The sequence below is a fragment of the Gossypium hirsutum genome, chromosome A13 (genome assembly GCF_007990345.1).
Source record: "Gossypium hirsutum isolate 1008001.06 chromosome A13, Gossypium_hirsutum_v2.1, whole genome shotgun sequence".
In the NCBI taxonomy this organism is placed as follows: Eukaryota; Viridiplantae; Streptophyta; class Magnoliopsida; order Malvales; family Malvaceae; genus Gossypium; species Gossypium hirsutum.
In genome coordinates, this window is record NC_053436.1 from 94,760,081 (window position 1) to 94,832,169 (window position 72,089).

Here is a 72,089-nt window from a genome sequence, read left to right on the forward strand (position 1 = left end):
CCAAGGCTCGTAAATTAAACTTCATCCTATTTTCTTATGTTTTATGACATGCTGATCATTTTTCCCTTCTATGGCAATATCAAAATCACACTCTAACATATACTTATGACTATTGGTATTTTTTTCCAATTTAAGCCCTTTTACTCGTTTTCACTTAAAACCGAGTAGCATAAGTTGTTTAACATAATTTAAAACCTCATATTCTATCATAAAACACCAAAATACACAAATTTCAGCCATGGGTATTTTTCCAAATGTGAACCCTAGGCTGAATTATTGCTAGAATAAGCTTAATCAAGTTACCGGGACTTCAAAAACGTAAAGATCATTAAAAACGGGGCTTGGAATCACTTACTATGAAGCTTGAAAGTTGAAGAAACCCCAGCTATGGAGGAGAGCAAAAATCGGCAGAAACTAATTGAGAAGATGACCATTTTTGTGTTATTTTTCCCTATTTAATTCATTTAATATCCAAATGACCAAATTACCCCTCCTTACTAAACTTTCACAAATTCCTTCCATGTCCTAATTTTTGTCCATGAACTTAAAATTGGTCAAATTGTTATTTAAACCCTCCTAATTAATATTCCAAAGTAATTTCATACTAAAAACTTCTAGAATGCAAGTTTTGCAAATTATTCAATTTAGTCCCTAACCTCAACTTAAGCACTTTATGCATGGAATTTCATCACGAAATTTTCACACAATCATGCAATCATACCATGAACCTTAAAATAATAATAAAATAAATTTTTCTACCTCGGATTTGTGGTTTCGCAACCACTATTCCGTTTAGGCCCTATTTTGGGATGTTACATTTCTCCCCCCTTTTAGGGATTTTCGTCCCGAAAATCTTACCTGTGAAGAGATTTGGGTACTGTTTTCGCATATCCTCTTCGGGTTCCCATGTAGCCTCATCTACCCCGTGTCTATTCCATAGTACTTTCACAAGTGCAATACTTTTATTCCTTAATTGCTTTACCTCTCGAGCTAGAATCTTTACCGGTTCTTCACCGTAAGTCATGTCTGGCTGAATCTCAACCTCTGTCTGAGAAATCACATGTGATGGATCTGAACGATAACGACGTAGCATAGACACATGAAATACATTATGAATCTTCTCTAACTCAATCGGCAAAGCTAACCGATATGCTAATGGTCCGACTCTCTCAATTACTTCAAACGGTCCAATAAAACGTGGACTTAGTTTGCCTTTCTTGCCAAATCTGAGAACTTTCTTCCACGGGGATACTTTCAAAAAAACTTTGTCACCAACTTGATATTCGATCTCTTTTCTTTTTAAATCTGCATACGACTTCTGCTTGTCTGAAGCTGCTTTTAAACAATTTCTGATAACTTTCACTTTTCTTCTGTTTCTTTAACTAGATCAACCCCGTAAATCTGGCTTTCTTTAAGCTCTGTCCAATATAAAGGTGTACGGCATTTACGTCCATACAAAGCTTCATAAGGTGTCATTTTCAAACTTGACTGGTAACTATTATTATAGGCAAACTCTACCAATGGTAAGTATTTTTCCCAACTACCTTGAAATTCTAATACACAACATCTAAGCATATCTTCAAGTACCTGAATAACTCTCTCTGACTGACCGTCGGTTTGAGGATGGAAAGCTGTACTAAAACTCAACTTTGTGCCCAAAGCCTCTTGTAATTTCTTCCAAAACCGTGAAGTAAATCTTGGATCTCTGTCTGAAATGATCGATAATGGTACCCCATGTAGCCTGACTATCTCTGAAATATACAACTCCGCCAACTTGTCAAGTGAATAATCCATACGAACTGGGATAAAATGAGCCGACTTCGTTAACTTATCAATCACAACCCATACTGCATCTTTCTTTCTCGGTGTAAACGGTAATCCTGTCACAAAATCCATAGTAACTCGATCCCATTTCCATTTCGGAACTAGCACAGGCTGCAATAATCCTGAGGGTACCTGATGTTCGGCCTTTACCTATTGACAAATCAAGCAGCTAGAAACAAACTCTGAAATATCTCTTTTCATTCCTACCCACCAATACAATTTTTTTAAATCATTATACATTTTTGTACTGCCTGGATGAATAGATAAAGGACTGCTATGTGCTTCCTGTAAAATCTTCCGAATAAGCTCATCATTCTTTGGTACACAAATTCTGTCTCTAAACATCAAACAACCATCAGAACCAATCCAGAAATCTGATTCTATGCCTGACTCACATTGAGCTCTTTTAGCTTGTAACTCATTATCATTTTTCTGAGCTTCACAAATCTCTTCAAGAAATACCGGTTTAGCTCTCAATTCAGCTAAAATAGAACCATCATCTGACATGGCTAAATTGGTATTCAAAGCTCGCAATGTAAATAAAAGTTTCCTACTTAAAGCGTCAGCAACTACATTTGCCTTACCTGGGTGATAATCAATCACTAACTCATAATCTTTAAGCAATTCCAACCATCTTCTTTGCCTCAAATTCAAATCTTTTTGAGTCATCAAGTATTTCAAGCTTTTATGATCGGTAAATATCCGTCACCTTTCACCATACAAATAATGTCTCCAAATCTTCAATGCAAATACAATAGCAACTAGCTCTAAATCACGTGTCGGATAATTTTTCTCATGTGGCTTCAATTGTCTAGAGGCATAAGCAATTGCCTTTCCTTCCTGCATGAGTATACAACCGAGCCCATTCAAGGATGCATCACTGTAAATCACAAATTCTTTACTCGGTTCCGGCTGTACTAAGATAGGAGCTTCCGTCAACAATGCCTTTAACTTGTCAAAACTTTGTTGGCACTTCTCAGTCCATTCAAACTTAACATCCTTCCGTAGCAGTCTCGTCAACGGGGTAGCTATCATGGAAAATCCCTCCACAAATCGTCTATAATATCCGGTAAGACCAAGAAAACTTCTAACTTCTGATACATTTCTAGGAGGCTTCCAATCAACAATGGCTAAAATCTTGCTCGTATCAACCTTAATACCTTCACCTAAGACAATATGTCCAAGAAAACCAACTTCTCGTAACCAGAACTCACTTTTGCTGAACTTGGCATACAACTGATTATCTCTCAGAATTTGTAAAACTGTTCTCAAATGCTCTGCATGCTTAGTCTCATCATGAGAATAAATCAAAATATCATCAATGAACACAACTACAAACTTATCTAAATACGATCTGAAAATTCGGTTCATTAAGTCCATGAAAATGGCATGAGCATTAGTCAAGCCAAATGGAATCACAAGGAACTCATAATGACCATACCTAGTCCGAAAAGCAGTCTTCAGGACATCTGACTCTTTAACTCGCAACTGATAGTATCCGGATCTCAAATCTATCTTGGAAAACACAGTAGCTCCCTTCAATTGATCAAACAAATCATCAATTCTAGGCAATGGATACTTGTTCTTTACTGTTACCTTGTTAAGTTGCCGATAATCTATGCATAATCTCATCGATCCGTCTTTCTTTTTCACAAATAGCACTGGTGCACCCCATGGTGAACTACTGGGTCTTACCAAGCCTTTATATGTTAATTCTTGCAACTGAGATTTTTATGTGTTAAACACTAAAGATCCAGAATTGAAAATTGAATCAGTGCCTGTGGTATGTGAGTTTCCCGATGTGTTTCCGGAAGAACTACCAAGTTTGCCTCCTGTTAGAGAAGTTGAGTTTGGTATTGAGTTGATTCCAGGTACTACGCCCATTTCTATTGCTCCTTATAGAATGGCTCCGTTGGAATTGAAAGAATTGAAAGATAATGTAACACCCCCACACCCGAAACCGTCACCGGAGTCAAGCTTGAGGTGTTACTAAACTTATCTTACCTTTTAAACAACTCTAAACCACTTATTTTAATTTTTGGAATAAACTGTTTTTCTGCGTCATGGTTGCTTAAAAATTCATTTCTCGAGTTTCAAAACTCAAAATTAAGATCCGTAAATTTTTCCTGAAAGAAATCCCAAGTGACCCTCTCTTTCGGTACAACTGATACAAGTGTCTTCCACCAGTAGTAGGCTGAGTCTCTAAGAAGTGATACTACACATTTCATACACTCCTCGGGTGTACAAGATAATTCGTCGAAGACTCTGATAGTATTTTCTAACCAAAATTCTGCTCTTTCTGCATCATCATCTTTTGTTGCTCGGAACTCTTCTGCCCCTTGTTTCCTGATTCTATCAACTGGTGGCTTTTCTCTTACCATTGTACCTGTGACTAGGGAAGCTTGAGCTGCATGGGTAGCCTGAGAATCATGAGGGGGTGGAGGTCTAACTGCCGGATTCGTACGAACGAACTCGGTAAACAAATCATTCAAAGCTCGGAAGAGAGCTTCTCGAGTCACTCCTCCCTGATCAACTATTACTGGCCTATTCTCAGATGGCGCTGCCCCTTCTGTGGAAGCAGGCGCATTACTTTCTACATCATCATCACCAGCTCGCCCGGGATCCATTACTATAAAACAAAATGTTTATTAAAAAAATTGTCAGGAGTCGTCACACTATCAAAATACAAGTATGGCATGTATAGCTAGACTTTTTCTCACACTAACTGTTCCGAGAACCGACTAAACCTGCTCTGATACCAATAAATGTAACACCCCTTACCCGAGACCGTTTCTGGAGTCGAGCATGAGGCATTACTTGGCTTATCTTACCAGTTCGGAGCATAAAAACTAGGTTTGAAAATTTATTTCATTATTCGCAGCAAATCTGTCTAGTCGCGCAGCAGTTACTAAATTAATTATAACTTGAGCTAAAGAACTCGAAATTTAATCCCGTAAATTTTCCCTGAAACTAGACTCATATATCTACTCACCATAAAATTTTTAGAATTTTTTGTTCAGCAAATTAGTACAGTTTATTAGTTAAAGTCTCCCCTGTGTCACCACCAGACTGCCCTGACCTCTAGTCACTAAAAATAAGTTTTCTCGCTATAGGATTTTCATATGAAGTTCTTACTTGTTTCTATAGAAAATAGACTCATTAAGGAATCTAAGCATGTAAATTTCAACTCATAACCATTTTTGTACAATTTGTAATTATTTTCTAAACTCAGATTAGGGGACTCCAAAAATAGTTCTGACCCTATCTTACTAAAATTCACATATCTTAAAATATAAATTTCTTTTTCCTACACCGTTATTTTTCCATGAAAATAGACTCAACAAGATTTAATTCCATATATCATTCACCCTCTAATTCATTTTATACTATCTTGGGTGATTTTTCAAATTCACGTCACTGTGCTGCCTGAATTCTGTTTTTTTTTGCAAAATTTTATCCTTTTATGATTTCCATGCATAATTTATCACCTAATCTTTCATAACAACAAACACCTTCATCCTTAATCATTTTAATAACCATACATCATCAACTACTTACACATCACTCATTATTCATATTATACCAAAAGTAGCTAAGTTTCTATACATGCCATACCCAAAACAAAACGTCTAGTTATACCGAGTTATTTCTTTGATAGTGTGATCGGCCTCCGACGTTTCCTTCGATCCCCGAGTGACTAGATAAGTACTTTAAGAAGAAGAAAATAAAGAGATTAAGCACTAGGCTTAGTAAGCTTACAAGCAAATAAATCACAACATTCAACATAATGGATAATTATGCATAATATCATCTAACATCATAAATTTCTTTACTTCTCAATTTCTATCTTCTTCTTTATTCCCTTACCTTCTTTCTTACCTGACCTTTCCGTTTTCATAAATATAATCTACTTTTCCCTTGCTGTTAATTCACTGTAATTTAACTCGTACCCTGACCCGTTGAACCACTCGGAATACTAAGGATACTAGGGTCGTTCCTGTCTATCAATATCCTGCCAATGCCATGTCTTTAACATGGACTTACATGAATTATTCCTGTCTCCAATGCCATATATAATATGGACTTACATGGCTCAATCCTGTCTCCAAAGCCATATTTCTAATATGGACTTACATGGCTCATTTCTGTTCTGTCCTGTCAACCCTAATATCCTAACATTCCTAGGGTTCAACCGGAGCTTTCTAACACTTTTCCTCTGTCACTTCACCTTAAATTCGACTTTAAATATTTTCATAACATAAATATATAAATGCTGGAAATTGACAATAATAATGTAAAATAAAAGAATATTGCATTTATTTACTGTAAACTTACCTTGATACAAAATGTGACTAAACTTTACAATTTAGTCCTTTACTTTTTCTTTTCCCCGATCTACTCCCGAATTTCGTTCTTCTTGATCTATAATAGAAATTTTAACTTATTTAATATTCACATTTATTAAAACAGTCCTTGACCCAAACTTTTGTAAAATTATATTTTTACCCCTAAACTTTCACATATTTGCACTTTTACCCCAAGGCTCGTAAATTAAACTTCATCCTATTTTCTTATGTTTTATGACATGCTGATCATTTTTCCCTTCTATGGCAATATCAAAATCACACTCTAACATATACTTATGACTATTGGTATTTTTTTCCAATTTAAGCCCTTTTACTCGTTTTCACTTAAAACCGAGTAGCATAAGTTGTTTAACATAATTTAAAACCTCATATTCTATCATAAAACACCAAAATACACAAATTTCAGCCATGGGTATTTTTCCAAATGTGAACCCTAGGCTGAATTATTGCTAGAATAAGCTTAATCAAGTTACCGGGACTTCAAAAACGTAAAGATCATTAAAAACGGGGCTTGGAATCACTTACTATGAAGCTTGAAAGTTGAAGAAACCCCAGCTATGGAGGAGAGCAAAAATCGGCAGAAACTAATTGAGAAGATGACCATTTTTGTGTTATTTTTCCCTATTTAATTCATTTAATATCCAAATGACCAAATTACCCCTCCTTACTAAACTTTCACAAATTCCTTCCATGTCCTAATTTTTGTCCATGAACTTAAAATTGGTCAAATTGTTATTTAAACCCTCCTAATTAATATTCCAAAGTAATTTCATACTAAAAACTTCTAGAATGCAAGTTTTGCAAATTATTCAATTTAGTCCCTAACCTCAACTTAAGCACTTTATGCATGGAATTTCATCACGAAATTTTCACACAATCATGCAATCATACCATGAACCTTAAAATAATAATAAAATAAATTTTTCTACCTCGGATTTGTGGTTTCGCAACCACTATTCCGTTTAGGCCCTATTTTGGGATGTTACACTTGGAGCAGATCTGGTCATAGAAAACAAAGAAAAACAAGATTAGTATGTTGCCGGTCCCCGGCAACGGCGCCAAAATTTGATGCGGTCGTTGAGAGCACCAAAAATATCCTATTCCCTGTAAAATAATGAAAAAGAAATAGTAAAGGGGAAGTAGGGTCGAATCCTCAGGGACCGGATTATACGAATGCTTGTCTCTCGAAATCCTGGCAGAATCATGCCCAAGAAAACCTGCGTTCCTGGAAAAAAAATAAAAAACAGAATTTAAAAATTGATTTTGGAAGCGAAAATAAAATAAAAATAGAATTTAAAGTTTACTGAAATTATGATTACGAAAATAATAAAAATGATAAAGAGAGTTTTAAGAGAAAAGAAATTCTTATGGGAAAGTTCCAGCCTCCGGTTGTCTCATTCCGCCTTGGGCTCAATCCTTGGCTTTTGGATGATCCTTCTCGACTCAAGTAAGCCAGTTATAGTGGAAGAGGACGCCTACGACCACCAGCTCCAAAGATTAGATTTACGATTTTTAGGGAACCTGACTCTAGCCAGTAATCTATGCTAGATCAACGCTTCTCAATGGCGAATCCCACGCTATTTTGTCTCTTTGGCTCGCCAACCTCTGACGCAGTAAGTTAACGAACCGACTATGCACTCCTTCCAAAACATACAAAGCGGCCGCCTTTGCATATGCTGAAAAGCTTACTTCTTAAGGGCCATGGATGGAAGCGTCAGCCCGTAGTGCGGAGAAACGATGAATACTTGGCGAGAAGGCTAAGTACGGATTCTAGGCCTCAAGAATCCTTTTTGGGGAAATATTGACAACTTTTGGCTAGAAGGGTTTTTTAGTGGCTCATGATAATGGAGGGAAAGCAAATAAATAAAAATATGGAAAAAGAAATTTTATTGAAAAGAAATATGAAAGAACAAAAGACTTTTGGGGGAGAGTGTTTACAAAAAAAGATGCCCCCAAATAGAGTCACTTCACCCCCTATTTATAGTGCTAGGGAGATAGTCTAATTGAACTTAAATTCTAAAAAGATAAAATACATTTAATTAAAGATAAACAAAGATAATTAAAATAAAATCCTAAATTTGAATAATCCTAATAATTATCTTAATATTAATTATCCTAATAGAATAAAATAAAATAGAGTCTTCCAAAATAAAATCTCTTCTATTTGCTTTTAAGTCCTTGTGCCTTCCATGTTCGCACTTTTGGCACCATATTTGTCCCACGTTGCATATTGGCCCATTTAATATCCAAATTGACGCTTTTTCCCTTGAATTTACTTTTCGCCTCCAACTAAAAGATAAAAAGACATAAATAGCTCAAATTAGTAGGCTCAAGCTCAAAATAAACACATGATTAATATATAAAAACAAGTCATTTTAGAGTATTATCAATGGAGAAAAACTGAAACACAACTCGGGACAACAACGATTGTTGTGATTAAAGAACTCATTAATAACTACAATTGTTGTCGCCCAAACTTGAGTTTTAGTTTTTTTCTCCACCGTCACAATCACTCCCTTGAAAGTCATCTTGCCCCTATCTCTGTCATAAGTTTCGGACAATGAAGTTAAGAATAATGCTTTGATGGAGAGAAAAATAAGTTGATAACATTGGTGAGCCTTTTTTTTTTCCTCTGTGATTATGATCTAAAACTTATGTATAGAGTTTATAAAGCATCCTCTTCTAGCGGCATGAAACTTGAACCCGTAACCGCATAACCACCATCAACTGGGGACTCGAGTTATACTTGAATCTGTGACTGCATAATCACTGTGAACTGGGAGCCCGAGTTGCAATATGACACATTTTAAAATGATGGTGCATTTCCCACATGACAAATGAAATATGTTGTTCTCCAAGCGCTATCATATCACCGTGAACTTAAACATATCTTAAAACTATCACAATTTTCCATAAAACACAAACGCAAATAAAATTTTCTATCCAAATTTTCAATACCTAACACAAAAAAAAATTAGAAGGAAAAAAACATGTTCTGCTAGAAGCGTTTTTAACTGAGGTAACAGCAGGGAGGCTGAAAACGCGTTCTACAACCTTTCAACCCCTTAACTGCCACCTTAGCAGATAATGCTTTTAGTAGGTTTCTCTGACTAAAATTGACTTATTTCTCTAAATTTGAGAGAAAAGGGTTGTAATTTGCTAATTATTTTTTAAAACGGGCATTCTATTTAAACTAACTAAAAATCGCAAGTATGTCAGTAAATTTGAAAGAGGACGAAACGGACTAAAACTAAAACCATTGTAGAAAGATAACACGCAAAACAATGAAATTGGGCCAAGATCTGAGACTCTCATCATTACCAACGCAACCAAGGCTCCAATAAATTCTAATATAAATAAAAAGCAAAAAGAAAAACCGGTCAACCGTTACAAATACACACCTTCTCTGTTGGTTAAGCTAAAAGAAACACAAAATATTATGTTAAAACACGACCGACCTTCCAATTCCATGTCCGGAATTATTCATGAAAAATGACACTTCCTTCAATGAAAACTGTTCATCTTAATACTAAGTGGGGTATACTTGAAAGGGTATCGATTTTTCGAAGATTTTTTAGCTTCCTTTGGGATAAAATTCTTGTTTGTTCTATAGCAAGGCCTATTCAGTACAGAAGATTGACTCGCCCGGATTCATCATCATCATCTTCTTCTCCGGTGGAAGTTGTGGTGGTTGACGACAATAAGACCTTGCCGGAGGATCATCCTCCGATGATATGCAATGGGAATGAAGCGGATTCGGATTTGGTTAGTCTGAAGATTAGTTTGTTAGGTGACTGTCAAATTGGAAAAACCAGCTTTCTTGTAAGCACATGATTTTTCTTTTCTGTTATTCATTAGTTCTTGAATGAAATTTCACTTAGAATAACTAGTTTTGAATGGTTTCTTTTTCACATTTGAAGGTCAAATATGTCGGGGATGAACAAGAGAAAAGCTTACGGATGACTGGATTAAATTTGGTTAACAAAACATTATTTGTTCAAGGTGCCAGGATTGCTTTCAGCATATGGGATGTAGGAGGTGATCTTTAATTTATAAATTTGTTTTTGAACTGTGGGCTTTGTTCTTCTGCTGTTAGGCTGAGTTCTGATTATTTGGTTGCAGGTGACAGTAACTCACTTGATCTTCTTCCAATTGCTTGTAAAAATGCCGTAGCAATTTTGTTTATGTTTGATCTAACTAGCCGATGCACTCTTAACGGGTTAGTTTTAAAACCAGTTTTTTAATTGGATAATAAAAAGGGCACTGAAATTTATAGTTTTATGATGCTTACAATACTTTTTCTTGGATTTTTCAGTGTTGTTGGATGGTATAGTCAAGCAAGAAAGTGGAATCAGGTACTAAAGCCAGTGTTTTCTGATAGAAATTTCATGTCTCCCTTCCCTGTCAGTGAGCAGTTAAGATTAGTTGTTTGGCCAAATTTTCCTACACCTGAGGGAAGTGGTATTGATTCTTGAAATTGAAATATTACTTATGTATAATTAGTCTGCAATTTTAAGCCTAACAATTGACTGTTAATACAGTAATTGACACTTTTGGGAAGAAACTATGCTTTTGTAAATGAATGTGGGGGAAATTGGCAGAATTCAATTAATAAGGAAAAGTCAGTAGATTGATGTCAAATTCTGGCTTTACTGGCAAAAAATAAAGAGGATTGATGTGAAGTTCACTCATAAGGGCCATAAAGGGTTTTATGGATAATGGAGTGGAGCCCTTAACTTTCATGATGGCTTTTTCTGTTCTTAATATCAGTTTCCAAATTTTTAAGGTCCCCCCCCCCAAACAATAAGGATGCCTCTAGCAGTAAGAGAAGGGGTTATAGATTGGGTTTCAGGGCATCTCTCTTTCGCTGCCCTACGTGCTGGGATTTGGTCTCACCAGCTACGCTTACGTTTAAGTTATTGTCCTCTTTAAACGCCCATCGACCCTTTTAAGGCATTGTCATTTGAAAGCACATATCCTTTGATTTGAACCTGTATGTGGGGAGTAATGACCAAATCCAGATAAGGATGGTTACATGAACTAAATTACATTAAATCTTGGATTTGCATTTAAAGTGTTTTTACTTACTGTTTCCTTATCTTCATTTTGCAGACAGCAATTCCAATATTGGTAGGGACCAAATTTGATGATTTTGTTGGTCTTCCCCCAGATTTGCAATGGACTATAGTGACTCAGGTAGAAAACTTAAATTTGTTATTCTGCATGATTATTTGAGATCTGCTTCTGTCAATGTACTTTCTGATTTCATTGCTGTCAGTCGTAAGGCTCAAAAATATTGACCAAACACTCAATCATGTTCTCAACTAATCCGTGTTAAACACGTCTCGGGATGATGTGAAAAGCTTTGGATGAAAATAAACATTCCCGTCTTAAACACATATCTATCGGACACTCGTTTTTGAATCCAAGAAAACCATGCATGTAATTTTGCCTTGAAAAACGACAGATTTGTGTAAGAGGAATGTCCTGTGGAGTCTTCCTTAGTCTATTCTCAGCCATTTGACATTTGTGACAGAAGATCATTTCTTTTCCATTCACAATCAATGTTTAAAAATTGAAACACAAGGGGCCACCTTGTTGATTAAACTATACCAAATTGGAAGGTTGATTACTTTGGTCAAAGAAACTTCCTTTACATAGTAAAAAGCTATTTGATGTTTCTAAGCGTTTGTTTGTATCATCTTGTAGTTTTAACAGTAATCAAACTTGAATGTGAATATTTGATGAAACAGGCAAGAGCATATGCCAGAGCAATGAATGCAACCCTTTTCTTCTCAAGTGCTACACATAATATCAATGTGAACAAGATCTTCAAATTCATCATGGCTAAACTCTTTAACTTGCCATGGACAGTTGAGAGAAACTTGACCATTGGGGAGCCAATTATTGACTTCTAAAACCCATATCAGCTTATGGTGGATACGGGTATGCTCAATTTTTCTTTCAAGGTTATATCGCAACTAATACTCATGTTCAAAGAATGTGTTAAATTCAGAAATTGAATTTGAGTTGAAGGAACATGAAAAGTTGATCGAAATAGCTATTCTTTTCATGTAAATATAGCTGAAAGAGAAAGAATAAGAACAAGGAAAAAAGAAAAGTTTGTTCAATCATAGCAGTAAATCGGCCCCACAATCAGTGCCATTGATTGTTAGATTCTTTTTCTTTTGAATGCTTTACTTTTCCTAGTTTTCTCATTGTAACAGTTTACACTGACTCCAAAGTTAGGTAATATGTGATGCTTCAGACTCACACTTATTCAAGTAACATGCTGCCTCTGTGGCTCTCTACTTCTTTTAAATATTTACTTTAGATGCATATTTAAGTATATGAAAACAGGTTGTTTTAAACATATATAAAAGCTTTTAAAAATAATATACGTACATATATATAGATAGATAAATGAGAGGGAATATTGGGGTGGGGGGGATGATGTTGCTGACTAGAGTAGGCATGATTTCACTTGGTTTCCAAGCAACTTAGAGAATATGAAAATGGGTTATTATTACAGGCTTTCTAAAAGTAATGTTATCTGGATTTTTATTTATTTATTATAAAGTATTTATATTTTTTAATTACATTAGGATGGGATGGGTTTACAACCATATAAATTGAATTTTAGATCTCATGCTAATTAACTTAAAATTCATACAAATTTGTCACTAGCTCAGTGGCATGATTTGCATAAAATATTTATATTCCATATCATATTTTAAACATGTGAAAGCTTTTAAAATTTGAATCTACTCGTATTAAACACATCCGAATTAAAATAATGTAAATTAAAAGTGTGACCCAAAATTAAGCTGTTGTTAGTAATGAAATATTTTGTCAAGCATGGCTCAAAACAATGTTATTTAAACCAAACCGATTAGTCAAACTGGAAATCTTTTGGAATATCAGTCTGAAAAGTGCTTTTGAATTGCATAGATAAAAATTCAATACAAACCAATTGAATTGATTAAAAAATCGATTAAGCCAACTAAAAATTAATTAAACCAACGATCGAATTAGTTGAATCGAGAGTTTATTTTTTGTTTTTTTAATTTTTAATTAGACTGATCTAGTTGAATTCATCACCCATCCCATTTAAAAAAACATAGAAAGGTTACTATTAAAAATAATGACCACTCTTTGCAAAAAGTAAAAGCACAAGTAATTATAAAACAAAACATTAGTTAGGAAAAGTCACCGTCCACGGATTAATCTACAGTTTATTCGGCGAATTATTTGCTTATTGGAAATCAAAAAACAACTGTTTTTTTTCCATAAAAAGTGAAATCATGCAGTGATTTAAACTTAAAACGGTTTTTTTTTTTTTTTGGATTAGAACAATCAAAGACTAAGCTCTTGGACACTTTTTGCAATGGCAAATGCTATGAAGCTTTCAATAATCTCTGTGCTATGGAGTATGGATACCAATAATCTTTAATTTCATTTTCAATAAAAGCCCTTGAGAAAAAAATTTAAGTACAAACAACACTGACTACTTTGAAGAGATCATTGACATGCACAAGTTCGCACTAGATTAAACCCAATCATCTAGTTCTACAAGGAACCTCTTCAATCTCAAATGTGGAAAAACTGAACACATTGACATCGGTCTTTGTATTTTGTGATAAGGATGTTGATAAATATATTCTTGCCTCTAGTGCAAGCTGATGAGATTGGTTTATATTGTAGCGGTGGCCTTCTGATTGTGTGCGTGCGCGTGTCTCACTGGGAAGAGTTCTCGTGCAGTAGAACATACTCTCGGCTGCGAAAACCAAAACAAATTATTTAAAAGGCTATCAATAGCAATACACAAGAAGAAAATGTTTCCCTACTAGACCAGGGGATTATGCGTTCAGCTAGTATCTAGCGACCAAATCAAGATGACAACTAAATTATTTCCATCTTAGACCACAAACAGATAAGAACTTATTTCTCCTGTGGATACGATGGGGTGATTGTTCAGCATAGACTTCACTAAAGAACAATGCAGTGGCTAAAGCAACAACATATGGAAGATGAAAACAATAATAACAGCAGCAGAATGTAGTGTGATGACTGCAGAATGACCAAAACAGGGAAGCCTTTATCAACCAATATCATAGTAACTTTGGGGTGTATGGCTACAAATAGCTCTCCAAAGCATGTAGGCATGCATGCATAATTTCTCGTGCATGTTGTTCTATATTACTTCATTCCTATTATGCAACTAGAAAGAACACATGGAATATTGTTAAGTGCCCTACCTACTGTTACCAAATTTAATGGTGTCTTTCTCAAAAAGTTCATAATAACGTTGAGGTTCAACTGGATTGTCCTGCAAATGCAAAAGGAAATTTAGATGAAATTATAGGAATCCAATCAAGTTTCTACGCAATTAATAAAGGTTTCGAGATGAATTGCTCACATTAATGAAAGTTTTATTAGTGCTTCCAAGGTCCATTATATAAGGCCTACGAGGCAAAGGCAAAATAGATTAAGACGAGAATTCATCATGATTATTCATAGCTAACACAAGTAAAATTTCAAATCGGTCTAGCCATACCTTACTTGCTTGGTTAATGTACCATCAGGTTGCTCTTTTTCTACTTGCCTGATAAAGAAGAAACATTTCATTAAATGATTTTCAAAAGAAATGCTGAGAAAATAACCGCTAAGTATAAATATACCGGAATTGAATGACAGCATGTTGCTTGCTGCAGGATGGATGGTCTGTCGGTACATCTGCCACTCGCCTTTCCCTCCCGAAAAGGTAACAGCTCTGGCGATGTATATAAAGGGGTTCTGCAAACAAGATGAATTAGAAAACAAACCAAGAACCATGGGGACAAGTTCCTTGCTTTCTAAAACGGTCATTAACTTCTTACCAATATAATGAAAACAACAAGTTCTAATCCTCAGGTTCCAATGCAATAGTTAAGTATAAATCACAGATCACTTAACATTTAGAAGTTTTACTATTCTAGGGACATGTAATCAAGAATGGACAAAATTTAAAACCAAAAGGTCCAACTCTCAAGTACACCTCACCTCCATTGTATAGATGGAGTTAAACAAACAAATTATACTCATATTAGGTTTGGATCATGCTATATAGCTCTGAAGATTAGTAGACAAGAATATTTGTCAAAGGTAAAGGCATGAAAAACATTAAGTGCGATTAAAAAAAAAAGGGAAACTGTAGAATCATAGGAAGAGAATACAAGAAATTGGAAGGAAGCTATCTTGGACTAACCATTTAGTACTTCGCCAGCTTTGAAAACATAGAGTCGCCATCTTATATCGGGTTTTCGAGCATCAGGGGGTTCATTGAACAGCAGAGTCACACCTCTAACTCTGTTGGTTTCTGCTGCAAGCTTTCCAGATAACTCAAATGTAGGTTTTTGCTGCTAGTTACACAGACAATAACGAAAAATTAAACACCACACATAAAATTTATCAAACTAGTTAAGAAATGCATGGTGCAGCCATGCAGTATAAATACAATAGAACCACAGGGTAATTTTCCATAAATATCTTCAGAGTACCAAGAACAATTTGTCACAAAATTATAAAACATGATTAAAAAAAAAAAAAAGAGGAACAGGTAGCAGACAAGCTATTTGTTACTTTTTGTTTTGCTTCCAAGGCTTCCTCAGCTGCCTTCATCTTAGCAACAGAATCATCTTCATCATCCCTGCTTAAGAAGACAGAGAACCTATTGTTAAACAATTTAGAACTTGAAAGAAAAGAACCATGTTACTCGGACTTAGGTATGAGTGTTAGGTGTCAGTATAAAGACATGTCAGATATGGGTATGAAGGCATGTCTGAGATGAGTATGTTCAATTTTTTTTCCAAGTTTTCCCACATCCATGGGTTCCGGCCACTGGTACTTAAATCATAAAGAGTCGGAATAAAAAGCATAACCATAATAATAAAGTACGAACCTAAAAGAGCAAGTACATTCAACAACATATTTTTCTTGAAATCCCATAGAAGCAAGATAGCAAATCATGTGGCAACTCTTATCATATAAAAAATAGAGGAACTAATAGATATAAAACTATAAAGACAGCTAAGGGCAAAAGTGGACATTAGAACCAAAAACAACAAAATAAAGGCACTAATATAATAACTTAAACTTTTAGGTTCGATGTTTCTTTGACATCAACAAAATTAATAACACAAATTCTATATGTTAAGAAACATCCTGGCTGAAGGTTAAATGAAGAGGCTTAAACTTAAGAAGCAGCTTACCTATGTTCGGCACCTCTTGAATTATTTACCTGAAACGAAAAGCTTTTTTTCAATAAATCATGTACACATCAACTCAAGAGGAAGAAAAACAGAAAATATTAGTCCATCAATGTTATAACTGAAAACTGCATATCCTTGTAAAGCTTAATGTGCTTGTTACCATGAGAATGTGAAAAAAAAAGCTCTTTATACTTGAAGGGACAATGGAAATTAGAACAGAATAAAACTAAACAGGCAAGAAATAAAACGGATATCAATGGACACCTCATCCCGAGATCTTGAATTTGAAGCAGGTGAGCGAGATCTATGCCTGCTCCTGTGGTGGCGATCCGATGGAGAAACAGACCGCTCCTGTCTTCCTCTACTAGACTTGCTATCAATATCATCTCGTCCCGACCGTCTATCCTTTCTGTCACCCCCCATCTCCCTCTCTGAAATCCTTTCCTTCCCTGAAGCTCTATCCTTATGTGTACTCTTCTCACTACCCCTGCTATGATTTCTCTCATACTCCCTCTCCACTTTCTCAACTTCCTTTTCAGCCTCTGGTCTCCTCAACCTCTTTGTCCTGGGAGAAGGAGAACGTGAACTAGCATGTTTTGGAGACTTCGTATGGCTAGAACGTTTCTCTCTTTCCAAAGAATGGTCCCTGTGAGACCTCCTGTGCCGAGAAGGAGACTTTTCTCTTACAGGGGAGCTTCCTCTATGTGAACTCTTATGCCTTCCAGGTGATCTTTCTCTATTAGACGGACTCCTCCTTAGAGGAGACCCTCGCCTCCTAACTGGAGACTCAGAATGGTTGGACGAATTGCGTCCCATTCTGTTTTTGGTGAGAGTCCGTCAACACGTTTAGGCTGCAATAAGTAACATAGATTCAGCAACTGAGAAATTATAACCATTTTTCCTGATAAGATTCAGGAAAAAAATATTTATACGGCTTCTAATTTCCTTTTCCTTAACTAAGTCAACAGTTTTAAAAACTTGGATCATTTTCATTGGGGCACCTAAGGAAAAAGAACATGAGAAACCATAGCTTAGTTTTGAGTTAAGATTAAAGAATAGCATTACCTAAGAAGTGTTGCACAATTTGATCACAATTTCGAACCATTGCATACAACATAACATACTAAAAGAACTTCAACAACATTACAACATAAGCCTAAGACAAATTATAATTTAAGTGTCAGCTAACCTTGAGGTAGGCACAAATATGGTACTAAAGACAAAAATAACAACATAAATATATCAGAAAAAGGCATAGAACATAAATAAAAGTTCAAACAAACAAAGCAAGAAACAGAACTGTCTAAGTTAGAACTCAGAAGGACCAATCGGAATAAATGAAACGACTAAAATAGGCAAAATAAAGAATACACAGAAAGGGAAATATATAAAAATGTTTAGAGAAAAATAATTTATTCGAAAATAATAGCAATGAGAACTGATTCTAGACCCCCCAAACAAAAAAAAAAAAAACTTCTACCCTTAGCTTCGACAAAGGTAAAAGGAAAACGGACAAAGATTTAATTTTTAAAGAAGAAGAAAGAACCGACTTACCGGAAAAAAATGTTCGAAACTAAATCGTAGTAAGTTTCAGAAAGAAAGAAGGAAGAACAAAGGGAAGAAAACTGCAGATTCTGATTTGATAAGGGTTTAGGAGCGATAAAAGAGAGATACAGAAAGAAAGAGAGGGAAAGCCCATTAAGAAGTGAAAGACCCAAAAAGTACTCATCAATTTTGAAGAAGAAGCCCAATATTTGGCTTCTAACTGCCGAATGCTAAGCTGAAATTTAACCCACCAACCAAATCTATACTCTCTACATAACACCCGTCCAAATACACAAACAAACCCTCTTACTTTTCTTTTCTTTTTTTAATTATATATGAATTTTGGTCTCTATCCTTAAATTTTGAGGTTCTAAATTATATAATAAAATGTTCCAATTTTAGTTTTAGTTTCTATATTATGCTTAAAATTAAAGTTTAATATCTATATTAGTTTTTGACATAATTTAGTACCTTAATTTTTATAATGTCATAGTTAGTCTAAATATTTTATTTTGATTAAAATGTTGGTGTGCATGTGCCTAAATACACAACTTTTTACTGTTTGACATAATAATAAATTTAGCCCTTCATATTTATATCTTCTGTCAATTTGAATCTTATTTTTTTTAGTTAAATTTGGCCATTAACTTTTCAAAGAGAGTCAAAATCACTTTTCTTTTATGGAAACGTCAGATAAAACATTAAATTTTTAACGATATTGGTGTGACAACCTGCATGATATAGACTTTATACTGACACGATATTATTTGTCTTATGTCATATTAATAAATAATTTAAAATTTATAAAATATTCAAATTTATAAAACTTCAAAAAAATAACATGAAGTATATAGGAGGATTGCCAAGCAAGCTAGAATGTTTAAAAAAAAATTAACATTTTAATCAGTATTTCAGTTAAAAAATATAACAATTTTACTCTATGTGAAAGGATGATGGCCAAATTTAATTTTTTTTAAAAGGTTAAGGGCCGAATTTAGTAAAAATAATAGTTAAATTAACAAAAAAAATATAAACATTAAGAGCTAAATTTATTATGTCTTACTTTTTTTTGAAATTATATGACAATGGTCAAATTCAATTTTGGTCCCTACACTTTGCTCAATTTTGAAATTTAATATCTATAATTATTTACATAATTTGGCACCTCGACTTTTTTTAATGTTATTAGCTAGTATAAATACTTTATTCCGATTAAAATGTTGACATGAATTCTTAGGAATTGCTAACACTATTGAATTTCTTTGTTAAATTCAAATCATTACAACATTATTTTTTATTATATGGCTACCAAGTAAATATTTTTTATGTTACAATAAACGTTGATAATGACAATATAGAACGACCGTAAAATAACAAGGAAGAAAAGTAAAACACAGATTTTATGTGGAAACCCTTTCGGAGAAACAAACCATAAGCAAAGGAAGAGAAAGTCACTAATGTTGAAAGACGAAGGATACAAGAGGAGTTTCGACTACATCTATTTAAAGGTTGAAAAATTTTATTTTAATCAATGTCAAATAGAAAAAGTGTAGTTCTATACGGATTCTACTTGTGCGGCATGGTCCGTTAATTGGAGTTTTAAGTTTTAAGTTTAGGGACTAAATTGATAAAATAATGAATTATAAAGTTTATTGTTTAAATCGGCCCTCGGCCTTAAGCCCTACACAAACCCCCTTGTTTTGTCATTGTATTTTATTTTTTTTAACAAGGATTCGGGTCACACAACTTTAACATTTTAATTTTACTATGTCACACTAGTGAATTTAATAAAAAAAATTAACAATATTAACAACTAGACCTACCTTTCAAAAAAAAACTAGTTCAAAATTTTTAAATCTGAAAAATAAAAGAACTAAATTGCTGAAGATAAATATATTAAGATTGATTTTCAAATATGCAAAGAGTATAGAGACTCAAAGCATATTTTGATATTCAAATATGTACTATACAGTTTGATAGGAATGTTACTACTCAAATATAGAAATAATAATAATAATAAAAAGCATCTTAATCATTTTAGTTGTATCAATGAAGAGATTTCCAAGTTTGAGTTTGATGATTTGTTTTGAAAGAGGAGGAATAGATTATAGATGGAATCATGGGTTCATAACATGAAGAAAAGAAGATAATAGTGGTTGAACAAAAGACCTTTTATAAAGAAATACATGTTAGAACCTAGTAAAAAGAGATGTTTGTGTTTCAAGCATTTTGAATTTCTGACTTCTTAAACTTCAAAAATATGTCTTCTCCTTGTAGAATAAAATATTTCGCATCACCGATGAGTTCTTCGAGTTCTTCCGTGGGTGGAGGTTGATGAAGATGAATTTTTTACTTTAAGAAAATATGCAAAATGAACCCTTGAGATTTGTTTTGGTCAAGTGTATTGTTTTTTTTTTCTTTAGTTAAAAGCAAATTAAATTGTCTTTAATTTTAAAATTGAATAAAGAATAAAACAAAAATGTATAATTTCTCGTAAAGACAAATATAGGTGGTCAAACAGTTAACAAAAGGGTAAGTGGAGCTTTTTAATTGGGTGATGCACCATGTCATCAAAAACTTGACATATCTTTTTTCCAAATCATATATATAGTTGACAAGGAGAGATCATGGATGATGTGGAAAAAACAAATTATGTGTTTATTTTTAATTGGTAGTGATCATGGATGATGTGGTAAGGAGTGTTCATAAAATAACTTTTCCGCCGTTAGGGTTAGGTGCCAAAAGGTTGGACGGAACAAAAATATAGGTGCTAAATCAAACAAATTGAAAGTAAAGGTATCATATTGTCAAATCTGTTAAAATACAAATTGAAAGTAAAGGTATCATATTGTCAAATCTGTTAAAATACAAGGATAAATGTTGCCATTATCCCAAACAATTAAATCCATTGAAAATTAATATTTTCAATGATTTAATTTTTACACATATTTGATATTTCAAAATAAAAACAATCCGAGATGGAAAATATTTTTAATTAATTTTATTTTATTTTATTTATTTTAGTATTATTATCCTATAAAAAATTAACATTTAAAATTTGACTTTTGTTTAGAATAATATTAAATGTTTAAAGATTAAGAATAAATTGTAGAATATATATATTTTATAATTTGAAATCAATATTTATCAAACAACCTGATTATATTTCGTAATTAATTTTGAGTAATATATCAAACAAAATTTTTAACTTGTTTATCATATTACACTTTACTTAGTATTGATTGAAAAATTCGGTTAAGAAAAAGGTTTTCAGTTACAACAAAAGTTTAATATTTTTGAAAATCAATCGGTTTGTGATATTTATTATAATAAACTTCTTCCGAAAGTTACCTACACCTTGTGTGAGATGAATTTAAATTGTTTTTGGCTTTCAACCAAATGACCTTTTTCACTATCCTCATACCCCAAATTGCACCAAGTGTGGGCTCGAACAACACAAACCAAACACAAAACAAGAAACAGCTTAATTACTTTCAGTAGGAAAATAACGTCTCTCTTTATAAATTGAAAAGATTGTTATCCTAACAAAGAGTGTAATACCCCGAAAATTTCTATAGTAAGATATTATCCTTGATATAGAAAAATAAGGAAATAAGTGATAAAAAGCGAAGTTTTGAGTTATGACAACATTGGGAAGTAAATTATGATATCTTGATTCAGGAAAGGAGTAAATTGTAAAAGTGTGAAAAGTTTTGTTGTACAAGAGTAAATACTCAAAACTTGAGGGGTTAAAGTGTAAATATGAAAAAGTTTAAGGACCAATAGTGCAAATATTTTAAGGGTGGAATGATCTAGAAACTAAGGAAAATGGATGAATTAGAACCAAATTGAATAAGTGAAGAATTATGAGGGACTAAATTATAATTTTACCAAATTAAATGATGACTCAATGATGGAATTTTAAAATATCATCAAGGGTAATATGGTCAATTAGAAGGAGAGAGAAATCTAGAGACAATGATGATGTTGGAGATATTTTAGATAAATTAAATAAATATTAATTTATTAATACTTTAAATTAATTTTTAAATGATATTTTATTTTTTTATTATTATTTTATTTAATATATATATGTAAGGAAAGAAAGAGGAGGATGGACATTTTTCCCATACACTAACGTGAGAGAAAGAGAGAGAAAAAAGTTTTGCTTTCTTTACAATTTGGGCATTCTATCAAAAATTCACCATTTTTACCCAAAAATCAAAAGAATTTCAATAGCTACCAAGAGAGAAAAATGTTAAGGAGACTATGGGAAGTTAGAATATCAAGTTGGATTCAAGAAATGCAAGCTGAAGAAGAATATCAAGTTGGATTCAAGGAATGAAAGCTGAAGAAGAGAGAAAATTAAGATGAAGATTGAAATCAATAGAACAAGGTAAGAACATCATGATTTCAATATATTTTTAAGTTTGATATTATTGAAAAAGCATGGGATTAATGTTAATGTAGAGTTTCCTTACATATTTTCCTATGTTCTTGATATGTTAGTGAAGAGAAAATAAGAGAAAGTGATGAGAAATAGTGTAGAAAAAGAAAATAAGGGTGTTATAAATATGGTAATTAATATCTTGCACTAAAACAGTTTTGGACAGCAGCAGTAGTCTAACTTTGAAAAATCACCAAAAATTATAGAAATCAAATTTGAAAAATCACCAAAAATTGTAGAAATCGAATTATAGGGTGAATAAAATATGAAATTAAATATTATTGAGTCTAGTTTCTTATAGAAGAAGTTATGTAAGCAATGGAATTTTAAATCATGAGATATAATAAATTTTGTGAGACAAGGTCAGAATGATTTTGAGTTCCCCTATTCTGACTTTGGAAAATCATAAAAAAGTTGAGAAAAGTAATTAGGGGATTAAATTTATATTTTTATAATATTTAATGAGTCTATTTTCAAGAGAAATAAATGGGAACATCATTCGAATTCTGTACAAGGAGATAATAAATTTTTAGTGAAGAAGGGTCAGAACTTTCAGACAGCATAATAGGGGTAACTTTAAAGAATAAACTGTACTTATTGGCTAAACCAAAAATTCTGAAAATTTTATGGTAAGAATATTTATGAGTCTATTTTTATGGAAAATTAGTGGATCTTAATTTGGAGTTCTATATCTCCATATATAAATAATTTAGTGACTATGACACAGATGGACAGCTTGAATATTCATAAAAGTAAATAATAAAAATTTTAGATAATGTTACTTACAAGTGTGTTATATACATTAAGAATGTGAAATGGAGAGGAGGGGGAGGAAAATATACATGAATATTCAGCTAGTATGGTTAATTTGCATGTTTTAGGCTCAAGGACTAAATTGAATAAAAGTAAAAGTTTAGGGGGAAATTTTGTAAAAATGTCAAAATGACCAAATTGAAGGGAATGAATTGTTTTATTATCTAAATTAATAAATTGAATGAAATTATTAATTTAAGATCGGGTGAAAATTGGGAAAATGATAAATTACCAAAATGCCCCTAAATCTTAGTATTTCTGCAATTTAGGCTTAGTTTGGATGGGCGATTGGGTGTGGTACGGTGCGTTTAGCTTACTTTTTGTCTCACGTTACAGTATTGCTACAGTATCTAATCTCACCGCCACCGCTATTTTTACACTAACCGCAGCTAAACGCACCACCCATCCAAACTTACCCTTAGTCAGGTAGGTTCGTATAACTTGAATGAGCATATAAATATGTCAATTTAAATATTATATTGTATTTTATATGATGTTTGAATTGAATATATGAAATGTATGGATGTTGAAATGAAAGAAATAATACATGTTCTGAAACTACTTGAAAGGGATAAAATCTATTTGAATATTGGGTTCCAGATGGATATAGGTGATTTCCCAAATGAAAAAGTTTCTGCATGTGTTGCAGAAATAGATAGCTCGGATGGTTAATATGAAAAAAGCCTTCTCGAGAATATAAAGTGGATAGGATTTGTTCCGGATTCACTATAATACCTCAAAGTGGATAGGATTTGTTCCTGATTCACTATGGTAATTTAAAGTGAATGGGATTTATTCCTGATTCACTATGGTAACTTAAGGCAGATAAGATTTGACCTGAAAAGGTAATCCTGATTCGCTATAGTTACATGATATATGATTCATTATGGTAACCTAAGGTGGATAGGATTTGACCTGAAAAGGTAATCCTGATTCACTACAGTTACATGAGATGTGACTCGAGAGAGTGCTTGATGATTAAACGTCCGAAGGGTTATTTCTGAATATGAATTGATGGACTATGGAAATGTATGCTTTGAGTGTACTGTTGAAAAATCCATCAGAACTCCAATGATTCAACAGATAGAATATTTGATATGATACGAGAATTATAATATAAAAAGGATGTTACTTGAAACATGAAAATGAATGCTAAACGATATAAATTAATTGAAATTATTTTAAAATTTTCGATAATGCCTCATATCCTATACCGGTTTCGAGTACGAGTATGGAGGGTTACATTTATTAGTATCAGAGCCAGGTTTAGTCGGTTCTCGGACCGAACGTAGTATATATGAAGTCTAGAAATACATGTCATTATATAACTTGTGATAGTATGATATCTCTCGACTCTGATGAGATTTGTTTTACTTATAAAATGACATGTTTTTCAATCGAGCTAAAAGTAAAAAAATTGATTATGATGAATCGAAATTCATAAAGGTATGAATAAATGTTTTATAATACACGTTGATTATGAATATTATGCTATATGTACTACTAAAAGTAAATTATACGGCTACAAGAAATATTGTGCTGATGACTAAATCACAAAAAATATAAAAGTAATATATGAAGTACATGATAAGGATTATTAGGGAATTATGAATAAATAGCGAATTTTGAAATATATTATATATATTAAAGATGCAGAAGATAAAAATGTACAGATTATTGGTACAAAGATTAAATTGTAAAGCATGTAAAAGCATTATTCAAAAAAGTGTAAAAGTGATATCTGTGCATGAAATAATTTGCCCAAGTAGACGAGATTAGAACTACTAGGATATTAATGGCGTGCTACTACAGGACCTTAGCATGTCAGTACTCTCTGATTATTAGCATATTCGTGCTCTCTATATGGCACTTTAGTGCTCTCTATTCAATAGTACATAATAATGCACCTTTGTATCAGTCCCGTATATCCTAAGTGTTCTATCTAGTCTACTGGGCCTCTGCTAAATAAAAAGTAAACAATTTTCGTTACAAGATAAAGGATTATCTCTAAGTAAAAATGTTGATTATGATGAAATAAAACTCATAAAGATACGATAAATGTTTATTAGTATTTGAGAATGAAAAATGCTATGTTATATGAGTAAATACATGAAAAATTAAATTATGAGACTTTACGATCTCTACCCCCTTACCAATACAGTTATATGCAATGAAATTCATGAGATTTATATTGATTAAGTTTAGAAGTGTGAAAGTAAAAAAAGTTCAATGATTGAGTAATTGATAATGCAGTCAGAACTAAGAATGAGTTAATAAGTAAAGATGGGTTCTGAATAGAGATATTAGATTTTTCTAAAAAAAACTACTTGGGATATATAGTACCATTGCTAAAGAAAGAAGTTATTTATAGGAAAATTGATTTATTCAGATATAGTACTTACAGAATGGTTAACTGAAAATTTCTTCTGAATTAGTTTCTTGAATGAACTAAATGATATGAAAAATTATTGATGACTATACTAGTCAATGGATTAGTGAATAAATTGCAAAAATATTAGAATATAGTTGTTATAATTGGGATAAATTTTTGGGATTTTATATGAGTGTCTTATATGTACTGATATTTTTAGAAGTATATGCAACTGTTCATGTTTGGATGCTATAATCATTATATGGAAAAGGTTAGATAAATATGCTAACAGACAGAAATTGTCGAAAGTCTGATTGATTCACAAATGGTATTACTCTATCTTTCTTTGGTTATCCAAGTCAATATATGTGATAGAACACTTTATACTAAGATTCACATGATATTATCTTCTATTTCTGTTGGTGGAAACTCTGAATGGTGAATGTGCAATGTTATTCTTTTGGACTTTCTCTAAGATGTTATCAATTTTTATATTATTCAATATAGATTATCTTCTCAAAAATTTGGTATAGTTTCACAAATTGGATTTTGTTATCTCGGTTTTCTTTTCATTTTATGGTTTGACTGAAAAAGATATTCATTGATTAATGGTAATTATACTTACTACTGTTGTAAATCCTAACTTGAACATGGAAATTTGGTAATATGGATAAGAGATTATAGAAACTATATCACGACACTGGTTGTTGGGAATACTCTCAGTTTTTCCTTTCCTATTTGGGAAATATTATTGAAGTTGAGGTATTATTTCATCTATACTGTTGAAACGTTAGATTTATTATAGCACTATGGTTTTTAATTTATTGGATGATTATGGTTTTGGAATAGTTTAAAGCTTCGATATTAATTATTGAAATAGTTACATCAATGATACGGTTATTATAGAAAAATATAAGATTTGAATGGATTGATAATGATAGCAAAGTTTTGATCAGTTTAAAGTCTTGTTGACTGAAGCATCAATCATGATTCAGTTCGAATCGGGTAAGGAAATTGTAATTTACAGTGATACATCATCGAATGGATTACACTGTATTTTGATGAAGAAAAGCAAACTAATAGCTTATACTTCCAGATAGATAAATCACAGGAAAAGAATTTCTCGATATATGATTTTGAATTGGCAATCATTGTAGTTGCATCAGAAATTTGGCAACATTATCTGTTTAGTGAAATATGCTATATAAGTACTGATTACAAAAGTTTAAAGTATCTGATGTTACAAAAAGATTTGAGTTTGAGACAGTGTGGATTGTGAGCTGCTAAAAGAATATGATGTGGTAATAGATCATTATTTGGGAAAAACAAATGTAATTGTTGATACTCTGAGTATAAGATTTATGTTTGTCTTATAAGCAAAGGATACCCGATTGCAATTGTCTGATAATAGTACAATCTTAGTAGAACTTAAAGCTAAACCAATGTTTATACAACAGATCTGTGAAACTCAGAGATGTAATAATGAGTTGCAAGTTAAATGAGTACAAAGTGGGTCAACTTCTAATTCAGGATTTCAGATTAGATCTGATGATTGTCTATTATTCTAAGACAAAACCTGTATACTGAAGAATAAAGGTAGCTTAGTAAATTTTTTTTATACTGACATGATACAAAAGAAGCTACCTAAGAATAAAAGAAAACTACGAGAAAGTAATATCTTAATTTTTTTACTGGTAAGATTTTCGAGGCCGAAAATTCTTTAAGGGGGAGAGAAATATAATACCTCGAAAATTTCTATAGTAAGATATTATCATTGATATAGAAAAATAAGGAACTAAGTGATAAAAGGGAAGTTTTGAGTTATGACAACATTGGGAAGTAAATTATGATATCTTGATTCAGGAAAGGACTAAATTGTAAAAGTGTGAAAAGTTTTGTTGTACAAGAGTAAATACTCAAAACTTGAGGGGTTAAAGTGTAAATATGAAAAAGTTTAAGGACCAATAGTGCAAATATTTTAAGGGTGGAATAATATAGAAACTAAGGAAAATGGATAAATTAGGACCAAATTAAATAAGTGAAGAATTATGAGGGACTAAATTGCAATTTTACCAAATTAAATGATGACTCAAGGATGGAATTTTAAAAGATCATCAAGGGTAATATGGTCAATCAGAAGAAGAGAGAAATCTAGAGACAATGGTGATGTTGGAGATATTTTAGATAAATTAAATAAATAATAATAAAATAATAAAATATCATTTAAAAATCAATTTAAAGTATTAATAAACTAATATTTATTTAATTTATCTAAAATATCTCCAACATCATCATTGTCTCTAGATTTCTCTCTCCTTCTAATTGACCATATTACCCTTGATGATCTTTTAAAGTTCCATCCTTGAGTCATCATTTAATTTGATAAAATTGTAATTTAGTCCCTCATAATTCTTCACTTATTCAATTTGGTCCTAATTCATCCATTTTCCTTAGTTTCTATCATTCCACCCTTAAAATGTTTGCACTATTGGTCCTTAAATTTTTCATATTTACACTTTAACCCCTCAAGTTTTGAGTATTTACTCTTGTACAACAAAACTTTTCACACTTTTACAATTTAGTCCTTTTCTGAATCAAGATATCATAATTTACTTCCCAATGTTATCATAACTCAAAACTTCCCTTTTTATCACTTATTTCTTTATTTTTCTATATCAAGGATAATATCTTACTATAGAAATTTTCGGGCTATTACATTTTGTAACACCCCATACCCGTACTCGAGACCGGTATAGGATATGAGGCATTACCAAAATTTTTAAAATAATTTCAATTAATTTATATCGTTTAACATTTATTTTCATGTTTTATGTAACATCCTTTTTATATTATAATTCTCGTGTCATATCAAATATTCTATCTGTTGAATCATTGGAGTTCTGATGGATTTTCCAACAGTACACTCAAAGTGTACATTTCCATATTCCATCAATTCATATTCAGAAATAACCCTTAGGACGTTTAATCATCAAGCACTCTCTCGAGTCACATCTCATGTAACTGTAGTGAATCAGGATTACCTTTTCAGGTCAAATCCTATCCACCTTAGGTTACCATAATGAATCATGTATCATGTAACTGTAGCGAATCAGGATTACCTTTTCAGGTCAAATCCTATCCGCTTTAAGTTACTATAGTGAATCAGGAATAAATCCTATTCACTTTAAATTACCATAGTGAATCAGGAACAAATCCTATGCACTTTGAGGTATTATAGTGAATCCGGAACAAATCCTATCCACTTTATATTATCGAGAAGGCTTTTGTCAGATTAACCGTCTGGGCTATCTATTTCTGCAACACGTGCAGAAACGTTTTCATTTCGGAAATCACCTATATCCATCCGGAACCCAATATTCAAACAGATTTGATCCCTTTCAAGTAGTTTCAGAACATGTATTATTTCTTTCATTTCAACATCCATACATTTCATATATTCAATTCAAACATCATATAAAATATAATATAATATTTAAATTGACATATTTATATGCTCATTCAAGTTATACGAACCTACCTGATTAAGGGTGAGTTTGGATGGACGGTGCATTTAGCTGCGGTTAGTGTAAAAACAGCGGTGGCGGTGAGATTAGATACTGTAGCGATACTGTGACGTGAGACAAAAAGTAAGCTAAACGCACCGTACTGCACCCAATCGCCCATCCAAACTAAGCCTAAATTGTAGAAATACTAAGATTTAAGGGCATTTTGGTAATTTATCATTTTCCCAATTCACCCGATCTTAAATTAATAATTTTATTCAATTTATTAATTTAGATAATAAAACAATTCATTCCCTTCAATTTGGTCATTTTGACATTTTTACAAAATTGTCCCCTAAAGTTTCACTTTTATGCAATTTAGTCATTGAGCCTAAAACATGCAAATTAACCATACTAGCTGAATATTCATATATATTTTCCTCCCCCTCATCTCCATTCCACATCCTTAATGTATATAACACACTTGTAAGTAACATTATCTAAAATTTTTATTATTTACTTTTATGAATATTCAAGCTGTCCATCTGTGTCATAGTCACTAAATTATTTATATCTGGAGCTATAGAACTCCAAATTAAGATCCACTAATTTTCCCTAAAAATCTTACCATAAAATTTTCAGAATTTTTGGTTTAGCCAATAAGTACAGTTTATTCTTTAAAGTTACCCCTGTTCTGCTGTTTGATAGTTCTGACCCTTCTTCACTAAAAATTAATTATCTCCTTGTACAGAATTCGAATGATGTTCCCGTCTATTTCTCTTGAAAATATAATCATTCAAAATTATAAACATATAAATTTAATCCCATAATTATTTTTCTCCAATTTTTTATGATTTTTCAAAGTCAGAACAGGGGAACTCGAAATCATTCTAACCTTGTCTCACAAAATTTATTATATCTCATGATTTACAATTCCATTGCTTACGTAATTTCTTCTATAAGAAACTAGACTCAATAATATTTAATTTTGCATTTTATTCACCCTATAATTCAATTTCTACAATTTTTGGTGATTTTTCAAAGTTAGACTACTGCTACTGTCCAAAACTGTTTTAGTGCAAGATATTAATTACCATGTTTATAACACCCTTATTTTCTTTTTCTACACTATTTCTTATCACTTTCTCTTATTTTCTCTTCACTGACATATCAAGAACATAGGAAAATATGTAAGGAAACTCTACATTAACATTAATCCCATGCTTTTTCAATAATATCAAACTTAAAAATATATTGAAATCATGATGTTCTTACCTTGTTCTATTGATTTCAATCTTCATCTTGATTTTCTCTCTTCTTCAGCTTCCATTTCTTGAATCCAACTTGATATTCTAACTTCCCATAGTCTCCTTAACATTTTTCTCTCTTGGTAGCTACGGAAATTCTTTTGATTTTTGGGTGAAAATGGTGAATTTTTGATAAAATGACCAAATTGTAAAGAAAGCAAAACTTTCTTTCTTTCTCTCTTTCTCTCACGTTAGTGCATGGGAAAAATGTCCATCCTCCTCTTTCTTTCCTTACATATATATATTAAATAAAATAATAATAAAATAATAAAATATCATTTAAAAATCAATTTAAAGTATTAATAAACTAATATTTATTTAATTTATCTAAAATATCTCCAACAGCATCATTGTCTCTAGATTTCTCTCTCCTTCTAATTGACCATATTACCCCTGATGATATTTTAAAATTCCATCCTTGAGTCATCATTTAATTTGATAAAATTGTAATTTAGTCCCTCATAATTCTTCACTTATTCAATTTGGTTCTAATTCATCCATTTTCCTTAGTTTCTAGATTATTTCACCCTTAAAATATTTGCACTATTGTCCTTAAACTTTTTCATATTTACACTTTAACCCCTCAAGTTTTGAGTATTTACTCTTATACAACAAAACTTTTCACACTTTTACAATTTAGCCATTTCTTGAATCAAGGTATCATAATTTACTTCCCAATGTTGTCATAACTCAAAACTTCCCTTTTTATCACTTATTTCCTTATTGTTCTATATCAAGGATAATATCTTACTATAGAAATTTTCGGGGTATTACAAATAGAATTTATGCTTAGGAATAAATTTTCCCTATTTTTCAACATAATCTACTAGAGGTGTCTATTTATAGGGATAGATAGGAGAATTCTAGTTGAATAAGGATTATACAATAATATTATTTAAATAGAAAACATTTCTCCAGTCCAACTAGGATAGAGGGCCAGCACACCTTAGATAGTGACACTAGGTTGCCACCCCTCACATGTAATTTGAGGGGATTTGGGAATCTCCTGTATTAAGTAAAATTATATGTGCTTCTTAGATTTTTGACTCAACACTTTATAATTTAATCCAACTTAATATTTATTTTCTATTTACCAAAATAAATATTAATTAATTAAATTAACTAAATTTGTTTCTCAATTAAATACTTTTTCAACCCAATTTTAGTTCCGTTAAGGTCATGACAACTTTACCGTAAAAGAGTCTATAATAAAATATATTTAATTTTTTTATTTAATGGATTCATAATGACTAATTAATTTAACTCCATTTTCTAACTTCAATTATTTAATTATAATTAATTAAATAATAATTTAAAATTTTTAAATTAATTCTCAAGTCATTTCTATACTTAACGAGAAACCACATTCATTTGTGAATGTGACTCATTTCTCTAACTTCATCATTTCCATTCATTTCTGTTCTTTGGTTCTACATGCAATTCATTTTTAGTTTCAACGAGCTAGTGGAGGGACCAATGAGACATATATAATTAGGGCTCAAATAATTCATAATTAAGTTTCAGCTTTTCACCTATTAATTATAAGTTTATTTAGTCACGAAGTTATTCCACTATAGTATTGTGATTGAGCTCTCCCTAGTTACATACCATTATGAAAGCTACTTAATAAATGCCTGCCCAATTACTTGTTATAAGTGTGTTACCCTCATAGGATATTTTTAATCTATTTGAGATAAATTCGTTTTCCTAATATGATCTTATTTTATCTCATGATAATTATTATATCTTCGTTTATTAAAGTCAATTACTATTAAATAGTAGTCAAGTCATTTATCATAAAGACAAACAACCCGTGGTCACGTTTACTTCTCATCTACCTTGTAATGCAAATGATAGGATATCATTTATCACTTAGTTGAACTATGAATTCCACTACTTGGAATGATGTACATACTACATAAGTAGTATACCCAATGCATTAGCTTTCAATTCCTCATCTATTTGATTTATGCTTTTACTTACATCAAATATATGAGTCACACATACATAGTCCATCATTCACTCAAAATTAATGTACCCCACACTATGAACGTCATAAATGAATAAACCATAAACAAATCTAAAATCTATTCTACTTGGGTCTTGTCTAATGTACTGCCAGTCCAGTTAGCCACATCTAGGTCTCTATCTTTTGGGCGTCATCCGCTCCAATGCTCAAGACAAAGCATCTCCTCAATTGGACTTGATAGACGACATATTAGTCTTTCAATCGGTTTGCTCATTTTCAATTAGACTAAGAATATGTTCAGGTTCATCTACTAATACAAGTTATTTTTCTGCATTACAATCCGATCACGTAATACCACTTAGTATTAGTTAAACATTAGATAATTAGTAAGTCAATATTTACTTCTATTTTGCTTTGCATGCAAAAACATTAAGGACAATATACAAATGATATCAATATAATTAATGAATATTTTATCAAACCAATTTATTAAAAAAACAAGTATACTCAAACGAAATTACTAAACTAAGGGCACTAGATCCAATAGGTACCTCCGTTTAAATTTTCTAATAAATTTATTGATGTGGCATTTCAAATTTTTAAAGAAATATTTGTTCACTTAGTAGTGATGTAACAAAAAAAATATTGAAAATGTTGAAGTATATTTTTTCTAAAAAACTTTCATTCGAACTCGTCATGATAAAATAATTTTTTTTAGAAATAGTATTCTTAAGAAAAAAATGTTTTTATCATTGTGGTTGAAATAGTTAACAATATCAGCAATTTGAATTAACTAATGACATTATAAAAGTAGAAAGGCCAACTTATGTAAATACTTAAAGTATATGGAGTAAAAACAAAAATTTGATCATCATATTATAATGTAAAGGAAAAAGACGCAAACCCCCAAAATGAGTTACTCTTAGAGACTCTTAAAGGCATTTATATTATATACAACTATGTAACGCTTTGACCGAAAGGTTAACAGTATTAGCTATTTGCACCAACTCATAACATTATAAAAAAAGGTTAAATTATGCTATTTGTCCTTGTAATTTGCAAAAGTTATAGATATACTCCTTATACTTTTCAAATTGGACAACTTTAGCCCTTGTACTTTTTTATTTTTGAAATTTTATTTATTTTTGAAATTTTAGTTTTGACCGAATAGTAACAATTAATATGTTCGATTAAATTTTTCTATTGGTCATATACTGATACATCCACGGATGGGGTGAAATTAATTAAATTTCATTTACCGAAGCTGCCAATTTTCAAGTTTGAAAAATCATCAGACTTGCGACGACTTTTTGGATAAGATGCAGATATTTCTTGGTTAAGATTCTTCATAGTGTTTGGAGCTCTATTTCTTATCTTCGAAACGCATTTTGAATCACTCAATTTTGAGTTTAGGAGCTCAAGTTATGACTATTTTAGTGAACGCTATGCGAGCAAAATTTCTAGACAAGATTATGACGAGAATTACAAGTTTTGGGCTTTTAATTCGAGTTTAAATGTATAGGGTTTGAGTTTTAAGCTTAATTTTTATTATATATGAGCTCAATATTGTATTTATTAGCTCTTATTATTTTATTATTCTGAATTTTTAATAATTATTAAGTAGTTTAAGTTATTTAGGAGTTTTATGTCAATAAAAAAGTTTAGTTTAAAACTATTACTTGTTTAGATTAATTAGAGTTCTACTATACTTAAAAGTTTTATTTAGATTTATTTAGCTAGCCTATGTATATCCCTTTGCATTGTACACAAATCAGAAAATTTATTTTCATTAATAAAGTTTTCAACTCTGGGAGTTTGTTTCTTTGTGCAAGATTTCTTTCTTGTGATTTTTAGAAGTAGTTTTTTTTTTTCGATTTTTTCAAGGAGTTGTGAGAATTCATTATTTACTCTTAAATTTGCCAATAATTATTTCTTGGAGGGTTGATTAGAGCCATTAATTGAGTTTATTGGGATTTATATCTCAAAGAGTTTAATTGGACATTTATCATTTTATCCGTCATATCCATCGGTTTATCATTTCATCTTTCACTTTACTTTAATCTATTTTTTCACTATTTAGTTATTATTTTGAATATTTATCCTTTATTTATTTTTCTTATTTCCTTTGTTTTTTCTAAATTTATTTAATTTCTTCCTTTCATGTCACATCCAAATCTTTTATTCTTGAGTCGAACAACTTGAATTCGATCATTCTTCCGCTTTGACCTCACTCACGTATCATATACTATGTGTAATGTTGTAGATTTCGTCCATGTTCTTCAATTAGATCATTCTTAATTGTTATATTTTTTATTTGTCAAAATTTTAGTAATGCAAAGATAACTTATAAATTCATTAACTGGTTTTTTTAATAATATGTGGAAATAACAATTTGCCATAGCATCACACATGCAATAATATATTTGCCACGTCAAAATTTGAAAATGGAAGAACTTAACGTAATAAATTTAATAGTTATCATTTAGTCAAAATCAAAATTTTATATTTTGAAAACTATATGAACTAAAAATGATCGAATTATAAAATACAGAGACTAAATTTATAAATTAAGCATAAAAAGAGAACTAATAATAAAATTTAATTTTATAAAATATAGAGATATGAATTATATTACAAATTAAAGTATATCTATGTATTAAAATTTAAATTTAAGCATAATAAAAAATTAAAACAAAAAATAAATATTTTGTAAAAAAAGGAGAATTATATATATGCCAAAAAAGGAAGGCATAAGTTTTCGGGGCTAGACTTTTAGCCTCATAATCCGTGTGGCCTTAGACGATTCTTTCAAATCAAATTGCGCCTAAGTTAGCCTAATTTCACAAAGTGAGGATTCTCGTAGAATTCCTCCATGACACCAATTTATACAACGAAAGCAAATCAAGCGAAAAGAATGCTCAAAAGAACAAAATAACCATAGAAAAATAATGCACGAGATGTGTTTGAGTGAATACTCTCAAGGAATTCTATTCCTCTAAGAATTCAAGATACAATCGATGAATGAATGATTTACAATTAATGGGGAGGCTTTCTATTTATAGTTGAGCTCCCCAAAATCGAATGATCTAGCTAAATTTACATTGACAGATGAGATGAAGCCTATCCCTACAATTAAGGGATTTATAAGATTTACACGATCAAATCAAATATAATCTTTTCAGATATTATTTCCCTCAATCTTCTAAGATTAGTTTCTCTATTTTCCAAGGTAGCCTAATTTTCCATATCTATTTCATTGGGCCATCTAAGCTTCAAATAGACAGACTTTTTCATTAGCTCTTTGAATCGGGCCAGTTCTCGAGTGTCAAATGATCCTCATCTAACTGATAGACCTCTATGAGATGCATTTTGTACAATGGTCACGGGCTTTAAACTGCAGCTCGTGACATTTTCCCCCACCCATTCTTGCAATTCCCTCGTTGTGCTTTTGGAATGACATTGACTTGATTCACTTCAAAACTTTCTCGACACCTTAGCTCTTTGTTGACTAGTCTTACTATCGGGTTGTCTTGCCCTTCGAAACTTTTACATCGAATTTCATCACCTCTTAGCTCAATCTATTCCACTCGTTGGTACATCTTGTTGGTAAGAAACCATCGCTCTCACTTACCTCAATTCTGACTTACCTTGATCCGAATCCTCTTGATCCATACAACTAAGCTCTGACATGCCCACAGCCCGTCGATTTCCTCACTTCAGAACTTTGAAAGGGCCCCTATGTTCTTACGAAGCCAATGGTAAGCCAAAATGTAAAACACTACCATAGTGTTTGAGATTTACCTCGCTTGTCACATTTACTTGGTTCGACTGTCCAATTTGCATCCTTACTTTCTTTTCGAAGTTTGATGCACAACCCACCTTTCACTTGGGTGGTAGCTCCTCCGATAACTGAACATAAATTAGCTTCATTGATCTTAGCTTTGAAGTTTACACCACTACTTTTTTCTCTAAGTCCTATGCACAACTCATCTCTTTTTTGGGTGGAAGCCTCTCAGATGACTCGACAAGCTCTGCCACTTTTCTCGAATTGAGTTTCATTGATCCTAGCTTCAATGTTTGCATCACAATTTTTTCTCTTAAGTTCGATGCACAACTTACCTTTTATTAGGGTGGAACCTCTCAGATGACTCAAAAAGCTTCATTGTTTACTTTCTCTTGACCATTACTAACTTGGATTGCTCTAAACAATTTCGCAACTCATATGAACCATAACACAAGAAGCATTTCACTCATTTCCTCTTGTTCCTCTTTACCCTCTTGGTTTTGACTCTTCCCGGAATCGAACCAAGTCTCATGGGCTTTCTGTCTGACCTATTATCCCCTTCAACGAAAAACTTCTTCTGCCAGTTTTGCAAACTATGCAAACCACCACATAAGAAATACTCCACTGACTTATTGTTTTCTTTGGCCTCATTAGCTTCGGCACCACTTGCGCTTGACCCAAGTCTCTCGGTCCCTCCTTTCGGCTTGTCATTTCTCAAAAGCATGGATCTCTTTTGCTATATTTTTAACACATGTGAACCGTCATAGAGGAAACATTTTATCTTGCCCCTTTTTTTCCATTAAGTTGTTGGGTTTCCTCTTCCCATTTTGTGGATTTTTGTCACCATATTTACCGCTTTCGTTGCCATTATCTTCATCATTGTTCCCCTTGCATATACCCTTTTCTTCGAATTCGAAAAACTCAAGCTTGTCTTTCCCTAAGCCCAACTTAACTATAGACTCTACTACCATCATGGCTTTTGACAGCTCTTGAGCACCTCCACGTTTTGATTTCTATTTGACCCATGACTTTAACCCATTCTTAAATGCAGGAAACGCTTCATTCTCATTCAAATCTAAAATACTCCCCAATTTTGCCTCATCGTGTAAGTCGTCACAACTTTTTCTGAGCTTCCTCTTTGGCATATTCCAGGTAAAACTGACATTTCAAGTCATGCTGGAACTCATCCCAAGTCCTAATCTCACTATACCTTTTATCTGTAGACCTGCTCTGACACCATAAAAGCTCAAAATTAGTAAGAAACATGGTTGCAGTATTTACTTTAATAACATTGTCCATAATGCATTTGGCACAAAACTATTGCTCCATTCTCCATAAAAAGTTGTTCACATTGCATGCAAACCTTATCCTCGCAAGCTTTTTGGCTTCGGGACATCTACCTCTCAATTGAATGATGTATTGGACACTATTTTATCTATGACTGCTCAACACAAGGCAAGCTCTCTCTCGAGCTCATCTATTCTTCTGCTCAAAGCCCTCGTCGTGGCCATTGTTTCCTCCTTCAAAGCGATTGTAGACACTCAATTTTGCCCGGGCCCAGAAATAAGTCCAAAAACAAAAATAATAAACCCAAAAAAAAATGAAGTCCAAGTTCAGTCCAGAATTACAAATATAATTTGGCCCGATCGGAATGGCCCATTACTTGAAAAGATTTAAGGTCCATCTACAAGTTTGACTCATATGGAAATATAATCTTCAATGATATGCAATCTTAGATGTGATATGCAATCTTAGGTATGATACAATCTTAGATATGATTGCAATCTTAGATATGATACAATCTTAGATATGATTGCAATCTTAGATATGATTGCAATCTTAGATATGATATACAATCTTAGAAGATATGATTTTGTAATCTTGGAGATTTAATTTGTAGATATCCTTTAATCTTAACCGTTGATGTAATTGATCTGTACCGTTGAATTTGGGGGGGCTCAACTATAAATAGAGGCCTCTCCCCTCATTGTAAAACAACTTTACTACACTTGAGTTTTGGGAAGCAATAAGAATTCTTGAGAGCATTCACTCAAATTTCTCTCCCTCTTGCGTTCTTATTTTTTACGGTTTGTTCTTATTTATTCTTTGTTCATTTTCGTTTTCAACCTTTTTTATTTAATCCCTATCTCCTTGATTTTTTAATTCTCTTTTATATTTTATTAGTATTATATCAAATTATTATTTTTATTAAATTCTATATTATTCATTGTTTTAAAAAATATATTTCATTTAATTGAAAAAGTTTTTTTCTTAAATAAGGCAATGTTTGGTGTTTAGAAATTCGGAAAATAGTGCCCTAACATGCTAGGTTGCTATTTTTTCGTTTGACTAGATAACCAAATATCCTTTTAATAAATTTTCAAAATCATGAGATAGTTTTAGTTACGAGGATTTAAAACATCATGTCCTAACATGCTGGATGTGATGTTTGTATACTTTCGGAACAAAGGAATCTCAAGTTTCAACTTTAAATTGTTCAAGTTTTAAAATCTTTTTAAATTTTCGATATTAGGACAATAAATAATCAATTCGGTACCAATTTTGGGCGTTACGAGGGTGTTAATCCTTCCTTGTGCGTAACCGACTCCCGAACCTGTTTTCTTGAATTTTGTAGACCAAAATGTTTTATAAAGGTGATCCAATCACACCTAAAAAGGTTGGTGGCGACTCCCATTTTCATTTTTCAAAAAGTCGAACCCCGTTTTTCAAACCTCTTTAAAAAAAATGGTTTCGACAGCGATCACTATGGCTTCGACAGCATCGCTCCTCTCATAAGCTTATTCCTCATGTAATTGTGTGCCTTTTATACCTTTTCCATATTACTCTTGTGAGACTCCAACACAAACTTCTTGAGCTGATCCTCTATTGAATCAAACCCATCGGTACGTTCCACGACCACTTTAAGCGTCTCACTCATGTCCTCTAGAGAATCTTCAAGATTTGTCACATCCCATGTTTTAAAAATATTTTCGGTTAAATTGAACATAATGAATAGTTTGGCCAAGTGGTTAAGAGTTTTGATTAAATCTTAAAGGTCCTAGGTTCAAGTCTCATCACTCCTATTTTTTTTATTATTTAATTTTTAGTCAACTTTGTCATGTTACACCCTCTTGTCGTCCATCACCTATTACCATGCTTAAAGGAGATTATTTCTTTTCTTTTCAAATCAACTTGCCATATTTACTCCATCATGATCCCCTTTTATTTCCTCTATATACCATTTTTCTCCATCTTTGTCATATGAAGTGTTTTATTGTACCTAGACAACTTAATTCACTATTGAACCAATTTTCTCATCACACTTCCCCTCTATTGTTGTCCCTCTTTCTAGTTCCTCATTTTCTCTCCATTTTTTCTTTCTTTTGTTTTAGCCATCAACCACCTTTGTATTTTTCCTCCTCTACCCTACCACTACTTTGCCAAACAAATCACTGTCAGACTTCCACATTGCTACCGCACCTCTCATACATTTTTTCTCCTTCGCCGCTATAGCACCACTATTCACCACCTTTATACACCACCATCGAAAATAGCAACTTTTTCTTCTTCTTTTCATTATCTCCCTCTTTTCCTATTGCCGCATCACTCTTGCTCCCCTCCTCCTCTATCGAGTCCTCACTGAATCATTGCTGCCGTCGTAGCCGTCGTCGCACCTCTACCAACGATTAATAATTTTCCTATTTTTTCATCCATTTCTGACTTCTTCAACTCTTTATAGTAATCGAAATCCTTTTATTTTATTTTCAAAAAGTTCTTTGAATTATTTTAATATTATCACACTTTTTGACTCACTATTTCTATTGATCAATTTTTATAGATTCGGTTTCTCCTCCAACACAGGATTCTGGTGATCCATCACATCCCTCTATTCAATTGAGTCAAGGTAAGTGATAGTGGATTGAAAACCCCTATTTTCTTCCCTACTTTTCCTCTTGGTCAAATGTCTTTAAGACATATAGTGTAATTTCCCTCATGTACTAACATATCATCTGTTATGTTTAATGAAGGGCCAATCGACACCATTTCGAAAAACTCCTAGTTTTTGGAATGAAACCATCATACGAACTATTATCATAAGAGTAAGTTTAAATGGGTGATTTGATTTTAGTGTGTAATAAATGAGTGATTAAAAAGGTCAGTTAATAATTGAAAGTCATTTGATAATAGGTCAATATTCCTTTAGTTAAGATTTGAGTGTAGACGTTCATTAGAGTGGAGTTTCATATCGGATTTACTATCAGGTGTGGGTCTCACTTATTACAAGTTAAATAAATATCATTAAAAATGCTTAAATCATATATTATTACTTGATCTATATTTTATGCGAATATCATAAGTATTCTAAAGTGGGAGATTAAATTTGTCAAAATGGACTACGCAAGTAAGTGATTCCATACTAACGATTTGTGAAAGCATGTTGTATGATTATATTTATTACTGATTTGAAAAGCATGTTGATTTATTCTCATGATATGTAATAAAGTGGCACATATGAATTATTCATGACTGTTAAAAAGTCATATATTGCAATATCGAGATTAAATGTGATTAGCATGTCAAAACATACCTATGTGATCCTAAAGTGTTAAATGATTCGATAAGCATGAATTACATGCCTAAAGTGTTATTTTGTAATAAGTGAAAATATGTTATTGCGGTCATATTACATGCATGGGGTGGGATATGTGTAAGGAGGAAGTATTAGCAGCCTTGTCTGCATTATTGGCAATTTGTCTGTACTATTGGTGGCTTGACCACATTATTGGCAGTTTACTTACAACACTGCTTGCATGTTTGAACTAATGGTAGTTTATCTACATTACTGGTGGCTTGACCACATTACTGGCAGCACTATCCGCATTACTGGTAGCACTGTCCACAAATTGGAGTGTTTGGATATGCGAATTCTGGGAAACTCGATTGAGGAGTGTAGCGGTGATGGGTAGGATGTTTTAAATAAATATGCATAACTGTTTTATAAAAATCGCATTGCCATGATCATATGCATATGAATTGTATAATTTGATTAATGATTATATGTTTATTGATATTTATTTGTTAAAAGACTCACACTAGGCTTAAAAAGCTTACTCATTTAGTGTTATAACCTTTCAGGTAATATCGAACTTAGGGCTTCAATTTAGCATTCGATGGAGCCTCTCGGATGGATCTTAATAATGGATTCATAAAATATTTGGTTGTTGTTTGTGGACTTTAGAATTTGGACATTTTTTATTTGGGTTGTTGTTTTATTTTACAACTTTAAACTGCCATGCATGTAAGTCATAAAATATTCATAAAGTATTTAAATTTATGTGTTTATATAAATTACTTATGATTTTACTTGGTTTCAAATAAGATTATAAATTTATGGATTTTCTAAGTCATTTTGAAAATCCGTTGCTAATGATTTTTACTCAAAAATCATTTTCTTTAATAAATAATTAAATTACAAATTGCTTGTTTTTACCATTTAAAATGATTTTACGACAAAATACTGAATTTCTCAAATATTCATGTTTTAAGTTTTTTTTAAAGAATCAAAATCACTCAGAACATTAAATTTTAAATTCTTCGTAAACACAACTAAAACCTAGTTAATCTCAACGAGTAAACGTTTTTTAACGATTTTAATGTAACTTCCGAGATTCGGTTATAATGTCTAGGCAGGTTTGGGGCGTTACAAGATTGACTGCTCATTCCTCTAAATCCGATAGTAAGTCCCTCAAAAGGAATGTTTTTCTGGCCCCCCTCATGTCTCTACTGACCCATTCTGATGGACAACTTTTTTCGACATCTAGAATAGTGCCTTCGCAACCTAAGCTCAGATACCAACTGTTATAAGGCTCAGTCTCACAATTCGTGTAGCCTTAGACGATTCTTTCGACTCAAATGCACCTAAGCCAACCTAACTCCACAAAGTGAGGATTCCTGCAGAATTCCTCCAATACACCAATTTGTATAGAGGAGGCAACTCAAGCCAAAAGAATGTTCAAAAGAACAGAATAGAATAGCCATAGAAAAATAATGCACGAGAGGTGTTTGAGTAAATGCTTTCAAAAAATTCTATTACTCTAAGAATTCATGATACAATGGATGAATGAATGATTTACAACTGAAGGAGAGACTCTCTATTTATAGTTGATCTCCTCCAAATCCAACGATCTGGTTAAATTTACATTAATAGATGAGATGATGCCTTCCCTACAATTACAAGATTTACAAGATTTACACAATCAAATCAAATCAAATCTTTTTAGGTATTATTTCCCTCAATCTTCTAAGATTAGTTTCTCTATTTACCAAGGTAGCCTAATTTTTCGTATCTACTTCACTGGGGCAAGCAGGCTTCGAATAGACAAACTTATTCATCAGATCTTTGAATCGGGCCAGTTCTCGTGGTTCAAATGATCTCCATCTAACCGATAGACCTCAATGAGATGTATTTTGTGCAATAATCACGGGCTTTGAATTGCGGCCTGTGACATAAGAACTTTCTTTTTATACAAAAACAAATTAAATTGTCTTTAATTTAAAATCAAATAAAGAATAAAACAAAAATGTATAATTTTTAATAAGGGCTGACTTAGGTGGTTAAAAGTCAACAAATGAACAAGTGGCATTTTTTAATTGGGTGATATTAGTTTTATAATGTTGGTAGTAATAATATTTTATTATGTAGAAAAGTTTAATAAATTATAATTATTGGTCAAACAATTGTGTTGTAAATATATAGTTCTTTATACATAAAATTATCTTATAAAAATATAATTTTATATAAAGTTTTCTTATAAAACAACACAATCCTATGAAAGGTTATCTCATTAAAGGATATATTCCTATGAAAGGGTATCTCATGGAAAGATACACCTAATGGATATGTATATATTAAGGACTTTCCTATTAATCATTTTTAATATTCTACTTGGAGCATTAAAGGGCTTTGTTGTATAATGGAGGCATTTTAAAATATTAAGGAAAGTGTTTTACCCGTCTCAAAGTCATTATATTTAATTTTTGTAACACTATTCTTTAGTAAAAAGAACGTATATTTTTCACATGGTAGGATGTTGGTTTCTTGTGAATGAATTAAAGATACACTATAGTGGCGTAAAATTTTGATATAATTTCACATTATGAATTTAGCTATTTTGTTAAAGAAAAACCATTTAATTGGTTCTTAATATTAAAGGATTAAAGTGATTGGTTTCTTTATTCATTTATCCTAACATCAAGTTGGATTGAAGTTATGAAAATATAATGGTTGAAATATATGATTATGAGAAAAAGAGTTATGGCAATAATCGATGCCCATAATTTCCTAGAAAAAGGAAGCAATGTCCAAAAATATGTTTTAAAATAGAAGTTTGGACATGTTAGCTAACGAATTGATAATATTAGAGATTTAATCTCTAATTAAAGGTAATGAATGTGAGAGTAAATAATTTGGTTTATTTAGTAGTACTACAATTAGAATGAGTTTTGACTCTATTGTTAGACACCGATAATGGGAATTTAACTTTTTTTTAGTAACCTCTAATTTTAAAGTTCAATGAGTAAAAATAAATTATCATTATGTGCCTGTGATGCACTAATAAAACTCATTCTAAAACAAGTTTAATGGAAACTAGTCCAATCCATTTCATATAGAGGATGAGTTTGAATACTCTTAACGAAGTTCATTGTTGATTTTTCAAACGTCTAAAGTAATTGAGACATTAAAGGAACTCTACTTATATAAACATAAGAAGTGGTGCCGTTTCAACAAGTAGAGGTAATGCCTCTCTTGTAAATGTTTATTATGAACAAGATAAGCACATGACTGTATTAGTGCTAAAAGTGAACAACCTTTGACACTAACAACTTCTAATTCTAGGAATTGTGGTTCAATCGTTAAACACCAACAACTTCATTAGAATTCTAAAATACATGTGCTAGTTGATGATTCAAATTGAGAGATATCAGTTTGTCTGCATAATATTTATTTATGTGAAAAACTATAAACTTACCAATGTTTTAAACTTAGGAGGGATTGTTAGTAATTTATAATCCTGGTAGTAATAATTTTTTTTTATGTAGAAAATTCTAATAAATTATAATTATTGATCATATAATTGTGTTGTAAAGACATAACTTTTGAACATAAAATTATTTTATAAAGATATAATTTTATGTAAAGTTGTCTTATAAAATAACATAATTCAATGAGAGGGTATCTCATTAAAAGATATATTCATATGAAAAGGTATATCATGGAAAGTTACATCTATTGAATATCTATATAAAAGTCTTTTCTATTAGTCATTTTTACTATTTTGCTTGGAGTGTTGAGGGTTTAAAGTCTTAAGGAAAGTGTTATACATACCTCAAAGTCGTTATATTTTTGTAATATTATTTTATTATTCTTGTTTCAATTATCCTATTTAAATTTTCAAACAAGTGATGCACCATGTCATAAAAAAACTTGACACTATTAGGGTTATGTACCACAAGGTTGGACAAGTTAAAAATATAGGTACCAAATTAGATAAATTGAAAGTAAAGGTACCATACTGGCAACTTTGTTAAAGTATAGGGATAAATCTTACCATTATCCCAAACAATTAAATCCATTGAAAAGGTAATTATTCTATCCATTGGCAGTGGATAGGGATAAATCTTACCATTATCCCAAACAATTAAATCCATTGAAAAGGTAATTATTCTATCCATTGGCAGTGGAGTAAAAAAACTCTACAAGCATATTATGGATGATGCTAAGTGCCGTTTTTAATTATTTTATTACACTATAAAACAAGTGACATTACCTTAAACATGCTTGTGGAGCTTTTTTTTTTTATTCCACTCAAGTGTATAGGATAATAATCCTTGTTGAAAATGATTTAATTTTTTACACATGTTTGATATTCCAAAATAAAAACAATTTGATATAATTTTTCTATAAAAAAGTGTGAAAAATGATAGATAAATAAGAGCTATCTAATTCAATTCAATTTTATTTTAATATTATATTATCATACAAAAATTTACATTTAAAAATTGACTTTTGTTTAGAATACGATTAAATGTTTAAAAATTAAAGATAAATTGTAATATATATTTTTTATAATTTAAAATCAATATATATCAAATAATTTAATTATAATTTGGAATTAATTTTGAGAAATATACCAAACAAATTTTATAATTTAAATTCAACATTTAAATCTTCATACTTAATTTTTTTTCCGCACATTTAATTTTTTAAATTATCAAACTTCTTCTATTAAATTCATTAGTATAACCTTTCAAAATTTTAAAAAATATATATTTACTTGATAGTGATGTAACCAAAAAAAAAGTTTGAAAATGCTGATGTAGATATTTTTTTTGAAAACTTTCATTTAGAACTTATCGTACTGTTAGCATTGTGGTTGAAATAGTTAATAATAATAATCATTAAAATTAATTAATGACACTATAAAAGTAAAGAAATTAACTTATATAAAAAATTAAAACATATGTGGTAAAAAGTTTTAGTAATTCTTTAATTGTTTTTTGAATAATTCTTGAGAATAACAAGTTGTCATAGCATCACATATGCGATAACGTATTTGTCATATTAAATTTTAAAAATAGAATAACTTGACTTAATAAATTTAATAGTTATAATTTAATTGGAAGTAAAATTTTAAAATTTGAAAAATTAATAGGTTAAAAATATCAAATTAAAGTATAAAAATTAGATTCATAAATTACGCGAAAGCTGATTAAATTATATTATAAAATAAAATTTAAATTTAAACATAAAAAAAAGCTAAAACTGAAATTAAATACGTGGTAAAGGAATAAATTAAATGCATATGTCAATAAAAAAACCTTCCTTGTATTTATATATAGATATAGATGGAAGCCCAAATTTTTTTCCTTATTTAAAAACACTTTTTCCAATTTTTTTTTGCCCTTTTTTATCATAAAAAGAAGCCAATTTTTTTTCCCCATTTTTATCATAAAAAGAAGCCATGAAAAAATGACTTCCAATTGTAGGAAAATTTCCTAAGACAATAATTTGCCACGTCATCTCGTACCAAATCATTTTTTTGTCTTAACTGGGCCCAGCACTTTTTTAAATATTTTTGTCCCGTATCCTTCAGAAAGAAACAGTCCACCCAAATAAAGCCCTAAAATTGAAATGCCCTCGAATATGGCCGCCACCGCCACAAGCACCGCCACATTCCGTCTTGGCAATCCCCTTTCCTCTTCCTCTTTCTCTTCCTCATCCGTTTACTCCTCCAAGATATTGCCTGTCAATTTCAGCCAATTTGCGCTTCAGACGTCGCCTGTGAAAAGCTTTTCTGTTTCTTGTACGGTAACTAGAGAACCAGTCCCAGCAGCTCCGGTTTCCATGGATTCGGACCCGAACGGATGGAAACGACCCGACTCGTTTGGTCGGTTTGGCAAATTTGGCGGAAAATACGTTCCCGAGACCCTAATGTCTGCCCTCTCTGAGCTGGATACGGCTTTTCATTCCCTCTCCAAAGATGAAAAATTCCAGGTTGTTTTCGCAATGACTCCACTTCATATTTATACACATTTCTATTCGTATTTAATTATGAATATTTATCTGGAATAGTTGAGTCAAGGTCTTTGTGTGTGTGTCTTACTAATAAGAATTTAGATTGGAATTTAAAAACTGTAGTTGTCCTTTTACAAAGAATTTGTTATCAACAAAAAAGAAGAAATTGAAAATTTTTCGACTTTGATTAAAAGAAGAAAATCTATTTATTTTTCTTTTGTTGTTGATTACACTTCTTGAATTTGAAAATGATTGTTCTTTTTCATTTTTATTTTAGATTTTGATTGTAATTTTTGATATCGACTTTCATTCTCATTGAAAAGGACAAAAATATCTTTTTTGTTCTAAAGCTCAAAATTTCTTTTGATTAATTAGTTAAAAGAAATCCTCACATTTTTTTTTGATGAAAAAAATGAGGCTCATGAAATAGCCTTCTTATACAACTCAACCAGTGGAGTTACCACACATATTCCTATCTGTACTAACAAGACTTACAACATCAGGAGAAGGTTCTTCAAGCAAATGAAGCTGGAGATTATCCTTAAATGCCGATTTTGCAATCATCACTTTTTTGAATGATTAAGAAAATTATTCATTATATGTGAAATTGACATTTCTTTAGCCTTGTTGGCTTATATTTAAGCAATTTGTAACCTTTTTCATAATTTATTTAAAAATAATCATTATATAAAAATTCGCTAATAAAAGTGGTAAGTAAAGAGAGGTTCTAAATAATTTTAGCCTTGAAATAATAATAAGAAAAATCCCTTTGAAAGAATTTTTATTTTTATGCTGAAAGTGGTGATTTTGAGGAATAATTTTTATGATTTGCAGGAAGAATTAGCTGGGATTTTGAAAGACTATGTTGGTAGGGAAAGTCCACTTTATTTTGCAGAGCGGCTGTCTGAACATTACAAGCGTCCCAATGGTGAAGGGCCAGATATATACCTTAAGAGGGAGGATCTTAACCATACTGGTGCTCATAAGATCAATAATGCTGTTGCTCAGGCATTGCTTGCTAAACGTTTGGGCAAGAAACGGATTATTGCTGAAACTGGAGCTGGTCAGCATGGAGTGGCAACAGCTACCGTGTGTGCACGGTTTGGTTTGCAGTGCATTATTTACATGGGTGCTCAAGATATGGAAAGACAGGCGCTTAATGTTTTCAGAATGCGGCTCCTTGGTGCAGAGGTAAATGGTTAACCAATGAGATATCATTTGTTATACATTGTTACTTGGAGTATAGCTCTGTATCACCTTCTCTCTGGATTGGCTGAAATGCTCTTTTTATTTTTCAAATTTGACATTGTATTAATTACCATATAGGTTAGAGCAGTTCACTCGGGTACTGCAACACTAAAAGATGCTACATCGGAAGCTATCCGGGATTGGGTGACTAACGTGGAGACAACTCATTACATTTTGGGATCTGTTGCTGGTCCACATCCATATCCTGTGATGGTGAGAGAGTTCCATGCAGTGATTGGTAAAGAAACAAGAAAACAAGCCCTGGAAAAATGGGGAGGGAAACCAGATGTATTGGTTGCATGTGTTGGCGGAGGTTCAAATGCTATGGGACTTTTCCATGAGTTTGTTAATGACAAGGATGTTAGGTTGATTGGTGTAGAGGCTGCTGGTTTTGGTTTGGACAGTGGCAAGCATGCTGCTACTTTGACCAAGGGAGAAGTGGGAGTTTTGCATGGAGCTATGTCCTACTTATTACAAGATGAAGATGGGCAAATAGTTGAACCCCATTCCATTAGTGCAGGGTGGAGAAATTATATTGAATTTGTTCATTTTTATGCGGCTTGCTTTATTTTGCTTTGAATAACTGGGAAACCTTTTTGTTATGTCTATACAGCTTGGATTATCCTGGGGTTGGACCAGAACACAGTTTTCTGAAAGATGTAGGGCGAGCTGAGTACCACAGTGTCACAGATGAAGAAGCATTGGAAGGTATGAAACTACCGTCCAGTTGTTTTGATGATTCATCTTATTGTATCTGATTGTGACTACTACCTGTTGTTCGTTCTTGTAAAAGAAAATGATTATCTGTAGAGGCACTGCATTCTATTCGCCTTTTATGTATGTATATTTATTTGCCCTATGTTTGTGGCATCTTTAACCTTAAAAAGCTGCATGTCTCTCCATGTTAGAAGATTGGTTGTTGCTTTCTCTGGTTACTTGGAAATTTGAAGCTTTATCTGTAGGTCCTTGTAGACCGTAAAGTTTCATGAGGACTGGAACATATTCCGTAGGTTTACCTAATTTCACCTTGGTTCATTAATCATCCAATGCATCCTCCACCTCTTTTTCTCAACTGTTCATTTTTAGTTCTTCACCATGAGCTGTTGATTTATCACTTTCTCCTTCAAAATTGTTTTGACCGATGACTATATGCTTAAAATGTTCTCGAAGGTGGACATGTTTCTCTTGCATCTTTCTCTCATTTAATACAGACATACGCACTTAAGATATCGAGTATAAAACCTGTCGTCTTTGAGTAATAGTCAAAATTTGCACGTTTACACACGAGCAACGCTGTTTTTTTTTGGGGGGAGATGCTGGATATTGTCTACCTTATGGTTCCTTTAACTTATGCCTTCTCAAATATCTTTAGAAAAAGTCAATAATTCAATGGATCAGCTTCTTTGCACTCTTATATCGACATTTTTGGTCAGCTTTTATCACCTATATTACTATTTTTAACCGATTTCATCGAACTTTTATATCTCTTTGTTGCCATTTTCTTACTAAATAAATTGAAATAAGCAGCTTTCAAGAGATTGTCTCGACTGGAGGGTATAATCCCAGCTTTGGAGACATCTCATGCACTGGCTTATTTGGAGCAGCTGTGTCCAACTCTACCGAATGATACCAAAGTTGTGGTTAACTGCAGCGGCAGAGGCGATAAAGATGTTCAGACAGTGATTAAGCATTTGCAGGTATGATTACGATGCTTTTCGTGGAAATAAATGGTTGCCCTTTCTTTCTACAACCATGCTGTCAGTCTTTTTCTCTGTTTCTTTATATGTACTACTACTTGCTTTGCAAAACATTTGTAATGGGGAATCCTTCTGCCAACATTTGTAATGGGGAATCATTCTGCCAACTTATGATAAAATAGTTTAGGGCCTTTAGGCCTGCTCTATGGTGCAGTTAATTAAATTTTTTTTTTGAGAATTATTTTCTTCAAAGAAAGTAATTTCCACATGCAGTTGAAAAGTTAATATATATATATGTGAGAGAAAACAACTTTTTAGATATAAATTAAGATGATAAATTGAAAAAACAAGTATCAAAAAACTGTGTTGAAAATTAAGTATACATTAATTATGTAGTTTGATAAATGCAATTTTTAAAATTTTATAGGTAAACTATTCTAATGTTAAATGAAATAAAATAAAATAAAATAAAAATAATTGAAAAAGCTCTACGTTTAAGTAATAAATAGGTATTTTTTCACTTTTATTCATTGAAGAATTTTACTATTTCTTCTTTTTATTATGGGATAATCAGAAGTGCTTAAAAAAAATTAAATTATTAAAATATTAATTTTTAATTGATTTATTTTTTCAATGCATCCAACATGACCTGAATCTATTCTAAACAATATAAATTTAATTTAATTTTAATTCAAATACCTAATAAATATTTTAAAATTTATTTCTGATATGTTGATATTAAGATTAAGTGTATTAATTTATTTTAATTTATAAGAAATAGATAATATTATGTAAAAGTAAATATATTAAATTATGTTTTTTTATTAATAATTAAATAGCTTTAGTTTTTTTTATCAAGTTAACTTTTTGTTGTAATAAATAGGCGAAATTCTATGGATTTAGTTTGATTTTTATTAGTTGCTCTTTTCAATTATAATATCAATCTTTTTGTCAATTATGTTAAATTATTTGATGTGATTTATTTTTTATACATGATGTGATATATACATCTTGATTACTTGTTATAATTGCACAAATTTTTGTACATCTAAAAATATAAACATATTAATCGAACTGTACAAAAATATCAAGGTGGGTGCATATACATGTTTAAAAAAAAAAGAAAAAAATTAGAGTCCCATCAAATTATATAACACTATAGACTTCGGAATTGAAAATACATATTTAGAATAAATAAAAGAAATAAAGGATTAAACCCATAATACAGAAATGTACTAAAATGTATTAAATTCCATCGAGATGTTAATAGGTGAAGGAAAGAAGTTTGGAGGGGTAGGCAATGCCAATGGACGGTAATGAATGGGAGCTTTGTTTGAATCAATTATTTTGTCTGAAGATATTTTTATTCTTATGAACGGCCAATATCAAATTCCCCATCTTTAATAGAAAGATGAGAGCAACTCATTTTCAAAGTTTTTTTTTTCCCTCTTTGTCAAATCATTTTCGATTTGACGGACACCGTTGTGCGGTACTAATATGTAGCCCCTCCAATCTGTCTATCCCATGCTTCATGTTTTAACATGCATACCATCATTCTGTATGTGTAAATGAATTAAATTCGATTTCTCATTGTTTATCACACAAATAATATTTTTAAGATTTTTTTTATTACAACTTAATTTATGTTCATAAAATCAATCATCATTTAAGGATAATTTATTATTTGATTATTATATATTAATAAAATTATTAATTTACCACACAAATATATATTAATTTATATTCATGTTTGTTTGATGCTCACGAATATTTACATAATGTAGGCTTTTTTTTTTTTTGCTGGAGGGTGAAGTTAAAAGGTTTAGGGCTTTTAGAAATTTATTTCTGGTGAGAATATACAATTAAAATCGTTTTCCCTAACCTAGTACTCAGAAGTGTTTGGAACCCCATAGGGAGAAATGATGTAATGATGCAGGGAGCAAAGAGAAATTAGCCTTTGAAGCCATGAAGGGTCATATGAGAGTTTACATATTCTACCTAATTTTCTATTTCCAATGCTCTTAAAATCTTTCAATGAACGGTCATAAAGAAGACAACCTCACATGTCCTTCTATTTTAAGCTTTTCCATTACCATTTTATTTCCAATGTGAACCATAAGCTAAGCATCTTGGTCAACCCCTCTCTTACTTTCAAAAAAGTACTGCATGTGCCTCCAGCATGACCTAAGTCTTATCACCTTTTCATTTTCTTATGTTTCAGAAAATATCTTTCCGAAGAGTTAAATAATGTTTAATTTTTTCAGAAGATTTAAAATGTGTTCCAACACACAAATACAAATACTTGGAAAAAAAAATGAAAAATCAAAGAAATAGTTAAAAATAACACCATAATATTTTTATCAAGAAATACATTGTCCTTAGCTCTTGTTCATGTCTTGCTGACATAAAAAAAGGCTCACAACATTAAGCCCCTCTTTATTCAAAACGGATCCACAGCAACTATATAGATTAAAAAGAAACATGCCTAAATCCACTGTATGACATTATTTATAATCACCCCCCTTATTATAGATATCTACAATATGACAAGCTGGTAACACCAAAATCCAGCAATCATTGATCCCGAAAGCCAGTAACTAATCCGAGCTTCCACAGTTATCACGATGTTTTGAAATTTGAAAGCCCCCCCCCCCAGTTTTCTCATGCCTTTGCCTGCAAAAGAGATCGCATGTGTTTAGAGGTAACGGCAATCAATCGTTCTCGGTATAAGGAGAGGAAACCAAGCATATTCTCAAATTATTTAGAATGAAATATTGTATTCTGATCTAAAGCATCTTTGACTTAATGTACAAGGAATAAACCATCTCATGATCCCATTAGATGCCTTTGGTTAGGTAGACGCATGGTTCAACTGGGGTTTCACTAAAGCCACCTTACTACCTAAGATGTCACCTGTCATATTGGCAGCTAGTGCCGGCCCACCTCAGTGTCAACATCCATGGATTATAATCCATCTACCACCAAAATCTAGTAGGAGGCACCAAGTAGGTGTTAAACTGATGGTCCAACAAACCAATCAAGACACCAAACCGTACGATATTTAAGAATTAGGTCAGTCACATAGGCCAAAACAACAAATCTTTAAGGTTACACAATAAGCAGCTAATTAACACTAAATTTCAAAATTTCAATGAGCACATACCCTTTTTATCTCTTAGAAATGGTCAATTGCTAGAGCTCCAAAATATCCGATTTTGACATGTAGTACGTCACATGATATGCTATAGACCTTATCACTATGGAAATATCATCCAAAAACAAACATGCAAGTCATATGTGAACAACCTAGAAAAATAGTGCTTGTTCATATATCTAGTTGGGTAATCTGTAACAGTCAGACAGGTCTGACAGTCAGAAATGCATAAGTCTGTTCGTGAATTACAGGATCACTAACCTGAGAATACAAGAAGGTTCCAAGGATAGCAATAGCAGCTCCGACAGCATTGACAGGTTGGACAGGCGTGTGGAAGATGATGATGGATGAGACTATAACAGATATACGTTTCATGGTGTTGCCGATGCTAAATGTCAAGGGAGAGATCTGATCGAGGGACATGTACGAGACTTGATTGTAGAGATGATAGAAAATACTTTGGGCCGCCACCCACCTTTCAAATACGATAAAATTCGCAAAAACGATTGTTAGAAAACAGCAAGTAAAAATATCATAAAACAACACTGTTAGATTTCATGTCCATAAAGAGTATCTAACGATTCAAAATTTATATAAGAAAAGAAACGTGGTTTTGAAATTCCAAGACAAACATTGTAGTACAAAAACCTGAATTGTGATAAGATGGGTAGTGTACAGTCTAACGTTCCTGTTAGAGGTGCATATATGATATCTTCACTGTAACTCTTAAGTGATTGCTACCAGGCGGTTCAAGGCTTCAAGCTATGTGCAGGTCTTGAGGCATGTTATATACTATCCAGTAAGCATTAACCCAATGGAACAAATAAGCTATGTTACTTTGTGAGTGTCAGATGTGGGTATGTATTAGAACCGGTGTATTTAATTGCTTTCCATTATATGATACAGAGATTTCAATATTTCCAATATCTTCTTCAGCTGTCAAACAGGTGATAGGACTCCTATGTTATTCATTTTAGTATAAGCATAATGTGACAAGTTCCAATAAGTTCTTCAAATGCCTTCAAAGTGTTTACCTGGGTCATAAAGTAAATGCAGAAAACATTGAATGGAAAGAAACAGAACAAGGAATTGAGATTTAGTACTCTGTTAAGTTATTACCAGATGAACTGTGGTCCAATTTGGGATAAGGCCTTTTCCCATCCTGCTGCCCACATCTGCGGTCCTTCTACAGCAATCGCGAAAGGTGTGAGTATTACAAGAGACAACATAGATAGACAAGCATAGTAGTTCATCCCACTAACGGAGTTTCCTTTCATGCCCTTCTTGGAGAATATATTACGGAAGACAAATGCCAAGTTTGATATCATAGCTCCCATAAAACCTGAAATACACAGAGATCAACCGAGTCCATACTCCAATGATAAAGCCTTCAAAGCAAATTGATTATATGCACAACCTCAACCTCAGTCAGTCAGAATCCTAAAGCAACATATATGTCCGAAATACTAAATGCACATTACCAGCTGAAAACAAGACCATGGTTACTAAAACATGCTAGAAAAAAACACACATGAAGGGGAAATGATGGTGGCCACATGTTAAGCCTTTTCAGGTTTGGATGTTAAGAAAACTGGGGTAACACCAAAAGTTTGCCAAAAAAGAGTGGCTTATTGAGCTCAATTTCAAATAATGGGGCATTGACGTCATAAAGCACCCAGTTAGAGAGGATTAAAACATAAAAGAAACAATTCAACAACAGCTTCAATGAGGATTAAAACATCAAAGTAAAAAATCAATATCCATATCAAAGAGATTATAGCTTTCAAATTACCGGTCATATTAAAGTTGAGTTCAGTTACGGCAGCAAGAGCGCAACCACCAATGATGGGAACAAGGGAGAGGTAAACCGCAGGAGGGAAGCTCTCTCCAAGCAAGAGACTAGAAACCAGGACACTGAAAGCTGGCTCACCACTCTTGATTATGTGAGTGAATGAAACTGCAACCTTAGACATACTCACAGTTGCTGCTACATGCCCAATGGTATGTGCCACAGCAACCTAGGAAAAAAAAATCAACAAGAAAAAAAGTTGAAAATTTCAGTAAAACTTGTGATTCATAGTCTCAGGCTGTGAAGTCAAATTCTAATTTTTTTTTGAAAATTTATCAATATTTTCTTCTTCAAATTTAATATAAGACAAGATAAAACCAAATTTTAATTTCATTTTCTCTGCAATCAGACAAACTGTAGTTTTCTTAAAACTGAAACAAGAGACAAATCTGTGGTTCTTTTTAACTTTTTCCTCCTACCGTCCAAATATCATAAAAACACATGATCCTAGCAAAAAAATTCAGAAATATTAAAATCTTAGACAAGCAATGAACAAATTTCTAGTTTCTACTATTTTCTCCACTTTCTCACCAACCAAACACAAAATCGGAAAAAGAAAACCCTTACCGGAAACAAAGTCTTCCAAAACTCAAAATCTGTTTTAGGCGCCTCAGCAATCCTTGTAGCCCATGAAATCAACATCATCAAAGATCCACAGGCAAGGGACAAAGTTGAAGTCAACCAAGGGTAAGGGTAAGCATTCAAAACCTTCTTGTTATAAATATTGAAAACAACATTTAAAGCCCACCAAGTTGCAAAATAAATCCCAATTTTCACCCTTTTTGCAGCTTCTGATTTCACTTCCTGAGCTGCAGCCTGAATAGGCTGGGACTTATCAGCTTCATAAGCCCTGCACTTGATCACGGGTTCTTTATCCTTCCCAATAATCTCAACAGCGGAAACATGCAAAGGCTTTGACAGTGAAAGATTTGTTCTTTTCGAATTGTTTTGGAAAACCAAAGGAGGTAAAATTGAAGATCTGCAAGAAAGTGATCTTCGCTGGAGAACTGAATTTGAAACATCACTGCATGCAGCTAAAGCGGATTGCTTTAGACTAAAACTCATGTTTCTGGTATTTGGTGAATCACTATCAAGATAATACTTTGAGGAAAAAAATTCAAAACTACAAACAAAAAATCAAACAGAAAGAAAGGTATAGAGGCCAATAAAGACTATAAGCGGTAAAAAGTTGAAAAAAATACCCTCAAATCTCAGTCCACAACCCAACTTTACGCCAAAACAAACTTTGTGATTTAATTCATGTGAAATCACACCTCTCTTATTTATATATACATGACTTTATTTTATTTACACTTTAATATGTCAATAACTTTTATTTAATTTTATATGATTTTGATTGTATTATAATAATTAAATATTATTTTATATAAATTCTAAATATTTAAATTTTCTGATTATATTTATATAAATTTTTAAAATTTAATTTAAGATATTATAGTTTTTAAATTTTTTATTTTCAAATTCTTCATTTTTCTAGGCAAATCAAAATTTCTTTATTTTTTATAAAAGTATTGAGTGTTTTTTATTTTAATATTAATTAATTTTAACATGGTTAAATTTTTTTAAAAAAATTATAACTTATTATTATATCAATAAAATATAATGATGATGATTTATGAGTGAAATATGTATTTGAATGCTAACATCCAAAAGCGTGTTTAATTTTAATTATTTGACTATATTTTTTTCTGTTGATGTTTGAAAGGGAGTGGTAATTTGTGTTAGATCCAATAACCTTGATTGCTTCAAAAGTGCCAACCAACTACCCACTCAAATCCAACAACTTTGATTTCTGTCAAAATTTGTTGCTTTTTTTTTATAAAAAAATCAATTTATCTTAATAATAAAAACATAAGAAATGTACATATATCTCATGCGTTCTGAAAAAAAAATCTATTTATTTTTTCAGTTTTTATGAAAATACATTAAACTGATTAAACGTATTTTTACCTAAATAAAAAAAATTTATAAAAACAAAATACATTGAATATGTTTTATATTGTGGAAAAGTGTTGGCAGCATCATCTTAAAAAATCTCACCATTTGACAATCATTCTAAGTGGAAAAAATATTTTTTAAATAGTGTCGTCACTTTTAGGCCTTTTCCATATCGGATCCAATTAAAAATGCTTCTTAAATTTTTAATTCAGTACTTTATAATTCAATCAAACCCTATATATATTTTTCTATTTCCCAAAATAAACATTTCAATATTTTTTAATTAAATAATTTTCTAAACTCAATTTTAATTTCGTTAAAATCATGACGACTTTATCGTAAAAGAATTTATGAAAAAATATATTTAACATTTCTACATTCAACGGGTTTATTATGACCAAATGATTTATTTATATTTTTGAACTTCATTTAATTCAAAAAACATAAATTCATTTACAGGTCATTTTCATTTTTCATTTTAGAAAAAACCACATTCATTTCCCAATGATTCCATTTCTCCATTTTTATTTTTATTTTGGAGAAAAACATAATCATTTCCAAATGTTTCCTATTTCTCTATTTTCTTCATTTCTATTCATTTGATTCAATATGCAATTCATTTCTGGTTTCAACGAGCTAGTGAAGGGACTGATTGGACATATGCGATTAGGGTTCAAATGATTTACAATTAAGTTCCAGCTTTTCACCTATTAATTATAAACTCATTTAGTCACGAAGTCAATCCATTATAGTATTGTGACTGAGCTCTCCCTAACGACATACCAGTATGAAAGCAACTTGATCATTTCTTATCCAATGACCTTGTCATAAGTGTGTTACCATTATAGGATATTCTTAATCTCTTTGGGATAATATTCATTCTCCCAACATGATCCTATTTTATCTCATGGTAACCGTTATATCTTCTTTCATAAAAAGTCAATTCCTATCCAATAGTAATAAAGTTATTCATTACAAATATGAATGACTCATGGCCACGTTTACTTTTCATCAACCATGTAATGCCAATGAGAAAATATCGTTTACCCATGTCTCAGGCTATAAATTCCATTGTTGTGAATGACATATATCCAATGCACTAGCTTCCGGTTCCTTATCTATTTAAACACAGGCTTTTACTTACATCAAAGTATACGAGTCATGCATACATAGTCTGTTATCCACTTAGGATTAAGGTATGTCACACTATGGACATCACAAGTGAATAAATCATAAACAAATTTAGGATCTATTCTTCTTGGGTCTAGTTCGATGTATTGTCAGTTTAGTCAGTCACATCTACCTTTCTATCTTCTGGGAGTCATTCGCTCCAATGTCTAAGATAAGACATCTCCCTAATTGGACTTGATAGACGACATATTAGTCTTTCAACCAGTTTGATCATTTTCGATTAGACTAGACATGTTTAGCTTTGTCTATTATATAAGTTGTCTTTCTGTATTATGATCCAACCACGTAATACCGCTTAGTATTAGTTAAATATTAGACAACCAGTGAACTAATATCTGCTTCTATTTTGGTTTACATGTAAAAACCACGTGAGGACAATATACAAAGTATTACTGTAATTCATGAATAATTTTATTAACCAATCTGTTCGAAAAAAATACTAGTTTACTTAGATGAAAATAGTACACTTAGAGCATTAAATCCAACAGATAATGTATACGCCTTTCTACTCGGGAATTTGACTCATGGCATTGTTATATGGAATGATTCTTTAGCTCATATGCTAAACGTATATCCCAATGCTGCGCATGTATCTAAGTTTCTAGAATACCCAGATATAATACCTTCCCACAGGTTGGTGCTAGGTACCGAATTGGAAGAGTTGGTTATAGGTCAACAATTCCCAAATAAGGAGGGATGTGTAGCTGCCATAAAGAAGTACAGCATGAAAGTACCGGTGAACTACAAAGTTATTGTATCTAAATTGACTTTCTATATTTGGGAGTGTTGGGGGTTTGCAGAAGTTTATAACTAGCAGGTATGAGGTACATTGATGCAAAGGTCACAACTGTGGAAGATTCGAAAATATGTAGGGCCTAATACATGCACTACTGTAAGGATGAAATTAGTTTGTAACTACATCATGTCACTAGTGAAACACATGCTCATCATTCCTGTACCGGTCTTGATTACTGACATGCAATCTCGATTTAATTACAAAGTGTCATATAAGAAAGCATAATGGGCTAAAAATGGTGATGAAATAATTGTATGGTGATTGAGATGTGTTGTAAAATGAACTTTAGAGGTGGTTAGCCATGATACAAGAGTATGTGCCAAGGACTGTGGTTGATTTATAGATACTGCCTGCTTATGCACAGGATAACCAGCTAGATCTAGGGAAAAGAATTTTCAACCGTTTGTTCTGGACATTTGATCCATGCGTTAGGGTCTTTCCTCACTGTAAGCAGCTTATGCAAATTGATGAAACTTGACTATATGAGAAATATACAAAAATTCTTTTTACTGTGATTGCATAAGATGGTAACCAGAACGTACTATCAATAATGTTAGTCATTGTGGAGAGTGAGAACATAAAATCGTGACAAATTTTCTTGACGAACTTATGAAGGCATGTTGTTAGGATAGATAGCATTACCAATACTTCCCATTGATCAAAAGGGCTAATTGCGACGATTAGGTGTTTCGAAGTTTCGTGAAGATCTGTGTACTACAGTCGCCATATTGTGGTTAACTTTCATAGGGACTTTAGGAATGTAGATTGGTGTAAACAAGTCATGAATATGTGTCATTCAACAACCATATATATATTTTTATCTTTTGAATACATTTAAAATCTCAAAGGAATGATAAAATATCTTATGGAAATATGTACACAGGGTACAAGCTGGAAGAACACCATTTTAGATAGAGAATGATGAGGTTTTAGGTTGACATGAACCATGATACGTAGACTGGTTCAGTAGCATAGGGCCGTATTGATGGGTCAATGTTTCGATGATAGGTCTCGTTATGGACATAGGACTACCAACCTTGCAGAGTTTGTTAATGTCGTCTTGAAGTGTACACGACATTTGTTCATTTTAGCTATTTTCCCAAATATGTTCTACATGCTAGCAACCTTGATGCCAAGAAGGGGGAAATAAGCAAAGTAGATGGAGGTAGGACACATTCACTTCAATGAGCTTAGGAAGGCGATAGTGGTCAACACATAGAGAGAGAGGTCGATGTTCATAAAACTATATTCCTAACAGTTGGAAATTTTTTAGGTGAAAAAGTTTGTTGGCCATTGAGCAGGTATCTCGGCCAGGTTCTACGGAGTTGATTTCCAAAATAGGCAGTACGACTGCGAGAGGTTCTAGACTTTTTGGTACCTATTGTACACATAATTGTAGCATATCCATAGACCACAGTAAATTTTATGCAATATGTTGATGAGGTGTATAGATTGGAACACATATTACATATTTGGGGAAACAAGTTCCCACATTTAGGGATGTCTTGACTTGGGAAATGCCTCGGCCTACATTCAAGTTGCTCTCAAACCCGAGGCTAAGTAGAATACCCAAAGGTCGACCGTATACCAAAAGGATTCAAAATGACATAGGCTTGAGGGAGAATGGTAAACCCAAACATTGCGATCTGATCGCTCCACAACGTATAAACGCTGAATAGGAGGACTAAATTAAATAACATACAAAAATGCACAAATATCATTTCAATGAGATAAAGTGGTCGAATTAGGGATCTAAATTGCTTTAACTCCTAATTGGTCCAATTTTACCTTTCAGTTACCATTTTACCCAATTAGCCGATTTAGTCTGGTTTATCTCTCAACCTCACTAAACTAAATCAGGACAATTAAATTGGTTTGTAATAGGTTCTTCTCTCGATCTCACCTTTTTAAATGTTCACCTAGAGGCGTCAATTCTAGGTTTTGAAGTCTATTTAATTTAATCTAATTTTTATGATTTAGTCCTTGAACTAAAGATTAACCATAAAAAATTTTAATCAACCAACCACATAAGATTTAATGTCTATTCATCATCAACATACAAATATCAGTCCATTTCATGCTTAGATGAGTCATAAAAAAATATAAAAAGGCAAAGATAAAAGGTTCTTAATGACTCTTTAAAGAGTCTTTGTTAAGGACGATAGCAATAAGAAAAGTGAAGCAAGCACAACTAAAGATGATATTTTTACACTCTTGAAAGTTCACAAAGAAGAAATATATTGAATACTTTAAAGGGAATTTAAAATAACAAAAGAAAGGTTTGTATCTAAGTGCAAGAAAACCAACACTATAGTAAAAGCGAAAAAACTAACAACTACTAAATAACTAAGCTAGGAAAAGAAAAACCGAGAAAACTAAAATGGTGAAAAGAACAAAATAGAGAACCAAAAAGATGATAACAAAAAGCCTCTTTTATGTTTGACATCTAGTAGCCTTTAATACTATATTACAACTTTAATATTTAACAAAAACACTTTTGGAGATAAGGAATTGACTTGAGTGGATGTTGGACACAAAATTTCTATTTCAGTATTTTCACCCTGTTAGTGTCCTGACACCAAAGCTTGGGTGTTGCGACATCTTCGATATTAGGAACAATCTTGGCTTAGGGGTTCCTGATATCGCTACATAGCCTAACTAGTGTCGCGATATTCGTGATAGTGGCTAAGGGCTCCTTCACTACAACCATCAGCTTGGAGTCATGACCTCAAAGGCTTGTAGTCGATACGTTGGGGCTCGGTGTCGCGACAAGTGCACTTAATGTCGCAACACCTTCGACAGACTGCTCTAGATTGGTTTTGCATTGAAGTTTTGCTCCCCTGAGGTGATTAAGATTGAGTGTCACAATGTCCTAGATTCAGTGTCGCAATACCCATGATAGTTGATGTTTTCATCAAGGTTTGGCCATAGACATTTTCCTACATAAACTCATATTTACCATTAAACTCCTAATGACATAGTTTTGCCAATTTTGGTTTTAAAAGGAGTAAAGCATAAGAAAAGGTTATCATTAACACTAAAACTAAAAATCAACAAAAAACATTGAGAATAATTTTATATTTTCGGAGAACAAACTCATCAAGTGTCTGAGAACCTAATTTGACATATCAAATTGTAATGACCCAGTTTCTAATGGTGATGAAAACTGCAGTTCTAAGACCCATTTCTATAAATTGAGCTGGTAAATATTAAATAGGGATATTTATGAGATTAGTGTATAGATGATTAAAATTTGGTTAAGTAATTTAACCGAAGTTATAGTTAATTAAGGCCTAGGGACTAAATTGTAAAAGTCGAATCACTATAGATTTTTTAATCAGGAAATGGCTTGAGGACTTAAATAGTAGTTACCCAAAGAACTAAAATGGTTATTAAACCATTTTTCTCTTATGGCTAGTGGACAATAATAATGATTCCTTTAAACTTAATTAACATTATAATTAGTTAAGTAAAACTTGATTATATTTAATTAAAACAAATTGTTTAATTTTAATAAACTATATAAATTAAATTTAGTGGAGAAAATAATATCATCTCCTTCATTTCATTCATCCACCGTCCAAAAAGAAATAAAACAACCTAAAGAGAAGCTTTCAAAACTGTAGTGTTTGGCCATTTAATTGGTAAGTGCAATCAAGTCATTTTCTTGTAACTTTTATAGACTTGAGGTCATGTGAGCTTGATTTAGTTAGCCTATGTACCAATTTGTAAACTGTTAAAGTATTAAAAAGTTCCCATTGTTGATTTCTTGAAGAATTAGGTGTCGAATTGATAGAAATTAAGCTTAGATTATGAAAATGACTAAATTGTAAAGTTTAATTATTACTCTCACACATTAGGGACCAAATTGAATAAAATTTAAAAAAATTACAAAATTTCAATAGGAATGGAAAGTAGGGGGTCCCTAATGGATATATGTGAAATTAGGTTTTAATTCGAAGCTTTAGATAAAAAATTATGTTTATCCCAGTTTTAGAGACTAAATTGAATAAATTGAGAAATATGTATGAATTTGTATTTGAAAGTGATTTGATATTGTGTCATTTTAAAATTGTTATTCGTAGCTAAAGACGACGCAAGACCGTCGAGAGGGAAAGGAAAAGTGAAAGCTAACAATGAGTGACACTAGCTTTCAACTTATATTTCTATGGTTCAGGATCAATTTAATTGTTGTATATTAATGATATATTGGTGTGATAAGTTTATTTAACTTTGTTAATTGAAGTAATGTTTAGATAGTTCAATGATGTATTTGGTTCTTTAGTGGCATATTTATATATGTACATATATGTTAATACATTGATTGAGATTTGGCATGTAATAGCCCGTTTTTGAGTCAAATCGGAATAGTGGTTTTGGGACCACAAATATGAGGTCAAAATATTTATTTTATTATTTTAATAAGGTTTACAGTATGATAGAATTATTGTGTGAAAATTTCGTAAAGAAATTTTACTGTTTGAATGCTTAATTCAGTAAAAAGGACTAAATCGTATAAAGCGTAAAACTTGTGTTATATTAGATAAAAGTGTCAAATAGCTATATAACATTAAAGTAATGGCCCTTAAGTGGTAAATAGGCCATTTATGGGTTAGTGGATGATGATAGCATGGCAAATGGTGTAAATTATAATAATTTTAAAGGTTAATTTAGTAAATTGGTAAATAATGTTAATAATAAAACATAAAAATTTTGATTAATTATAATCATATTCTTGCCGAAATTAGGGCTTGAGAAAGCCATTAAACAAGCTTGAACATTTGGCCATTTAGATCCTTGATTAAGGTACGATTTTTGCTCGGTTTTTAATGATTTCTATGTTTTTGTAATCGTTGCTTCGTATTCTAGCTAGCTCGTACCTTAGATTTCAAAATGGTTAAAGATTTAACATATTACCATTGTTGAATGCTTGAGTAATTTGATGGTTAATGATAGATTATGAAGATTTATTGATAGTTAAACTAGTTTTGTAAAGCGATTTTTGACAAAAATGTCAAAAAGGGATGAAATTAAGAAATTATAAAATTAGGTGGGTAAAAGTATGAATAATAAAAGATATGGGCTGCTAAGGACTCTATTAGAATTCGGCTAAGCTTGGGTTGTACTAAATTGCATGAATTTGCAATTTTATGTGATAAGGGCTAAATTGTAAAAAAGGGTGAAAGTTTAGGGGCAAATGTGTAAATTTTCCAAAATATGAATTATGGGTTAAATTGAATAGATTGAATACTTAATTTACTGAATTTGATAATATATAGGTCAAGATAAGCTGATATCGGGATTAGATCGGGGAAAAAGAAAGTGGGCGAATAGCAGATATTTGCTATCCGAGCTATACGAGGTAAGTTCGTATAATTAAAATCGAACTTTTAAATACTTGAAATAATTGTAATGAAAATGTATAATTGAATAGTTGATATACTTGGAATGTGAATGCCTTATCAATATAGTTTAATTCTTTCTGAAGCCCCGTTTGAACTGCAAGAATTCGTAAGATACGAGTGACATGTCACTAGGGTTACCGTTTTGGTCGAGATCCTGCATGTGTTGCGGATGCACCACAGCTCGAATGAGCTTACCGACATATCAGCTCGTAAGAGCTTACTGTTTTCAGCTCATTGGAGCTTACTGTTTCAGCTTATAAAAGCTTACTGTTTTCAGCTTATAAAAGCTTATTGTTTTCAGCTCGTCAAAACTTATGATTTTATCTCAATAGAGCTTACCGTCCATCGGCTCAGGAGGAGCTTACTGTTCATAGCTCTAAAGAGTAGAAAATAATAATGAATTGACGGATTACTAATTTATACATAATGTATATTACCCGAGTATCCCTCGATATTTTAATAGGTTTAAAGGGCATAAATACTGTTTATATGGATGAAAGACTGTTTATATGGATGAGCTATTGTTTGCAAATGGGTTATTGTTTATATGATGGAGAATGAAATGTTACTAATGTTGTACATGATATATGAATTTGGTCTAATGCAATGTATTGAGTATTGAATTGAAATAATGGATGGTTACATGTACTTATATGGCTAACTTGTTGATGAATGTTTGTGTTTAGGCATTTGGAAATTGAATTAAGTATACCTTATTTATTACCTTAATTCTATAAATGGTAAGTTTAATTCTGAATTATACGGGCTTACTAAGCTTTAAAGCTTACTCTATTTCTTTTTCCATGTTTTATAGAGGTTCGATAGCTCGCTTGTTTCGAATAAGTCAGAGTTACGCATCACATTATCCAGTTGCCGATTAGTACTTTTGAAATTGTGAATATATGTAAATATGGAATGTATAGGCTAGTATTAAAGATGATAAGTATGGTTACTTGAGATAATGAATTTTTGGTACATTTTATGGTATAAGTCTAAGCCATGTGATTTGGCTAAATTTGGTATAATGTTGTGGTTGTATATAAGTGTTCAATTATGGCATGTTTGATAAGTAGTAGATGGAATGGAATTATGCAAATGTTATCTTGATATATGGTTAGCATATGATTGGAAAATGCATGATGTTAATTAGGTATTTGAATACTATGTTGTATCATATATGAATAAAATGTATTGGATCGACTGCCTATTGAGTTATGAATTGATGAAATTTTATGCTTGTGCATGTAAGTGAAAATATGGTGGCAAAATAGCTTCGCAAATTGCCTATTTTTGTCCACACGAGTAGAGATATGGGTGTGTGTCTCGGCCATGTGTGACACACGGTCATGTTACACGATCGTGTGTCCCCTGGTCTTGAATTAAAATGAAGTCAGTATGCTCCACACGGACTGTAGTGGCTCAGCTAGACACGGCTGTGACTGGCCGTGTTGCATAAGTTAGTATACCCTACAGTTTTCACATAGCCTGGCACATAGGCGTGTCTTCAGTCGTGTGATGCAAGTTAGTATGTATGCCCTGTTTCCACACGGTCTAAGACACGGGCGTGTCTACTAGCCGTGTGAGGCATACGGCTTGTTCACACGGGCGTGTGGTCCTTTTATGTTTGAAATTTTTCCTAAGTTTCTAAAATTTTCCTATGATATCCGTTTAGTCCCAAACCACTTCTAAATCATGTTTAAGGTCTCGTAGGCTATTATATGGGACAAATTGATTGAAATTGAATGTTGATTGTATGATTTAATCGAGTGTATGAAAATAGTATAGTTATATGTGTTTCTAGTCTGGTAATGCTCCGTAACCCTATTTCGGCATTAAATACATGTGAGGGGTGTTACATGGCATGAATTTAATATATATTGGTTGACATTAGAATTTAGAGTAATTGTATGCAAATGATTGTAACTTACGTTATATTGACTTGAATCATGGAAATACCACTAAGCATTATCACTCAACGTATGGTTATTTTTCTCGTGCGTAGGTATAGGTGCATCTCAATATCTTAAGAAGTAATTCCAGCATCCGAGAAGTGATTCCAATAAAGTTTTCTTTCATTTAGTTTACGACATGTACCTAAGCTTATTTTGTATAAGGTTTGAGAAATGGTAAAATTGGATTATAATGATATGAATATAATGAAATAGTTAATGATTGTCCATGGAGTAAGTGTTAATGGCTTAGAAAATTGTATATTGAACATGTCAATATGTAACCCCTGTCACCTAGTCTGGTCGCCAAACCCGAGCAATAGAGTGCTATGAACAAACACCACACAATTACAACCAATTTATAATCCAAATCACAATTAATTATTAAATAATCACATACGTGCATGCATAATTACTTTATTTAAACCCATTTTAGGTAAATATTGACTATATAGAAGCTGAAAAGAAACTAAAGATTGAACATGGTTGAATTTGAATTAAAAACAAAAAAAATGAGAAAATTTTGAAACAAGAGACACACAGCTGTGTGGAAAAACTTGCACTAAAAATTAATAAGACATACGACCGCGTGAGGAGGCCATGTGTAGCACATGACTGTGTGATAGCCCGAGTTCCAGGCCATGTGCACCTAAAATGGCTTCTAAAACAAGACAAATATTCATACATTTCTTGAGTACCAAGCCATCCCAAGCCAAACCAAAATCAACCATATACAAACCTTAAAAAAAAAACTCATTCTAACAATTCAAATTCAAATATAGATTCATATTCAGCAAGTCCAATATACCTTCCAAGGCACCTCAAAGCAATTAACCTAGTAACCTCCTTTGACCATTTCAAACACCATAGTAAAACCATTCAACCTATCAATTACATATCATTTTCTTACCAACTCATTTCAAGCATATTACCTTATTAATTTATAAGCAAAACACCAACCAAATCCAACCAGATAACATTGCCATCATTTATATATATAAGCATAAAAACTGAGTTTTCAAAATGCCAACAAGATCAAGGTTAAGCATTGTTAAATCAATGAGTCCTTAGGTACATGCCATGGCCCAAATTAGACTATCACCAACTCTTGAGTCCGGGATTATCGTTGGATGCTGAGTCGATGATCGAGATGTAAAGTACCTAACCTGTACACGAAAAACAAAATCGTACACTGAGTATAATTTAGTGGTATTTCAATAATCCAAAGAACATAACATAAGACATTTTAGTAACATACGTTAAAAATGCATGATGTTATGCAGTTTAATGTCATCTAACCATTTCTAATATTCTTGAATAAAAGCAAATATAATTTAGCAATATCTAAACATGATTATAACTTCACTTATAATTTGATATTTAAATTTATAAAATGACACCTTCTATTTCACTTTCCAATTACTAACCATTTGCCATATCAAGATCAATTTCGCATCTCTTGTAGCTCATTCAATCACTTAAACTTTAAGGACTCATCCAACATCAACATGTAATCAATTTCTTATTTATATAAATATACACGTACTTCACGTTTGTTCAATTAAACCCACATGAACATAAATCAATTCAAATCAATCCAGTACATCTCACGATCATAAAGTGTCTCACCTTATGTTCTTACCATGCATAAATAATTCAATATGCAACAATTACGAGTAGTTGTGGTTATAGAAACACAAACCATATACTCTGAACTATTCGTCGACAACTTTGTATTTCCCTTACTTGCATCAAAATACACTATATTCCATTCTAAACTGTTTAGTTCTCCATCATGAGGATCAACATTTCACCAAAAAGTTAATTCCATCAATTAAACTATATATAGTTACTTCATACCATTAATCAATTGTTACCTAGTCAATATCTATTTCACATATAGATATCTCATATTTTTTCAATTTGATCTTTTTTTATTTATTTATTTATTTATGTCAAAACACTATATAATAACAATTCAATTATGAAACATAACATTATTACAAAAATATGCCATCAATTAATAAAGTCTTATATGAACTTACTTGAAAAACAGTAACCACAAAGCATTAGGGACTAATATGTAATTTATCCTATTTCTTGATTAACTTCCAATTGATTCAATTCCAAATCTATAATAATTCATTAAAATTTATCAATTAGAACAAGCTTATAACACTTTATTATATGCATACGAAAACTTAATTTCATTTTACACAATTTTCCTAAAGTTTTGCATTTTATTCAATTAAGTCCTTAAAACCAGAACTATTATATCTTTGAAAATCAAGCTTTGATTTTCAATTCAGTTACAATTTTATCACTATACAGCCCTCTAAATACATAATTTTTAGAAATTTCATGAAAATTTTTACATTGTTGCAATTTAGTCCTTATAAACAAAACTAACAAAATGTATTTAACAAGTTAGTCCTATTTCATTTCTAAGTTTCAAAATATACCATAAACATTCAAAAACTTCAACTATTTAACAATGGCAACATCTTCAATTCTAAACAATACCAAAAAAAAATACTATATGAATTTACTAACTCGTCCTTCTCCATTTTCTTTTTCCTTCGAATTGTTCTCGCATGAAAAGAGAATGAAAATTTCTCTTTCATTCCACTGTATCATCTTTTAGTTTCTTTTAATTCAATTTTGTTTTTATTTTATTAATTTAATTAAGTAATTAATGTTTTATAGAATATAAACATACATATTTGTTTCATTTACCGTGCATAATAGTTTCTAGGGATATATTTACTTCTTTAATCCTTATTTTATTTCCAATTAACAAAAAAATATATGGAAATTAAACTTTTACCACTTTTATAATTTAGTCCTTATACATAAATTAAACACTAGTTTGATAAAATTACCGACCAAAATTAAATTCACTTCTAACATAACTTTGTAAATATTTTTATTAAATATTTATGAGTACGATTTATGAAAATGAGGTCCCGATACCTCAATTTCCAAAACCAATGACTTTAATACATTTGTACCTTGTCTAACTTTCCAAATAATCAAAATTATTTGACAAAACTTCAATATAATACTGTAATACCCTCGTAAATATTAATAAATAATATTTACTGACTCTATCATTTGAAAACGAATTTCCGAAATCACCATTTTCGACACTATTAACTTTTGGATTGTTACACTATATGTGTGAATGGTTGATTTGGTATCTTAAGGCCAACAATTATGTATATGTTAAGTATTTGGAAATGTTTAAATAGGTACCAAATTGGACATTGTTACAAAACAGAGATCATGTCGCAATGTCAACTGTTTAACGTCGTAATGAGACTAATTCAGAATGTTGCATCGCGACGAGGAACTCTCGAGGTCGGAACGTCAACTCGACATTTTGATTTATTTATAATTTGGTCCTTATTCTGTCTCGGGTTAGCAATAGAGCTTTTGTAAGCTCGTATAAGACCTAGAAATGTTTATGTATAATTTTAAACACTTTTTATACTTATATTTGAATGTTTATTAGTTCTAAATCGAATGTAATCTGATCATAGTTGCCTTGACAAAAAATGTAACACCATATAGCTCGGACCCTATGATTGGGTTGGGTAAAGGGGTGTTACACAAATCACAAAAAATCACGGTCTAAGCAAAACAATTGGTCACAGTCGAAACAAGTGCCCACAACGAAACTTTCATTCTAGATAACTGTCGCAGTTAAGGCTAACATAAATCAATGTAAATGAAAAATAAGGTTGAAGTTGGAAAATTGAAACGTTAATATATTTTGATTAATATAAAACCAATCTTGTTATGTTTGATATAAAGGAAAAAATGAAATCTTGTTACAAATTCAAATAAAGTTTTTTAGAAAAAAAAGGGTACAATTACTTCATAATTTACATTAATCAAAATTGATGGTTGGATGGAGTTGTTCACGGGGTGAAATGTTGTGATGCCCTTTTGTTGACTCTGGATTGTTAGTGATGGTCTACTAGGAGCTCAATATTTTCCTACCTTGAATCTGCATTCTTATCATCCGTTGATGAACCTTGGGTGTATCAAATCAACTTGAAAAATCCTATGTTCCAAAGGTTTGCTTGGGAGGTGTGGAGTAATGGGGTGCAGAACTAAACATATCATCCATCATCAATAATCTCGGTTGTTGATAATGAGAACTTGAACTGGGCATCTCTAGACGATAGGAGTAGCCTTGAAACTTCGATGTAAAACTGTCGCTGTGCAACTCCAATGATAAGAACTAGCTTGAGATATTGATGGACCTAGAAAATCTTACACATGTTGCGGTTGTGTTTGTATTCGAATTGGGTAATCATTATCCTCTACATTCTTTTCGGCAGCTACAAGTTCGAGTCCTGGAGCAGAAGGCAAATGTCTTTGACAAGGATGGGAGCTAGGGGTGTTCAAACGGTTAACCGATTAGTTAACCAAACCGAACTTTTTAATCCTTTAACCGTTAATCAAATTGAAATTTTTTCAAAAAAATTAACCGATCAAAATATTTTGATTAATTCGGTTGGTTAACCAAATTAACCGAAATTTATATGTTTTTTTTGTTAAAAATGTATAAAACAGATAAAAAAATTTGTAATTTTTATTTGACTGGATTAAACGAACTGGTAATAGCCTAATACATATAATATATAATATTATTTATTAAATTTGGTTAATTTGGTTAATTACTAGATTTTGAACCGAATTAACTATTAATCGAAATTCCAAAAAACTTTAACTGACCTCTGACCAAACTAGATCGGTTAATCAAATTAGATCAATTCGGTCAGCTAATTCTATTTTAATCGAAGTGATGACATCACGAACTAACTAAAATACGACAAAGGCAAGTGCACCTATCGAATGGTAGTATAGCTATGTGAGTCGGGAATATAGTATCCACGAGGACTAAAAGTACTAGTAGTTTCTATCTTTTTATTATTTAGCTGAATAAATTGAAGGGATTTATTTTAACCTAATCTTAACTAACTTAATTACTAAGACGAAACAGAGAATAACGTTGGAAAATATTTGAAGAAAACTGATGAAAGAGACAATACCCATGAAAGAATCCACCTAGACTTCATTTATTATTCTAAATTTGAATTAAACGATTTATTCACTTGTCTTGATCCGTAGATATCCCTAACTTATGTTAATATCTCTTTCGAGAATAAAAACAACTGACTCTAGGTTGATTAATTGAAATCTCTTTCTAATTAAAACTGTTATTGTCACATTAACTCGATTTATGGATTCCCCTATTAGGTTAACTCTAATCCGGTAGATTTATGTTGTCCGATTTCTAGGATTGCATGCAACTCCACTCAATTATGTAAGATCTACTCTTAAATAAGGACTTTTTCTCCACTGAATAAGCACATCAACCATGAATTAATATCTTGAAAACATTAAAACATGAAATACGAACACATAATTGAAATCAAGAACAAATATTTATCATGTAATTCAGAAAAACCAAATAATAAGATCCGTCTTAGGTTTCATCCTCCCTGGGTATCTAGGGAATTTAGTTCATACTTTGGAAGGAAAACATCTCAAAATTAGGAAAATAACAAAACATAAAGAAACTCAAAATCTTCGAGAGGAATTAAATGGAGATATTCAGTTTTGAAAGAGATCTTGCTTCTGAGTTGAATCTGTTGGCGTTCTTCGAGTCTTTTCTTTGTTTAGCTCTACGTGTCCCCTTAGGTCCTCTTCTAGTTTGTATTTATAGACTTTAGAATGCTCAGAAATCCTAAAAATTGGCTTTTTCTGCGTGTTTGGGAAATAGGGAGCGATATCAACACGGGCTGCCACATGGACGTGTGGCCAGCCCCTGTGGCTCACACGGGTGTGTGCTCAGCCTGTGTGGTAATGGTCTTGGCTGTGTAGATCCCTAAATCAGCCCGTTTTGTCTGTTTTTGGTTCAATTTTCGTTCCTTTTGTTCCCCTATGCTTTCTTAAGTATAAAACATGAAATTAAAAGATTAGGAGTAGCAAATTCACTAAATTAAATAATAAATCATCCAAAAATACATCAAGAATGGGATTTAAATATGTTACTTTTATGGCTTATCAC

At 31.8% G+C, this 72,089-nt stretch overlaps 4 protein-coding genes across 13 annotated transcripts; 2 read left to right on the plus strand and 2 right to left on the minus strand.

Moving 5' to 3' along the window:
• Positions 1-9,561: 9,561 nt before the first annotated feature.
• Positions 9,562-12,479, plus strand: LOC107893530 (septum-promoting GTP-binding protein 1). Its single transcript, XM_016818561.2, has 6 exons — positions 9,562-10,013; positions 10,112-10,229; positions 10,314-10,410; positions 10,507-10,546; positions 11,304-11,387; positions 11,945-12,479. The coding sequence occupies exons 1-6, from the start codon at positions 9,684-9,686 to the stop codon at positions 12,107-12,109; spliced, it is 834 nt and encodes a 277-aa protein (XP_016674050.1). The 5' UTR covers positions 9,562-9,683; the 3' UTR covers positions 12,110-12,479.
• Positions 12,480-13,624: 1,145 nt separating this feature from the next.
• LOC107893531 (FHA domain-containing protein DDL) lies at positions 13,625-18,195 on the minus strand. 10 transcript variants are annotated; one of them, XM_016818565.2, is made up of 10 exons: positions 17,996-18,195; positions 16,706-17,292; positions 16,442-16,470; positions 15,813-15,879; positions 15,439-15,589; positions 14,873-14,987; positions 14,749-14,796; positions 14,611-14,656; positions 14,450-14,520; positions 13,625-13,968 (listed from the first exon to the last, which is right to left on the minus strand). In XM_016818565.2, the coding sequence occupies exons 2-10, from the start codon at positions 17,255-17,257 to the stop codon at positions 13,929-13,931; spliced, it is 1,119 nt and encodes a 372-aa protein (XP_016674054.1). In that variant the 5' UTR covers positions 17,258-17,292; positions 17,996-18,195; the 3' UTR covers positions 13,625-13,928. The 10 variants fall into 10 exon arrangements, with proteins under 10 accessions (XP_016674054.1, XP_016674052.1, XP_016674053.1 ...); XM_016818563.2 differs by having other exon boundaries at positions 15,439-15,592; positions 17,996-18,192; XM_016818564.2 differs by having other exon boundaries at positions 15,813-15,882; positions 17,996-18,156.
• A 27,900-nt stretch (positions 18,196-46,095) lies between these two features.
• LOC107919875 (tryptophan synthase beta chain 1) lies at positions 46,096-49,939 on the plus strand. Its single transcript, XM_016849283.2, has 5 exons — positions 46,096-46,735; positions 47,591-47,947; positions 48,083-48,525; positions 48,618-48,712; positions 49,532-49,939. Exons 1-5 carry the CDS (start codon positions 46,373-46,375, stop codon positions 49,705-49,707), a joined length of 1,434 nt encoding a protein of 477 aa, XP_016704772.2. The 5' UTR covers positions 46,096-46,372; the 3' UTR covers positions 49,708-49,939.
• A 2,093-nt stretch (positions 49,940-52,032) lies between these two features.
• On the minus strand, positions 52,033-55,961 carry LOC121212492 (glucose-6-phosphate/phosphate translocator 1, chloroplastic). The gene is made up of 5 exons (XM_041085324.1): positions 55,272-55,961; positions 54,648-54,873; positions 53,975-54,197; positions 53,117-53,330; positions 52,033-52,374 (listed from the first exon to the last, which is right to left on the minus strand). Exons 1-5 carry the CDS (start codon positions 55,767-55,769, stop codon positions 52,363-52,365), a joined length of 1,173 nt encoding a protein of 390 aa, XP_040941258.1. The 5' UTR covers positions 55,770-55,961; the 3' UTR covers positions 52,033-52,362.
• Positions 55,962-72,089: the final 16,128 nt, after the last annotated feature.

Bases quoted from the DNA above. Each gene is read 5' to 3' on its own strand.
- LOC107919875 (XM_016849283.2), top strand. From the start codon at position 46,373: ATGCCCTCGAATATGGCCGCCACCGCCACAAGCACCGCCACATTCCGT. The intron at 47,948-48,082 runs GTAAATGGTTAA...ATTACCATATAG, and splicing joins TGCGGCTCCTTGGTGCAGAG to GTTAGAGCAGTTCACTCGGG. The intron at 48,713-49,531 runs GTATGAAACTAC...TGAAATAAGCAG, and splicing joins AGATGAAGAAGCATTGGAAG to CTTTCAAGAGATTGTCTCGA.
- LOC107893531 (XM_016818562.2), bottom strand. From the start codon at position 17,257: ATGGGACGCAATTCGTCCAACCATTCTGAGTCTCCAGTTAGGAGGCGA. The intron at 14,521-14,610 runs GTGAGCAATTCA...TTGCATTTGCAG, and splicing joins CTAATAAAACTTTCATTAAT to GACAATCCAGTTGAACCTCA. The intron at 13,969-14,449 runs GTAGGGCACTTA...TGGTTTTCGCAG, and splicing joins ATTAAATTTGGTAACAGTAG to CCGAGAGTATGTTCTACTGC.
- LOC107893530 (XM_016818561.2), top strand. From the start codon at position 9,684: ATGACACTTCCTTCAATGAAAACTGTTCATCTTAATACTAAGTGGGGT. The intron at 10,230-10,313 runs GTGATCTTTAAT...ATTTGGTTGCAG, and splicing joins CAGCATATGGGATGTAGGAG to GTGACAGTAACTCACTTGAT. The intron at 11,388-11,944 runs GTAGAAAACTTA...TTGATGAAACAG, and splicing joins AATGGACTATAGTGACTCAG to GCAAGAGCATATGCCAGAGC.
- LOC121212492 (XM_041085324.1), bottom strand. From the start codon at position 55,769: ATGAGTTTTAGTCTAAAGCAATCCGCTTTAGCTGCATGCAGTGATGTT. The intron at 54,874-55,271 runs GTAAGGGTTTTC...TTTTTTTCCTAG, and splicing joins TTTGGAAGACTTTGTTTCCG to GTTGCTGTGGCACATACCAT. The intron at 54,198-54,647 runs GTAATTTGAAAG...TGTGTATTTCAG, and splicing joins ACTCAACTTTAATATGACCG to GTTTTATGGGAGCTATGATA.